Source organism: Nyctereutes procyonoides, unplaced genomic scaffold (genome assembly GCF_905146905.1).
Source record: "Nyctereutes procyonoides isolate TBG_1078 unplaced genomic scaffold, NYPRO_anot_genome, whole genome shotgun sequence".
Taxonomy (NCBI): Eukaryota; Metazoa; Chordata; class Mammalia; order Carnivora; family Canidae; genus Nyctereutes; species Nyctereutes procyonoides.
This window is the reverse complement of record NW_026575131.1, coordinates 39,020-111,108: the sequence shown is the minus strand read 5'-3', so window position 1 is coordinate 111,108 and position 72,089 is coordinate 39,020. Positions and strand designations below refer to the sequence as shown.

The following is a 72,089-nucleotide window of genomic DNA, read 5'->3' as shown; positions in this document are numbered from 1 at the left end:
GTAACTAACTTGAATATAAAGAAAAGGAAAATGGCTATTTTTAAATGTTAGGATGTCCATATTTCAAATCTTCTGTATGTGATTTTCTTTAGGATGATTGATCAGTGAACAACTACAAAGGGATATTGGCCTAGGGTTGCTTTCAGCCTCCGAAAATGTTACAGAAGACATGATCAGTACAGTAGCAGACTGTGGGCATCCTGGGGGAAGAACCGGTTTGCAAAGAAGAAAGTGGCAATTTAGCTGAACCTCAAAGATACAGGAGGCATCAGGGACTCTGTCGTTACAACATAGCATATATGTTAGGGTATATGCTCTTTAGACTGACTTCTTCCCACCGAATAGGATTCTTCTCACAAGGAAGTGAAAGGTCCCGTTTCTCCCTTCTTTGCTCCTGCCCTCTCTGCCTCCCTTTGTCCACCAAGGAGGAGGGCCCCGCAGCAGCTCAATGCGTACTGACTCGCCACCCATGTGCGCACTCCCGCAATGTAACCACATCCAGCAGAGCTCCCAGACTACTTTCTGAGCACCTTCACTGCGGCCCTAACAGTGCCTATGTATCCCCCTAGCTCCCACTGAGGACCTCATAGCCGAAGAGGAAGAAGCCCCAAAAGTCTCTAAGGTAAACTCTTTTGTCTAAGACAGACATTTTTTACCTTTTCAATAGAATGAAGCTGTGATTCTGAGATGTATCTAATTCTCTCAGTGTGGAGAGTTTCAAGGGAGAGTGTGTTACCAACTGATACCTGGTACAATAGGGTATTTGATGGATGACAAGATCACGGACAAACGGTATGGGAGGGAGCATTTTCCTCAGCAGAAATGTCCGTCCTTGAAAGTGAGTTATTGGTTTCCTGATCAAAATGGACCCACCAGAGCTTGTATGAAATGCTTGAGCTTCTTCAGTGTCCTCTGTGTGTTACTCTGGGGTCAAAGACTCCGCCACTGTTTCATTTACTTTCCAAAAGAGAGAGAAAGACCTGCGTAAATGCTGTATAGAGCCATGCGCTCCTACATTTTCTCTCTAATTGCAGGTGAATGCAGGCAGGAAGGAAAATGATCCTTTCTTTATCAAGATCCATTTTCCGTGTCAGAATATAAGGATGGAAGAAGGTGAGGACTTCTTGTATGCACAGCCACCCTAACACTAGGCTCAAGCTGAGTATGGATTTTGTGATGTATTGAGAGGAACAGTCCCCTAAGGAACATGTCCATGTTCTACACTTTCTGAGGTACTAGGTCTTTTAGGTGGTGTGGGTTGTGTGTGTGAGGATTGGGGGTGGCTGTGTTTATCTCTGTGCTTTAACTGCCAATGCATGTGTGTGTGTGTGTGCGTGTGTCTTTGTGGGTCTGTTTCCTCAGGACATATTTTCCAATAGCACAAGTCAAACTTCCCCCCCCAAAATGTCACCATCACCACATTTACACTTCATATAGCAGTGTTGCATGCAATACCACATGCTTTCCTCTACACAGCGGTACCTTCAGTTTTGCTTAAAATTCTCTTTCCTCAGAAGGAGATCCTGCTGAGAGAATACCTCCAGCTCTTGCCTTCTATATGGAAACATAAAAGTAGCATTCCATACCCGCATCCCACTCCTGTGACTCTGGGCCTGGATCTGCAGTTGTCCCTCAGTTATGGGAGCATCAGTCACGTAACAAGTCCCTCATGCATTACATACCTGGAAATGCTTATCTATAAGGCCACACTGTGCCCCATATTTTAAGTGGCTTCAGTGGAAAAATAACCCAGGATGCATAATATGCATTTAAGAACTCATTTTGGCATAGTCCTTTGTGTGGAACACACATAGGAAGCACACATGCTCGTGGTCAGCCCACAGATCGTGAAAGGTATGGATGTAGGTTCCACCCTCCACCATGCAGGTCGACATCTGTCAGAGTTGGGGCAAATTCTCATGCATGATTGAAGCCTATGACAGCACCTCCCACTCCCTTCTCCCGACAGTGCTTGGCTATCAATCCTCTACTCTCTACTTCCATGACTGGACTACTAACATACTTTGTCGTCACCAAACACATGGTATTTGTGTTTCTGTGACTGGCATATTACACTTAACAATAATGCTCTCTAGCTTCGAGTCAGTAAGGGTCTGAGAATCCACTAGAAAGATCCAGGAGATAGTTGATGACTGACCACACTCTCAATGAAAGTAGGAGGAGTGGCTGGTCCCCTACTAACAACAATATTGCTAACGCTGTTTTTCCCTAGATTTGTGTGTGGAGAACATAGAGGATTGAAGGAATGAGATGGGAAAATCTCCAGGTAGGAAACAATGCTGAGTAAACCCAATGGGAGAGATTCCCTGGGAGGAGTTGTGTTGGAACTGCTCATTTGGAGACTGAGCAAGTTGCATATGAAATCAGAAAAGAAAATGAGTTATGTGTAGGAATCACATTTGTCTACTTTATAACATAAATAGTCGTGACATAATACTAGAAAACATGAGTTCAGTGTGCGGGGTTTGTGAACATCTGTTCTCACTTTCTAAAAAGTACCTTTCCCTACACTTTCCTCTCTTTGCCAAAATCAAATGTCCAATCTCGGTTCTGTCTCATTGACATCACTTTGGAAACATGCATGAAAGAGTTAGGATCTTTCTTCTCATTGACCTATGGGGCACATAATCTGCAGGGACACAAGAACTCACTCCCAGATACCTGAGCCTGGAGACCTGTAGGCTGGGCCAGGTGATGGGTAAGAAGTAAACTCTATTAACTGACAGGACATGTCACATCACCTTCATGTCTCTGTCCTCACCCTGGCTCCTCCATCAAGAGCACTCACGCAGCTGGATTCACTAAAGACTGTTTGCTGTGGGGCTCTGCACGAGCTCCATTCTACTTTGGGCCTTGCCACCCTCAACACATGCTGTCATTTCCTCAAGCTTCTCCAGAACATCCATCCTCATCCTCTCTCTCCAATGTCCAGGGTAAACACTGGCACGTAGTAGCATGTGTTCATGTGGCCATACTCTTCACATCTCCAAGGACCCACTTAAAGACTAAGGGGTATTGGACAAGTTACTGTCCTGTAGTTTTCTCTCATTCTCTCTAAATCTTCACAAGATAATGGGATGGAAGTGTAGGTTGGAGGACAGAGGTCAAGTTCCTCAATGCATAGGAGAAAGACCCAGGATGGGGAGGACTTGAGGAAGGGACAGATCATCTGGAATTCAGGGCACCTCAACGCTGGAGAAGTGGGGTCTAGGATATCACTGCCTATTGCTTTGCACTTTCCTTTCCCCCACCCACCCTGAAATCATTGCTGCGCTGTCCACCTGAACAAGAGTCTGTGCATTCAAAGGTTCCAAGGAATGAAGAAGAAAGGTGCCTCTAATGTATTTGCTCCTTCATCCTTTTTCACTTCCTCTCTTTGCTCTCCACAGTTCCTCTTTATACCGCTCATCCATTTTCTCTTTCTAGGACTCTGGCCCTGTAGATCCTGGTATCATCCAGGCACTGGAAGCCTTGCCTCATCAGGGTCTAGGAAATCTCTGCAGCCACTCTCACCCCCTTCCTTAGCACTGCCCTGCACCTGACCCTGGGCCTGCACCACTGATTCATGGTGAGTGATCTGTCCTGAATGGCCCAGCAGGGAGCCAGGCTGTGAGTCAAAAAGCCAGCCAATCTGGCTCTGCCCAGTACAGTCTCCCTGCACACGGGTGACTCTGCTCATACTTGAAATCTTCCCTTCCTTTCAGCTGTCAAACCTTCTCCATTACAGGACCCAGGAGAAAGAGCAGAGGATGCAGTTTCTCAGCAGGAACACAAAGCCGTGTAAATGCACAGTGCCTGCCATGAAAAGGGTAAGGGAAAGAAGCGTTGCTCATCACTCCCTCAACTTTCTTGGTGGGTCTGCAGCTTGATCAGCCAAAATGCCTAGGTAGCTGCTCTTGCCTAGGTTCAAAAAATAAGAGGATGGCCGACATCTATGCAGGCCACTGGAGGATGCCCTGAGCACATCCCCCAGGGACCCAGTAGCTACTCCCAGCATGCAGCAGAGCATGAAGTGAAATGTCCGCCAGCAGGCAGGGCTCTGGGTGCCTGAAGGTCACCATGGGCAGGCCTGGAGGAGGTGTTGTGCATTCTTTGCTCTCTGAAGAGCGCCCTTGATTCTGTTCTTCATCTCCCTCTGCAGGACACAGCCCTGCCTTTGTAACAGGCTCCAAGTCAGCAGAGGGTTTCCTCTGTTAATCACTAGTTGTGAAGAGACATTTGGGGGTTGCACTGTGCTCCCCCTCTTCAGGCATCTGTTAAATGAGAGAAGGCAAAGGGCATTCCAGTGCTCATGCAAGCACGACTGCTCTCCTCTCGCAGATGTGCATCCCTCTGGCACATGGTAGGCCCTGGTATCAAGGTGGGGTCACGATGCAATCCCCATCTGGCTGGCAGCTTCCCATTTCCTTGGGTTTCTTGACCCTTATGGACCCTTTTGGGACATAGGGGCAAGCTTCATGGCAATAGTTTTCCACGTGACCTTGGAGCTTCCATAGATTCTGTCCCAGTGGGCAGACAAAGCCATCAGGGAAAGCAGAGCCCTGTGCTCCCACTCAGACATGTCTTGCAGCTCAGTGTGTGTATTCTTCAAACTCATTCCCGATGTGCTACAGCAGCCTGGCTGCTATGCCATGCACCACAGGCAGATGTGCCCAAGGTTCATCCAGAAAGAAACTCACTTGAGTGAGTTTGAGTGAGTTCACTTGAGTGCTCTCAGAGAGATTGGGCAGGTGACTGGCAAGCAACAGAAGCACCCTGCACCGACAGGGAGGTGGGGTCTTAGGGAAGCGCCCCGATGGCATTGCTGATATAGCCTTCATTCAGGCCCCAGGGGATGGATGCAATTTCTCTTCCTTGGTGTCAGGCTTGGGTTCTGCAAAGAAACTTCCATCCCAAGAGTTCAGAAAACCAACCTAAGAGAAATCCTAGCACTCCTATAAAAGCTGTAGCAAACAAAATGCCGTAATCTTGTACAACAGCGTGTCCTGTTTCTCACAGGTGCAGAGGCGGAACTTCTTGCCATCTCCCAGACCTCGTGGCTCCAGAGGCCCTCATCGTAATGGACTGATGGGCCTTTGGTCTCCTGCTGCAGCTCTGCTGGTTTCCCAGGGGTCTTCCCATGAGGCAGAAACACACCTGCAGGTACTGCTCAGGTGCACTTTACACTTGCAGGCCTCAGGAACTGAAGATTCTTGCACTTCCAACCAGCAGACAAGACTCAGGAGCCCTGGAGACAAGACAGAGGGAGCCTCTGAGATTGCCACACCCTTTGAGTTGGGTTGAGAGTCAGTACTAATGAACTAGCAACTGAGGAGGAAGCAGCACCCCAGGTCTCACCCAGTGCATTTCAGGGAGTCTGGAGGCCGGTTAGTGTCCCATCTCTAACTACAGCACTATACAGCCTTCCAGTTCTTTCCCCCTGCCTACTGCAAGGTCTGCTGCTCCTCCAGCTGTCTCTCCAATCCCAGAAGGAATGCACAGTGTGAGAGGTGCAAGAAGATGCAGGACTACCACGGCTCCGTGACCACCCTAGAGTCCAATTGAGGGGCAGCATCTGTGCATCCTCTGTTTCAGAGGGCACACAGCTCACCTGGCCTCCTCTCCTCTCGGTCAGAACCCCTTTCAGTCACCTGTTCACCATCACTGTCCCCAGCCCTGTCCTTCTGGCTGACTGAGCCCTGCTCACTGCCACATGTCACTTTGGTTGGCCTGACCTACTGGGTCCTCAAAGCACTGCCCCTGGCCCCTCCACCTCACCAGGCAGGGAGTCTGCATGAGACTCCCAACTCCTGACCGGCCAGCTCCAGAAGCAGCTGCAGTCCCTGTCCCCCTCCATATAGGACTCCGGCCCATCCTGGATTACCCTCTACTGGGTTTAGTGGGCAGGCCCTCTGTAACACAAGGCCTCAGTTATAGCTGAAGCAGATGCCAGTTGTACCTCCCTGCTGCTCCCAGCACCTCTGAAATAGAGCCCCCACCTGGGATGTATAGATTTTCCTGTCTTCACTTGGCAGGGCTCCCTTCCCACTGGGGTCCTAGTGACCCTCCCCACCACAGCCTGCCCATCACTGCTGCTGCCATGTCCAGCCCCTCCTTGAGCATACCTGAAGGACTGTCGGTCCCCAGACAGCCCCTCACCCTGAGGTCAACGCCATAGACACCACTCTGTGGAGATGCACTACTGCCCTTCAACTCACATCTCCTGAGCCCTGCCCTCTCAGAGCTCCTGACTTATAGCAGAGGGCCCAGGACAACTGTCTGCCAGTATGCCTTTACTGGTGGGTGTTACCAGGTGTCTACTCCTAGAGCCCTATCTCTGTGATGAACACAGCAAGAGCATCCTTGTAAGGAGGGTGGCAATCTCAACTCAAGGATACATATGCTTGTGTAGAGGAAACAAGGTCAGAGGAATTTTAAAAATTTTAAATTTGATGTAGTTAACATATAATGTATTATTAGTTTCAGGGGCAGAATTCAGTGATCAATAGGTTGAATGGAAAGGCCAGTGCTCATCAAGTCACAATCCCTCTTTAATGCCCATCCCTCAATTACACCATTCCCCACCTACTTCCTGTCCATCAACTTGTTTCCTAGAATTAAAAGTCTCCTATATTTGCTTTTGTCTCTGTTCTTTTTCCTTCTGTCTTCCCTTCCCCTGTGTTCATATGGTTTTCTTCTTAAATGTCACTTATAAGACAGACCATATGGTAGTTGAGTTTTGCTAAGGGTATATTCTATAAGTTTAGTAGACTTCCAATGTGTCATCTGATATGTGTGGAGTGTAGACCTCATTAATCCTGTCATTGCAACAAGAGAAATGCCGAAGAAGCTGAAAATCAACAAATCCTCCCAAAATCCATCAGAGAACTGAGATCTCACGCCAGACTGTCCCCAGAAAAACTGGAGAGACAAGTGAACACAGAAAAATATCCACACATAGAGCCCTCCAGGCTTCTCTGTGGACCAGGGGACCCAACTCCAGCTCCCTCTGCTATTCTCTTACCTAATGGGAACAAAGTCTTGGAAGCACTTAAAGCCACTTCCCAGGGACACATGTTCACTAAACCATGAGAGCTACTAATACCACTACACAAGGCTTCCCGTTCCGAACACATTTCTGCTGCATTAAAGGGCACCTGGTAACTGTGTGATGGTCACTACAGAGGGCGCTTGATGGAAAGAACACTGGGTGTGATAATGTATTTTGGCAAATGGAATTTAAATAAAACATTCTCTTTTTTTCGTTCTATGAACTGGAATCATAGCAATTTGTTTTAACAGATGTCATAAAATCAGCATTACCATATATACAAAGGACAAGCCACCAGTTTGGCATACAAAAATGCCATATTATTGAAATTGCGTTCATTGGAAAAATTCGGGACTTGCTAAGACACCATGTACAACAGAGAGAGCAAGCAAGAATGCTTTTTTAGACATCCAGCTTTATAAACAGCAGCTTAATATCCCCCTTACAAAGTCAATTATTTGGCAACATTTGAACAATATTTTCTACACAGCCCAGCAGGTCATTTATCTGTAGGGCTATGTGGCCCTTTCAAAGAAAAGCTCCTAAAATAAAGCATCCACATAATTGTAAATGAAGCATGTTGAGGACTCGAGTTAGTCTGTAGAGCAGCATTAATCTAGCCATTGGACTGGAGTATTAGTTATCCAGAGGGCCGGGGAACCCACCAGTGGGGCTGGAAGAAATGGCAGGAACCCTGTTCAGCAGCTGCATGGCTTGTGTTGGGGAGGTTGCACCCACCCCAAGCTGAAACCAGCCTCCCCACCTGCAACTGTCAAGTGAGGCAAACAGGAATAAAGAGAATAGAAGAAATGACAACAACCAGGATGGAAAAACGAAATGTTCTGGAATGAGTCTTCCAATAATATCGACCTACTCAGTCAGGAAACATCCACAGGCAGGGGCACTGCTCTCACCGCTAAGAGGGTGGTATTAGTTTGTAACCACTCAGCAACCAACTCTAGAGCGTCTAGTGTGCAGACAATGCCGGGGGCCCTCTTTGCATCCTCTCATCAGCTGAGCCCATTCCCTATGTCTTCAACTGAAACATCTGGAATGGAATTTTCCCCTTTGTAACTAGAAGACCACCCTTTCTCTATTTTGTCTACCTCCATCCTCCTCTCCTCTGGCAGTCACCAGATTGTTCTCTGTATCTATGAATCTGCTTCTGTTTTGTTTTTTTAAATCCTACATGTACTGAAATCAATCATATGGTTTTTATCTTTCTCTCAAGTATTACACTTAGCCTAATATCCTCTAGATACACCTATTTGTCACAACTGGCAAGGTTTCATTCTTTATAAATGTAATTTTCAAGGGAATATATACAATATATATTTTACATCTTTTTATCCATTCAGCTATGATGGAAAACTGGATTGCCTCCATAATTGGCTGCTGTATTTATAGCTGCAATAATATTGAGTCTGCATATATCTTTTTGAATTAGTGCTTCTGTTTTTTCTTATTTAAACTCAATTTGAGGGGATCCCTAGGTGGCTCAGCGGTTTAGCGCCTACCTTTGGGCACAGGGTGCGATCCTGGAGTCCCAGGATCGAGTCCTGCGTTGGGCTCCCAGCATGGAGCCTGCTTCTCCCTCTGCCTATGTCTCTGCCTCTCTCTCTCTCTCTCTCTATCATGAATTAATAAATAAACAAAAATAAATAAAAATAAATTCCATTTGATTAATATATAATGTATTATTACTTTCAGAGGCAGGATTTAGTGATTCACCAGATGCACATAACACCCAGTGCTCATGACATCAAGTGCTCTCCTTAACGCCCATCACCCAGTTACCTCATCCACCCACCCATCTCCCCTCCAGTAATCCTCAGTTTGTTTCCTACAGAGTCTCTTGATATTTGTCTCCCTCTCCATTTTCATCTTATTTTTTCTTTCCTTCCCCAATGTTCATGTGTTTTGTTTCTTAAATTCCACATATAAGTGGAAGAAAATAATTTGTCTTTCTCTGACTGACTTATTTCACTCATAATAATACCCTCCACTTTCATGCATGTAGTTACAAATGCCAAAATTTCATTTTCTGATGACTGACTAATATTTATATAAGTATAAATAATAATTTGTAAATAATATGTATATCACATCTTTATCCTTTCATCTGTTGATGGACATCAAGGCTCTTTCCATATTTTTCCTGTTGTTGATAATGCTGCTATAACCCTTGGTGTGCGTGTGCCCCTTCAAATTACTATGTTTATCCTTTGGATAAATACCTAGTACGGCGACCCATCAATTGCCCTGCTGGGGATTTACCCCAAAGATACAGATGCAGTGAAAGGCCGGAACACCTGCACCCCGATGTTTCTAGCAGCAATGTCCACAATAGCCAAACTGTGGAAGGAGCCTCGGTGTCCATCGAAAGATGAATGGATAAAGAAGATGTGGTTTATGTATACAATGGAATATTACTCAGCCATTAGGAACGACAAATACCCACCATTTGCTTCAACGTGGATGGAACTGGAGGGTATATGCTGAGTGAAGTAAGTCAATCGGAGAAGGACAAACAGTGTATGTTCTCGTTCATTTGGGGAATATAGATAATAGTGAAAGGGAATAGAAGGGAAGGGAGAAGAAATGTGTGGGAAATATCAGAAAGGGAGACAGAAGTGGAGGAGGGCGGGGGGTGGGGGTGAATGGGTGACGGGACTGAGGGGGACACTTGACGGGATGAGCACAGAGTGTTATTCTGTATGTTGGCAAATTGAACACCAATAAAAAATAAATTTATTATTTAAAAAAATCCAAAAAAAAAGAAGATGTGGTTTATGCATGCAATGCAATATTACTCAGCCATTAGAAAGGACAAATACCCACCATTTGCTTCAACTTGGATGGAACTGGAGGGTATTATGCCGAGTGAAATAAGTCAATCAGAGAAGGACAAACCTTATATGGTCTCATTCATTTGGGGAATATAAACAATAGTGAAAGGGAAGAAAGGGGAAAGGAGAAAAATGGGTGGGAAATATCAGAAATGGAGACAGAACATGAGAGACTCCTAACTCCTAACCCGAACTGTGCAGATCAGCGTCCCCCACCCCAGGAGCATCCAGGCCATTGTGGACTGGGAGACTGGGGTAGTTACTGCTGCAGCTGACTCCAAAGCTGGAGACCTGTCTTCCACCAGTGTTGTTGTCCCTCCTGGTGTCATGTCACCTTGTGCCTGGGAGGGGCGGGGCCTGCAGGAAACAGAGGCCTCACAGGGGAAACAGCTTCCACTGAGCTGTTCACCCAACGGGGGGCAGGCATCTCCCCAGATGCACACACACCTGAGAATCAGCACAGCAGCCCCTCCTGCAGAAGACAAGCTGAAGGGACAGGGAAGGAGCAAGTTCTTGACCAGGTAGCACTGGAAAGCTCCAGAAGTCGAGGAATTTACAGTATATAGAGCTAGAGAATACCCCTCTTTTTTTTCCTTTTTACCTTTTTTTCAGTACAACTCGTTTTTATATCCAACTAAAAATTTCCAACTTCTTTTCCCTTTTCCCACCTTAACTATATTTTACTACCTCTTCATTTTTACGTTTCTTCCTTTTTGACTTTCATATTTCTACAGTTACAGGTCTTAGATATATTTTCCTTTTCTAGATTCCCTTCAAAATTACTCAACTTAATTTTGGGAGATATACGAGATATGTTTTTGTTTTGTTTTGTTTTGTCTTTTTGGTTTTCTCTGTCTCATTTGGTTCTACAATGGTGGAAGTTAATACCTTCTATGACCAGCATGCACCTAAAACCAAGTGGTATACCGTCTAGTTCAGTTTGTGATATTATATTCTCTCTTCATTTCCATTCTACCACCCTCTTCTATCTCCTTTGTGTTTTGGTGGTCAATGTTGGGGCTCTCTACAAGTATTTCTGGTTTATATAAAGTTGGTACTGAGCATCTTCTAACATACAGAACTTAATATACTCAGAACCAAGAGGATCACCCTCTAGGATCCCTCAGGTAGACCTCATTCTCCCTCCACTAAAACTTCATCATCACAACCATCTCTCAATCTCCCCGTTTTTTTTTCCTCTCCTTTTATTTTCTTTCTTTTTTTCCAATTTACTTTTGCTCTTTTGCTCTTTTCTCTCTTTTCTTTTTTTTCTACTTCTCTGGGATTCTTGGCCTTTTATTTTTAACTACTTTGTTTTAAAATTTGTTTTTCACAGAACGTGAAAGACTCCTAACTCTGGGAAATGAACTAGGGGTGGTGGAAGGGGAGGTGGGCGGCAGGTGGGGGTGACTGGGTGACAGGCACTGAGGTGGGCACTTGACGGGATGAGCACTGGGTGTTATTCTATATGTTGGCAAATTGAACACCAATAAAAAATAAATTCATAAAAATAAATAAATAAATAAATAAATAAAATTTATTTTTCACTTTAGTGGTCCTTTTGTTTTATTCAATTCTGATCTTTGTTTTCAATTTCTGGTCTCTGAACTCATCAGAATAATCTAGGGTGAAATTTGCTTAGGTCGTGGTTTATATTCTTGACTCAGCCCGGTCATACAGCCACTCTGCATGGCACAAAATGACTAGAAGGAAGAACTCACCACAAAAGAAAGAATCAGAAACAGTACTCTCTGCCACAGAGTTACAGAATTTGGATTATAATTCATTGTCAGAAAGCCAATTCAGAAGCACTATTATAAAGCTACTGGTGGCTCAGGAAAAAAGCATAAAGGAATCGAGACTTCATGACGGCAGAATTTAGATCTAATCAGGCCAAAATTAAAAATAAATTAAATGAGATGCAATCCAAACTGGAAGTCCTAACACAAGGGTTAATGAGGTGGAAGAAAGAGTGAGCAACATAGAAGACAAGTTGATGGCAAGGAAGGAAGTTGAGGAAAAAAGAGAAAAACAATTAAAAGACCATGAGTAAAAGTTAAGGGAAATAAATGACAGCCTCAGAAGGAAAAATCTACATTTAATTGGGGTTCCAGAGGGCGCCAAGAGGGACAAAGGACCAGAAAGCATATTTGAACAAATCATAGCTGAGAATTTCCCTGATCTGGGGAGGGAAACAGGCATTCAGATCCAGGAGCCAGAGAGGTCCCCCCACCAAAATCAATAAAAATCTTTCAACAACTTGACATTTAATAGTGAAACTAGCAAATTCCAAAGATAGAGAGAAAATCCTTAAAGCAACAAGAGACAAGATTTCTAACATATGGGAAGAAATATCAGATTAACAGCAGACCTTTCCACAGAGACCTGGCAGGCCAGAAAGGGCTGGCAGGATATATTCAGGGTCCTAAATGAGAAGAACAAGCAGACAAGAATACTATATCCATCAAGGCTCTCATTCAGAATAGAAGGAGACATAGAGCGTTTCCAACATAGGCAGACGCTGAAAGAATGTGACCACCAAACCAGCTCTGCAAGAAATATTAAGGGGGACCCTGTAAAAGAAAGAGGAAGCCCAAAGAAATAATCCATAAAACAGGGACTGAATAGGTATTACAATGACACTAAATTCATATGTTTCAATAGTTACTCTGAACGTTGAATGGGCTAAATGAACCCATCAAAAGATCTTTGCAGGGTTTCGGACTGGATAAAAAGGAAGACCCTTTTGCTGTCTACGAGAGATTCATTTTAGACCTAAGGTCCTCTCCAGCCTGAAAATGAAAGAGTGGAGAACCATTTACCATTCAAGTGGTCCTCAAGAGGAAGCTGGGGTAGCAATCCTCATATAATATAAATTAAAGTTTATCCAAAAGACTGTCATAAGAGATGAGGAGCGACACTATATCATATTAAAGGGTCTATCCAACAAAAACGCCTAACAGTCAGGAGTATTTATGCCTTTAATGTAGGAGCTGCCAAGAATATCAATCCACTAATAACCAAAGTAAAGACAGACTTAGATAATAATACACTAATAGTAGGAGATTTCAACATGGCAGTTTCGGCAAATGACAGATATTCTAAACACAACATCACCAAAGAAACAATAGCTTTAAATGATACACTGGACCAGATGGATTTAACAGATATATACAACTGAACGCAACTGAATACACATTCTTCTCAAGTGCACATGGAACTTTCCGCAGAATAGACCACATACTGGGTCACAAATCAGGTCTCAACCAATACCAAAATATTGGAATTGGCACCTGCGTATTCAGACCACAATGCTTTGAAACTAGAACTCAATCACAAGAAGAAATTTGCAAGAAACTCAAACACGTGGAGGTTAAAGAGCATCCTGCTAAAAGATAAATGGGTCAATCAGGAAATTAGAGAAGAAATAAAAGATTTCTGGAAACTAGTGAAAGTGAAGATACAATCATTCAAAATCTTTGGGATTCAGCAAAAGCAGTCCTATTGGGAAATACAATGCAATACAAGCATCCCTCAAAAAATTGGAAGAAACTCAAATATACAATCTAACCTGGTACCTAAAGGAACTGGAGAAAGAACAGTAAGTAAAACCTACACCAAGCAGAGGACAATGAAATAGAGACCAGAAGAACTGTAGAACAGATCAACAAAACCAGGATTTGGTTCTTTGAAAGAATTAATAAGATATATAAACATTAGCCAGCCTTATTAAAAAGAAAAAAGACTCAAATTAATAAAATCATGAATGAAAGAAGAGAGGTCACATCCAATACCAAGGAAATACAAACGATTTTAAAAACATGTTATAAGCAGCTATATGTGATAAATTAGACAATCATAGAAGAAATGTATGCATTTTTGGAAAACCACAAATTACCAAAACTGGAACAGGAAGAAATAGAAAACCTGAAGAGGCCAATAACCAGGGAGGAAATTGAATCTGTCATCAAAAACCTCCCAAGACCAGGGCCAGATGGCTTCCCAGTGGAATTCTATTAAAGGTTTAAAGAAGAAACAATTCCACTTCTATTAAAGCTGTTCTGAAAGAAAAAAGGGACGGAATACTTCCAAACTCATTTTATGAAGCCAGCATCACCTTAATTCCATAACCAGACAGAAACCCCACCAAAGGAGAATTACAGACCAATATCCCTGATGAACACGATGCAAAAGTTCTCAACAAGATACTAGCCAATAGGATCCAACAGTACATTAAGAAGATTATTCACCATGACCTAGTGGGATTTATCTCTGGGATGCAGGGCTGGTTCAACACTCGTAAACCAATCAACGTGATAGATCATGTCAACAAAAGAAAATACAAGAACCATATGATCCTCTCAATAGATGCAGAGAAAGCATTTGACAAAATACAGCATCCATTCCTGATCAAAACTCTTCAGAGTGTAAGGGAGGGAGGGAACAGTCCTCAGCAGCTTAAAAGCCATCTACGAAAAGCCCACAGCAAATATCATTCTCAATGGGGAAACACTGAGAGCCTGCCTTTCCCCTAAGATCAGGAACACGACAGGGATGTTCACTCTCACCACTGCCATTCAACATAGAAGTCCAAGCCGCAGCAATCAGGCAACAAAAAGACATAAAAGGCATTCCAATTGGCAAAGAAGAAGTCAAACTCTCCCTCTTCACAGATGACATGATACTGTGCGTAGAAATGCCAAAAGGCTCCACGCCAGGATTGCTGGAACTCATATAGCAATTCGGCAGTGTGGCAGGATACAAAATAGATGCCCAGAAATTAGTGGCAGTTCTATACACTAATATTGAGACTGAAGAATAATAAATGAAGGAATCAATCCCATTTACAATTGCACCCAAAAGCTTAAGATACCGATGAATAAACCCAATCAAAGAGGTAAAGCATCTATACCCTAAAAACTACACAACACTTCTGAGGGAAATTGAGGAAGACACAAAGCAATGGAAAAATACTCCATGCTCATGGATTGGAGGAATTAATATTGTGAAAATGTCAATGCTACCCAGAGCAATTTACACATTTAATGCAATCCCTATCAAAACACCAAGGACTTTCTTCAGAGAGTTGGAACAAATCATCTTAAGATTTGTGTGGAAACAGAAAAGACCCTGAATACCCAGGGGAATACTGAAAAAGAAAACCAGAGCCGGGTGCATCACAATGCCAGGTTTTAAGTTGTACTGCAAAGCTGTGATCATCAAAACAATGTGGTAATGGCCCCAAAACAGACACATAGATCAATGGAACAGAATAGAGAACCCAAAAATGGGCCCTCAACTGTACGGTCAACTCATCTTCGACAAAGCAGAAAAGACTCTCCACTGGAAAAAGATCAGTCTCTTCAATAAATGGTGCTGGGAAAATTGGACAGCCACGTGCAGAAGAATGAAACTAGACCATTCTCTTACACAATACACAAAGATACTCAAAATGGATGAAATTTCTAAATGTGAGGCAAGAATCCATCGAAATCTAGAGGAGATCACAGGCAACACCCTTTTTGAACTTGGCCACAGCAACTTCTTGCAAGATACATCGATGAAGGCAAAAGAAACAAAAGCAAAAATGAACTATTGGGACTTACTCAAGACAAGAAGCTTCTGCACAGCAAAAGAAACAGTCAACAAAACTAAAGACAACCTACAGAATGGGAGAAGATGTTTGCAAATGACGTATCAGATAAAGGGCTAGTATCCCAAGATCTATAAAGAACGTATTAAATTCAACAGCAAAGAAACAAACAATCCAATCATGAAATGGGCAAAAGAAAATGCTCTGGATCACTTGCCATCAGGGAAATACAAATAAAACCCACAATGAGATACGACCTCATGCTAGTGAGAATGGTAAAAATTAACAAGACAGGAAACAACAAATGTTGGAGAGGATGTGGAGAAAGGGGAACCCTCTTGCACTGTTGGTGGGAATGTGAACTGGTACAGCCACTCTGGAAAACTGTGTGGAGGTGGAGTTAAACTAGAACTGCCCAATGACACAGCAATTGCACTGCTGGGGATTTACCCCAAAGATGCAGATTCTTGAAACGCCAACACTTGCAACCCCAATGTTTATAGCAGCAATGTCCACAATAGCAAACTACGGAAGAGCCTCAGTGTCCATTGACAATGAATGGATAAAGATGTGGTCTATATGTACAGTGGAATATTACTCAGCCATCAGAAACGATGAATACCCACCTTTTGCTTCAAGGTGGATAGAACTGTAGGGTGTGATGGTGAGTGAAGTAAGTCAATTGGAGAAGGACAAACATTATATGGTTTCACTCATATGGGGAATTCAAAAATTAATGAAAGGGATTATAGGGTAAAGGAGAGAAAATGAGTGGGAAATATTAGAGAGGGTGACAGAACATGAGAGACTCCTAACTCTGGGAAATGAACTAGGGGTAGAGCAAGGAGAAGTGGATGGGGGGATGGGGTGACTGGGTGGCAGGCACTGAGGGAGGCACATTTTTATGTTTACTCTTTTTTAATAAATTTATTTTTTAATTGGTGTTCAATTTGCCAACACACAGAATAACACCCAGTGCTCATCTCGTCAAGTGCCCACCTCAGTGCCCACCACCCAGTCACCACCACCCCCCGCCCACCTCCCCTTCCACCACCCCTAGTTCATTTCCCAGAGTTAGGAGTCTTCATGTTCTGTTTCCCTTTCTGATATTTCCCACTTATTTTTTCTCCTTTCCCCTTTATTCCCTTTCACTATTGTTTATATTCCCCAAATGAATGAGACCATATAATGTTTGTCCTTCTCTGATTGACTTACTTCCCTCAGCATATACCCTCCAGTTCCATCCACGTCGAAGCAAATGGTGGGTATTCGTCGTTTCTAATGGCTGAGTAATATTCCATTGTATACATAAACCACATCTTCTTTATCCATTCATCTTTCGATGGACACCGAGGCTCCTTCCACAGTTTGGCTATTGTGGACATTGCTGCTAGAAACATCCAGGTGCAGGTGTCCCGGCGTTTCATTGCACCTGTATCTTTGGGGTAAATCCCCAGCAGTGCAATTGATGGGTCATAGGGCAGGTCTAGTTTAACTCCACCTCCACACAGTTTTCCAGAGTGGCTGCACCAGTTCACATTCCCACCAACAGTATAAGAGGGGTTCCCTTTTCTCCGCATCCTCTCCAACATTTGTGGTTTCTTGCCTTGTTAATTTTCCCCATTCTCACTGGTGTGAGTTGGTATCTCATTGTGGTTTTGATTTGTATTTCCCTGATGGCAAGTGATGCAGAGCATTTTCTCATGTGCGTGTTGGCCATGTCTATGTCTTCCTCTGTGAGATTTCTGTTCATGTCTTTTGCCCATTTCATGATTGGATTGTTTGTTTCTTTGGTGTTGAGTTTAATAAGTTCTTTATAGATCTTGGAAACTAGCCCTTTATCTGATACGTCATTTGCAAATATCTTCTCCCATTCTGTAGGTTGTCTTTTAGTTCTGTTGACTGTATCCTTTGCTGTACAAAAGCTTCTGATCTTGATGAAGTCCCAATAGTTCATTTTTGCTTTTGTTTCTTTTGCCTTCGTGGATGTATCTTGCAAGAAGTTACTGTGGCCGAGTTCAAAAAGGGTGTTGCCTGTGTTCTCCTCTAGGATTTTGATGGAATCTTGTCTCACATTTAGATCTTTCATCCATTTTGAGTTTATCTTTGTGTATGGTGCAAGAGAGTGGTCTAGTTTCATTCTTCTGCATGTGGATGTCCAATTTTCCCAGCACCATCTATTGAAGAGACTGTCTTTCTTCCAGTGGATCGTCTTTCCTGCTTTGTCGAATATTAGTTGACCATAAAGTTCAGGGTCCACTTCTGGGTTCTCTATTCTGTTCCACTGATCTATGTGTCTGTTTTTGTGCCAGTACCACACTGTCTTGATGACCACAGCTTTGTAGTACAACCTGAAATCTGGCATTGTGATGCCCCCAGATATGGTTTTCTTCTTTAAAATTCCCCTGGCTATTCGGGGTCTTTTCTGATTCCACACAAATCTTAAAATAATTTGTTCTAACTCTCTGAAGAAAGTCCATGGTATTTTGATAGGGATTGCATTAAACGTGTACATTGCCCTGGGTAACATTGACATTTTCACAATATTAATTCTGTCAATCCATGAGCATGGAATATTTTCCCATCTTTTTGTGTCTTCCTCAATTTCTTTCAGAAGTGTTCTATAGTTTTTAGGGTATAGGTCCTTTACCTCTTTGGTTAGGTTTATTCCTAGGTATCTTATGCTTTTGGGTGCAATTGTAAATGGGATTAACTCCTTAATTTCTCTTTCTTCAGTCTCATTGTTAGTGTATAGAAATGCCACTGACTTCTGGGCATTGATTTTGTATCCTGCCACACTGCCAAATTGCTGTATGAGTTCTAGCAATCTTGGGGTGGAGTCTTTGGGTTTTCTATGTAGAGTATCATGTCATTGACGAAGAGAGAGTTTGACTTCTTCTTTGCCAATTTGAATGCCTTTAATGTCTTTTTGTTGCCTGATTGCTGAGGCTAGGACTTCTAGTACTATGTTGAATAGCAGTGGTGAGAGTGGACATCCCTGTCTTGTTCCTGATCTTAGGGGAAACGCTCCCAGTGCTTCCCCATTGAGAATGATATTTGCTGTGGGCTTTTTGTAGATGGCTTTTAAGATATTGAGGAATGTTCTGAGGGGGGCACTTGATGGGATGAGCACTGGATGTTATAATATAGGTTTACAAATCAAACTCAAATAAAAAAATATACAGGAAAAAATATCAACGATGATGTATGTAAAATACACTCTAGATGATTCCCAAGAGGTGATGAGAAAATCGAAGGAAAAGCAGAACTGAACAAAAGAAAACAAAAGGACCGCTAATGTGAAAAACAAATTTTAAATCAGATAATAATAATGAAAAACAAAAAGCAAAGAATAAGAAGAAAATAAATGGGTGGTGTTGGTAGTGGTGGTGTGAAAGTGGTGGTGGTGAGAGAATGTATTCTCCCTAAGAGGACCTAGAGGATGATCCACCTGTATCTAGGTGTATTTTGTTCTGTATTTTAGAAGATGGTCAATTCCAAACTTATATAATCTGACAAATCTTATATAAAAACCCAACATCGATCAGAAAAACATAAATAAGATAAAAGATGGAGGCAGAATGGCAGGGAAGAGAGAATATAGTCTCACAGAATGAACGAACATTGTGTTCTACTTGGTTCTGCGTGTATTTTGGTTGTGTGTTAGAAGGTACTAACTTCCAGCATTATAAACAAAATGAGACAGAATAAAGAAAAACCCTTGCCTGGTGCTGGGCTCTGTATGAGTTGTTTATCCCATGAGGCCTTTGTTCCCTAGAGGCCCCGTCTCTACCAGCTGAAAAGCGAAAAGAGAGGGAAAAAAATGGCAGTGGCCAGATCTCCTGCTCAGAATCTAAGATCTCCCAGCAAGTACCTAATTGCAGTCTCCCAGTCCACACTGGCCTAGATGCTCCTGGGGGCTAGCGTGGGTGCACTGATCTGCACAGCTTGCAGGGCACCCAGAGGAAGTAGAGTTCTTGCTGTCCTGTGCCCTGTCTGGTTCTGCCTGTCTCAGGGGAAGGGAGGATTTCTGGCTTTTTCTGCTTCGGCACCTTGGGATGGGGGGCCCTTTACTCCTGGACCCACGCTCCTGGGGTCCACCTCTCCCGAAGGGAATGTAGGACAGCCACTTCTGTCCATTGTAAGGCTCTAGGGTAAAGGGAGCACTAGTGCCAGCCTGCTTCTTTCAAATGCCCAGGAGGACTGTAGTGCTCCAGCCCTTTACTGAGATTGGACTACAATTTGCTGTGAGCTTTCTCCAGAGAACCCCTATTCTTATTGTGTCTCTGGGAATTTTGAGGCTTCACTGCCCCTCTTGCAATTCTGCTCTATTTCTCTGATGAGCCCTTTTCAGTTAGGGAAGTCTCTTTCAGGAGCATATTTCTAACGTTCCCATTTGTTCACTGTACCACTTTTCTGCAGTGGCTTTCTGCAGCTCCCCTTCTCCCCTGCCTTTCTTTTCTGCCTTCCTACCTTGTCAGAAGAGATTGCTTTTCTCTCTGTAGCATTCCAGCTGTTCTCTCTTTACTCAGGTTGAATTCATATGTGTATTTGCTTCAACGTGGATGGAACTGAAGGGTATTATGCTGAGTGAAATACGTCAATCGGAGAAGGACAAACATTATATGTTCTCATTCATTTGGGGAATATAAATAATAGTGAAAGGGAATAGAAGGGAAGGGAGAAGAAATGGGTAGGAAATATCAGAAAGGGAAACTTTCTGAGGCTCCTAACTCTGGGAAACGAACTAGGGGTGGTGGAAGGGGAGGAGGGCGGGGGGTGGGGGTGAATGGGTGACGGGCACTGAGGTGGGCACTTGGTGGGATGAGCACAGGGTGTTATTCTGTATGTTGGCAAATTGAACACCAATAAAAAATAAATTTATTATTAAAAAAGAATTCATAGTTGTTCAGGATGTTTTGAAAGTTATCTAGGTTAAGTTTGGGGGACCAGATGAATCAAGGACCCCTACTCCTTTCTGGAATCTTGTCTCCTTCTCTCACTTAATAAATTTATAATAATGTTTCCATTAATGTGGCTTTTTATGTTCTGGAAGATTTTTCCATGTTCACTGTTTGCTGCAAGCCTGAGGTGCCTGAAGCTATAAATTTCTCTGAGGTCCTTTGTATTTTCAAAGAGTTTTTTTTTTGTTGTTGTTTGTCTCTCCTGTTTGCTTTGGTTTTCCTTGCTACTTCTTCTTCAGTAATATCTGAGAGCAGATGTTCTTCAGTTGAAATTGCATCTTGATATCAGGCCCCCATTAATGCAGCAGAAGTGTGTAAGGAAGGAGAAGTGTTGTGTAGTTGTATGATTAGGTCTCAGGGTTTAGTGAGCATGTGTCCCTAGGACTTGACCTTTTACAAGTGCTTCCAAGACCTTTGTTTCCATTAGTTAAGAGAATAGCAGAGGGAACTGAAGTTGGGTTCCTTCATGCTCATAGAAACCTGGAGGGATCTAGGTGTGGATATTTCCTCTCCTCAGGCCAGTTATGGTGTGGTCAAACCCAAAGTGACTGCTCTGCAACCCAAGTTTCCCTTGAGGGAAGGCTTCCTTAAGGAGAACAGAGGGCTCTGGGTGTGTTCCAGAATGGTTGCATCACTTCTTTTCAGCTGGAAGTAGAAGGACTTTTCCTTGACCTTCATCCTCACAATGTTGGGGACAGGGCTAACGGAGGTAATCATGGAAGTGAAGAGTCCTCCATCAAAATACCCCCCCCCCCCCGTAGATTTTCACTTTCCACCCATGCTCACAGAGCTTCCAGGGATTCTTCATTCACATTATAAATTTGCAGCCCAGATTCTGGCTCCTGCAAACACAGGTGCTTCTGAAGCTCTGATACTTCTGTATTCACCTGTCTCTCTAGATTTTTTGGTGACAGTTTGCACTGAGATCTCAGTTCTCTGATGGATCTTTGAAGAATTGTTTCTTTTCATCTTCTTCAGCTTTTGTCTTATTGCTATGACAGGAGTGTTAATGTCTAAGTCCCATACATATGAGACCACAAATTATTAATATTTGTAATAGAAATTAACCTTAGCTTGTTCCCTCTGCATATAGCTCCCTTTTGTACCCTATTGTTGGGAAAAGGAGGAGATATAATGAGTGATTCCCTCTGATTTTTAAAATAGGATGTCAGGAGTTTCTCAGGGATATGTCATATCCTAAAATGAAAACCTGCTGTGTTTTCCCCAACCCAGCAGTTGTAAAGCCAGGCCATGTTCCTTATATCAGTTATTTATGTATAATATTTGCCTGGGATAATAAAGCAAAAAGTTACAACATAAATGACTACATTAGACAAGGTGAAATGTGTAGAGTGTGGACTCTGGGTATATAGTGGGGATGTTCAGCCTGCCCCAAGTCAAAAAGGATTTTGAGTATCATCAGTTCCAAGAGACAGGGATAAGTCTCCCCATTTATACCTCCCCTGGGACACATTTATGTTGCGCTGCATCTTTGGACCCCAAACACACTGTCAGATGCAGGTGTCAGTCCTTCTAGCCATCAAGGTATGCTATTCTCTCTACCCTGTTAGGTGGGCCATAGGAAATTTGAAACAGGCCCAGCCCCCATGTCACCCTTCCTCCAAATCAGTGTTTTTCTGCATTTGGTTTACAGATCACAGGCACATGAGAATTATGCAGAGAAATAGGAACAAACTTTTATGATTAGTTCTGGAGAAGAAATGAGGGTTCTGAGTAGAAAACAGGGAGAGGGGAAGAGTCAAGCTTAGGCAGAATGAGTCCCACCACATCCGGGTCTGGAGGAAAATGGAAGAGGAATACTTCCATCAACTGCTCTGTGAGGACTGTGACCACAGTGATTGAACTATAACCTTTAACCTATTCATTTAGGTTGCAGAAATGCAGAAGCGTTTCTCACCTTTAGGAAAAATTGCAGGGCAGGGAGTAAGGATGAAATGCTGTATCTATGGGCATTCAGTTGGCTCCACGGTTCCAGAGGTCGAGACTAGATATCTATTTCCCATCTAACAAGGCCCACACATGATCCAGCCTAGGAAGAAGATGGAGAACATCGGCTAATTTTCAAGGAAGCTATTCCCTGGGGCCATGCATTTGCCTCCCAAAAAAAAAAACCAATTCAAATCTGAAAGAAAACATAGTCAATGGCCCAGAGGAACAGCCCATGATGAGGATGAGGGGGTCCTCATGTTGAAGCTGACTCTTTTTATGTTCACTATAGAAGTAGGACCGCTAGGAGTAGACACTCAAGAATGCACCCCCCTAAAGGCCTGGGGAGGCAGTGGTCCTGGGCCCTCAGCTGTAAGTCAGGGGTCTTTGACAGGGCGTGGCCCCAGGGGTGTGAACTTTAGGGGCAGTAGTGTCTCCAAACGCAGCGGTGTTTATAGGGCTGACCTCAGGGTCAGAGTCTGGCTGGGGAGCCGCAATTCGTGTAACATACAAAAGTATGAATGGACTGTGTTGTCTGTAGGGCTTTGTAAGTTCGGGGCCATTTAAAATGGGGATATGTGGATATTTTTTTAGTTGTCAGGGTCAGTGTCCCTAACCCCTACGTCGTTCAAGGATCACCTGTATATGCAGAACCATTTCTCATCACCCCCATCATTTCTAAGGTGATTCAAGCAACAATTGTTTCTCATCTGGAATACTACAATAGCCTCAATCTCCCTGATCCTACTCTCACCCTTCAGACTGTTCTGGACAGAGCAGCCAGAACAGAATTTTTGAATGTCACGTCATCAAGTAACACTTCCGCGTGAGGTTCCCGTCAGAATGACCAGGGACTCTGAGCAAGAAATTCACAGAATTCGCAGAACAAGTTTCTTGGCTTCTTTTGTATCTAATAGCTAATAGACTTTGGACATGTGCCATGAAAAGAAAAAAGATAAGATCTCGTCAGTCCTCAGTTCCAAACCCGTCCTAGGTTACCCCTGGCACATCCGAAGCCCTGTGGTCTCTGAGGTCCGAAACGCGCCCCACAGCCCCCCCCCCCCGCCCGACTCAAGGACTTTGCCCCTGATGTTCCCTCTGCTGGGAACACTCTCCCCGGATGCCTTTATCTGTCTTCATGTCCCCTGACTTGAAGGGAAGCTTTACGAGGCAGCGAGTCCGTGCTCCTCGCTGCCTCATCTGCAGCGTCAGAGCGGCGACCGGGAGCGCCCAGCGCGGACTCCTCCTACTCGCTGGCGGTCGACGGGGACTGATTCTGGCTTCGAGGCGGACAGGTGCGGGCGGGGTCTGTGGGAGGAAACGCCGCTTTTCCCGAGCAGGGAACCTCATTCCAGGGAGCCTCCCACGGTCGCCGCGCTGCTGGGTTCCCCTTCCCACCAGGCTCCACCCGGTCCAGAGCCGTCTCGGCTTCCGCGGCCGCGGCCGAGCTCCCCCAGGCCTTGCGTCCTCGGGCCCGGGCTCGGCGCACACCGCGCGGGACGTGGGGCCGGAGCTCCGCGGAGCTGGCCGACTCCGCCTCCGGGGCACAGAGACGCCGGGACCTCCGGACGCCTAGAAGGGCGGGAGGGGAAGGAGCGCGCGCGCGGCGTCGGTGACGCGTTCCGTGTGCGCCGCGTCCCGAGCTGCGGGCCGGGCGCCGGGGTGAGCGGGGTGTGGCGGCCCTGGGCGGGGCCTCCGTGCGCGTCCTGGGAGCGGGCGGGGGCCAGCGGCCGGGACTCGGGCCGCCGCCGCCGCCGCCGCCGCCGCCGTCGCCGCCACCGCGGGCGTGTCCAGGGCTGGCCTCGGGCCTCGGCCCCCTCGGTCGGCGCTGTCCCTTTGTCTGGGCTCCCCCTCCAACCCCGCCTAGCTGCTGTCACGGGGCTCACAGTGGTGGCCCCCGCCCTGGCCGGCAGGCCGCCCCCGGAACGGCAGTGCAGACCGCGGCCAGACTGGAGGATTCCGCAGCCCTAGTTCACCCCCGCTGTGAACCGGATCGCCAGTGGCGCCCCTTGCGTCCCCGGTGAGGAAACGAGACGCAGAGAGGACAGAGCTGTGCAGGAGGCTACTCACGCATCCATCCGCCCATCCACCCACCCACCAAATCCTCGTTGAGCACCTACCACGAAGTGCTAGGTCCTGGGGTTACCGTTGTGTGTTTTCTGGAAGGGAAGAAACGGAACAAGCTTGGAAAGCCAGAAGCCAAGTCTGGAAGTCTGGAGGGCTTGAAAACACAGACTTGGAGGGCGAGTCATCCTAAGAATTAGGTAATCGTTAAAAACAAACGAGAACACTTTCATTCCTTTAAAGCCTTAGTTCTTCCTCTCTCAAGATCCTTGACACTCAGCAAAGTCTCCTCTTCCTGCCGCAGACTGGCTGGAAAGCTGGAGAGCAGCGGGAATGCGTTTTGCAGTTAGAGAAGAGTATGGAAACTTTTTTTTTTTAAAGACTTTTTTTTTTAATTTTTATTTATTTATGATAGTCACAGAGAGAGAGAGAGAGAGAGGCAGAGACACAGGCAGAGGGAGAAGCAGGCTCCACGCACCGGGAGCCCGACGTGGGATTCGATCCCGGGTCTCCAGGATCGCGCCCTGGGCCAAAGGCAGGCGCCAAACCGCTGCGCCACCCAGGGATCCCGAGTATGGAGACTTTTTATATAGATCAAACAACAGGTAGAAAGGAGTCACTGTAGATCTTCAGCCACAGAAGCCTTCTTTCTCACCAGCCATACGACCTTTGGCAAGTAATTCAGTGTCAGGTAGCTTCATTTCCTCATCTTCAGAATGGGAATGATCGTCCTTACTGCTCACGCTTCTATAGGAGGGGGAGTTACCCACGGATGGGACACTACTCTGAGTGTCCACCTGAGTTGAGCTCTGGGAGAATTCAATCATTTCTGTCTGTTTACAGCGATTCAACACCCCATTAGGAACTTCCTTAGCAAACCCGAGAAAGAGATCAGGCAAGACTTGTGCTGGGCAGACCCTTTGGAGTGAGGCTTTCTGTGCCGGGCAGGTGAGAGACCTATAGTGTGAAATGAGTTACCTGGGGACAGGAATCCTGCCGATTAGCGGAAAGGACCATGACTGCAAGGGAGCATTTCCGGATGGCTCTTTATTGAGAAGAGAAGCAGAGAAGTGGGACCTTGAGGAGTAGAGTTTGGGGGTGGGAGTTCAACAGTAATATAGTTGAACTCAACTTTGGATGGCAGGAGACTTGGACTTGAGTCATAGCTTTCTTCTAAGTTTCAATGTCCTCATCACTACTTTTGAGAGAGGTCACTTGGAATCCGCATGATTCCTTCCAGCACTGACATTCTGGGAATCTCTGAGTAGTTAGACTAGGTCAGTCTCAGAATTGGGGTCCCTGGATAGCCCTGTTGAGACAACACTGCTGAGACTTTAAATATATACTGTCATGGTGTTCAGGCAAGATGAAGCACGAAAGAGATGAACAAGCGGAGGAGAGATGGCAGCGGTCATGTGTGGAGCGTGGAGTTCTTACCATCCCTACACCCAGATAGAATCTTGAACTTGTTTAACATTTCAAATCATAACATTTACTGAACCCCCTCTATGCTAAGTACTTTGTGGAATCCACATATGAATACTATGGGCCTTGCTCTTGGGAGCTTAGAGCTTAATGTGTACTTGGAAAGAAGAATGACACAGACATATACCCAGATAACTTTAGTATAAGGCAACTGTAGTTCATATTACAGATTTGTTACGGTGGCTTTTTTTTTTTTTTTTTTGAAGTACAGGAATTTCTGTATGATCAAATCTATCTGCTTTTGTTATGATGTCAGGCTTGTTTTAGGCTTTTTGCTTCCTGGGATCAAATTATCCCCTGATTTTTTTCGCCCAGTTCTTTTATTTTTTCTTTCTTTTCAATTTTGATATTTCATTCATCAGTCTCTCTGGAATTTTTCAGGTATTCCCTCTTAGTCCTCGATCCGCTGCAGCTAATCAGTAACCAAGGACCATGTGACCACTGCTCACAGAGACTTGATCAGGCAGGTGATGATGGTGAATTAAAGGAATACGACCTCCCAAGGTAAAACTACTTTCTCTCTCTTTCTGGGAATATGACCCTGCCCTTTGTGAGTTTCTTATAGCCTGCACTGAACGTGGTCCTAAGATCACTCACCCATCAGTCTCAGGGATTTGTAGGTTGGAGATTTGTGGAGCCTCATTGGTTCATTTGCCAGTTGTCTGAGATTATGCTTTTATGCACAGTTGCTTGGATACCCCTGGTGTCCTCCTGGCCCTGTGGTCTCATCTGTCCCTCCTCCTAGTTCTCTAGCCAAGAGTTCACCTCCCCGCACACATATCAGTGCCTGGGAATTCTTTCTGAGGGAATTTCCCATTCAGTCAGACAGAGGACAAGTAGTTTTTCTTTTGACCAACCTCTCCTTAGACCAGCCCTCCCTGGTCTTCTGATAAGTCTTGTTTCTTTCTCAGGTCCCCAGAACCACATTGGGCTTCCTTTTGGCACATCCTTGTGCATTTCTCTTTCTCCCTTCCTGCTTTTCTAACCAAAATCTCTATGTCAGTGAGCTTATACATTTGCATGACTTCCTCTGTCCCCTCTGTCTTACTCTCAAATTTGCATTCCTGACATATTCTTCCTCTTCTCATCTAAAGTGTTTTCCTGTTCTTCATCTTCCTTAGTGACATGACCATTGTTGATATTCAGACCTGGATCTGGTAACTTTGAATTCTTTCTTTTAGTCATCCTCTGTATTCAGTCTGATATAAGTATATGCTTTCCTGGAAATAGCTAGATTTCATCCTTCTCTTTCCTATCATTATCCTGGACTAGGGTCTCACTATCACATTCATTTATTCATTCGTTCAACAAACATTTATTGGGCACCTAGAAAGTGGCAGACCCTCAGTAGAGGGGTCACGAATACTGCATTCCTAAAGTCTCCCCACTCATTTCCCTTCCTCCATTCTTTCTTGCAGCTCTATTCCATCTGGGCTAATCTTCCTAAAGCATTCTTTTTTAAAGAAACATGTTTAATTCAAGTATAGTTGACATACAATGTTATACCCTAAAGCGTTCTTTTCCTCATGCCATGTCTAGGAAGGATGATGTGAAATTTATTGTCCAAACTGGGATATTTTTGTGAGTTCATGAGGCCACTGATTTATAATGATGCTAGAATAGCAGGTATAAGCCAGCTTTGTTCTGGGACATCTGAGATATATGAACGCTCTACTCCTAGGTGGCATCTCTTGATTCTGTTTTCTTCAATTTGCAACTCGTGGGATACCCAGCTGCCTCTGTCCTGTTTTCTACTCCATGAAGCTGAGAGAATTATTAATGTGCTGGGGTGTGGAGGGAAGTTTGAGAACTAGGGGATATGAATAGCAATGCTCGAAAAACTGTGTTATTGACAAGTGAGAGTGAGACAGGAGAACAGAAAGGTAGACAAAAGAATGTAGACTGGGGAAAGAAAACGATGATGGTAAATACTTATTTCCCATTGACCATTAAATTATATCCATATATGCCCCATAATTTCAGTGTTCTGACTCATACAGGCAACTTCTTTCATTCCTTCATTTGTTCATTCAAACAAAAATTTTTTTGATTCCTACTGAATGCCGGGACTGTGCTAGTTGCTGGGAAGACAAAGGTGAACAAAATGGACAAAATCCCCACCGTCATGAAGCTATGTGATACTGTAATCTCACGCTTATTTCTGAGTACACTGGCCCTGTGCAATCTTTTTTTTTTTTTTTTCCTGCCTTTCCACAAGCTTCTTTTGGAGGAAATAATTTCATCTTCTGGGGCTCATCCAAAGGTGTGCGTTCTCAAAGTACCTTTCCCCAAAGGGATTCAATTCAGTAAATGTTCCCTTCCCTCTCACCCTTCACCTCTTGATTGGGTACTTTATAAAACTTAATTTGGCTTCTTCATTTTTCACCATTTACTCCACTGTAAGCTCCTTAAAGGTAGATGCAATACTTCATGCTTGTATTAGTGTGCTCAGGCTGCCATAATAAAATCCCAAAGACGGGCAGTGTAAACAACAGACATTTCTTTTCTCACAGTTCTGGAGCCTGGAAGTCCAAGATCAAGGTGACCACCTGATTCAGTTTCTGGTGAGGACTCTCTTCCTGGCTTATAAATGGCCACCTTCTTGTTGTGTGCTCAAATGGCTGTCCTCAGTTTATTGGGAGGAGGAGAGGCAGAAATGGAAGCAAAAATGAGCTCTCAAAAAAAAAAAAAAGAAAAAAAGAGCTCTCCTATGTCTTCTTATAAGGACACACTAATCTTGTCAGGTCAAAGCTCCACCCTCATGATCTCATTTAACCTTAATTTACCTCCTTAAAGGTCACATATTCAAATATAGTTACATTAGACATTAGAGCTTCAACACGTAAATTAGGGATGAGGGGGACACATTCAGTACATAACAATCCTTTATAAAAAAAAATCCTTTATTTTTAATATTTTTTAATTGAAGTTTGGTTTGCCAGCATATAGTATTTATTTATTTACATTCAATAATGGTATTTATTTCTTTGTGACAGAGCCATGTAAATACCTGGCTATTAATATTTTCCATGAACACCTCTTTCTTGAAAGCCACGAGACTAATCTTTTCCACAGCAGCCTTTGACAGAATAGTTACTACAATAGCTAACTGGGAAGCTTCAGATCAGTCATGCCTAGAAATGAGACAAGCTGGGGCTGGCTTCAAGGCATTATCTCATTCTGAATCCTTATTATGTCTTGTTCTCATAATTATGAAGATCCATTATCAAGTTGGGAAGTCATTTCCCAACTTTTCATAAGAAATACTATAAAAAGAATTAAAAAATAATGCAAGTTGGCAGAAGACAATTTGCTAGCAAAATGAGAGGCCTCTATAAACAGTAAGTATATAAACTTACCCACCTTTTCATCCATCCATTCATTCATCCACAAATAGTTATTTTCTACCTTTCTGCCATAATGCTTTTTTTTTTTAATTTTTTTTTTTTTTTTATTTATGATAGTCACAGAGAGAGAGAGAGAGGCAGAGACACAGGCAGAGGGAGAAGCAGGCTCCATGCACCGGGAGCCCGACGTGGGGATTCGATCCCGGGTCTCCAGGATCGCGCCCCAGGCCAAAGGCAGGCGCCAAACTGCTGTGCCACCCAGGGATCCCTGCCATAATGCTTTTTAAAATTTTCCCTGTGTTAGATCCAAAACAGAGATGTGTACAGAGTAGAATGCTCAGTAACTACTACTTTAAGACATGTATGAAAAAAAGAGTTTTAGAGAAGATTGCAAATGGAAAAGAAATTCAGAAAGAACCATCAACTTTCCCAGAGAGAACATTGGAAATGGCTTCACTTTCTGTCCCACCCTGCTCTGCAGGCACCTGGCTTCTCACTAAGTTTCCTCCTTATTGATTAGGAGAGGTAACAACAGCTGGATGTGTTCAGTATCCTGGCAAGAATCCACCCTTCAACCACCATTTTCTCGGCGTTTATATCTTGAGCACAGATTTGTATATATGTGTCCCTGTATGGCATCCGTGGCACCTATATTCCTGAAATATGAATTCTAATCTCAATTGGAAGTTCTCTTCCTTTCTTGCTGATCTTGAGCACTGAACCACTGGACATGCTTCTCCTTTAGAGAGTGTGACTCAGCCTATGAAAAAGCTATGAGACCATGGAAACTGGTCAGACTTTTTTGAAAAGCAATAGGCAGCACTGCAAAACAATTTCATTCCTTCTGATCCAATAACTCCTTTGTGGAACTTTTATTCTAGGAACATATTTCAGTTGGAAGAAAACTTTATCCAAAGTGACTATTGAAGTGGTTAAACCTCAGGGAGCAACAGAAATGTCTAACACTAGCAAAATTGTAGGTAAATTATAATGAATTCAACTGGTAGTATATTTTATTTTCATAAAATGATCTTATGATGATAAAATACTAACGTGGAAAGTTACATATGAAATTTAAAGAGGTAGAATGCAAAATTATATCTACTGTATATTTGTAACTGTATAACTATACATATGGACAAATTTGAAGAGGAACATGGTAAAAGGAACATTAATCATGTGTTTGTATCATGGGGTCATCTTTCTGTTTCCTTTATGATTCCAGTCCCCCCCAGATTTGAGATATCCTAGGGTTACCTGTATGTCCATAGTTTCATGTTAAATCCACTAGGCAGTTCATGTTCATTCCTGTCATGGGTTTCATGTATTTGCCCCTTTTGATTGCACTGCCTCCTCCTTTCACCCTTTTGCCAATGTTAGATACTTACATTATACCATGCACAGTCTTATCAGAGTTTCCCCTGCCATGCTTTAGCTAGCCCTGTTCCCCAACTCAGACTCTCAAATTTGCAGTGGATTAAATGATAGCTTATCAGAGTGATAGCTTGGTGAGAAGCAGACAGACTGAATGAGTGCATGTGGCTGGATCCAGCTACAGAGCAATCCCTACAGAGTAGGCTGTGGTGTGACTAGGCTCCAATAGGTTCTGGTACTGGAAGAATAGTGTTACCCCTTATTAAGACAGAACTTAAAAACAGGGATGTAGCCAGGGGCCTTGTATCTGGACTTAGAACAAAAAACGAATTCTTGTACCCTAAGACCATCCCAGTTGCTGATCTATGAAATAGTTCTTGAGCATCTATTTTGTGCCAGCCATTATATCATTGGTATTAGGGGAATAGGTCAGCAAGAACTAAAAGCCAAACTGTTTTTGAAGAGCTACTGAGGGATGCCTGGGTGGCTCAGTGTTTGAGTGTCTGCCGGAGTCCCAGGATTGAGTCCTACATCACGCTGTCTGTATGGAGCCTGTTTCTACTCCCTCTTCCTATGTCTCTGCCTCTCTCTGTATGTCTCTCATGAATAAATAAATTAAATCTTTTTTTTTTTTAAGAGGAAGAAGAGCTACTGAACTAAAGATCTTTCAGTTCATTTTTTCTGGGAACCAGGTGGGGAGTTTGATGGCTCCAATTCTGGGAGTAGAATGTGAGACAGGAAGAAATCAGGATGGATTTTATATTATTCATTGCTTATCCTAATGCTGGATCTGTTGGGTTCCTCTCTTATCTTTCCATATGCCTTTACCTTGGTCTCGGGGTCTACCCTCATTTTTCTCATCTTGCTTTTGATCTGTTCCGCCATCTTTGAACACTTCTTCTTCCATGTGAGACCCTGTGATGTACTACATCTTGTTATCTTTGGATAATTCTCCTTCCTCCAGGAAAAAGAATAGGTAATAATGCAATTTCTGTTTCTTCTGTCAGATGGTGGAACTGGAACTGAGGAGGTATTGATTGCAAAGTATTATTCCTGAAAAATTAGAATCTTACACTTTCAAGAGAACTCCACAGAGGCGTTTCCCAGGAAGTCAAAATTTAAAAAGCTCCTCTGAAGAGAAAGAGAAGATTCAACAGGCCACTGTGATGTTTCAAGCAAGAGAAAATGAGGAGAAAGACAAGAAATTTCAGGCATAAGACAGTTAAAGACAATAAAACACTTACGGAAGTAAGTGAGCAAGAATCTGAAAAAGATGGTAGTCAGTGCTTGGATCCTATAACAAGCAGGAGAATTCAGGCTGAAAAGAAACAGTATGTATGTACTGAGTGTGGGAAAGCTTTTAGTCAGAGTGCAAACCTTACAGTGCATGAGAGAATCCACACAGGAGAGAAACCCTATAAGTGTAAGGAGTGTGGAAAAGCCTTCAGTCATAGCTCCAACCTTGTTGTTCATCGGAGAATCCACACTGGACTGAAGCCCTACACATGCAGTGAATGTGGGAAATCTTTCAGTGGTAAGTCACACCTCATTCGGCACCAGGGAATCCATAGTGGGGAAAAAACGTATGAATGTAAGGAGTGTGGGAAAGCCTTTAGTCGGAGTTCAGGTCTTATTTCACATCATAGAGTTCACACTGGGGAGAAGCCCTACACTTGTATTGAATGTGGGAAAGCCTTTAGCCGTAGTTCAAATCTTACTCAACATCAAAGAATGCACAAAGGAAAAAAAGTTTACAAATGTAAGGAGTGTGGGAAAACATGTGTTTCTAATACAAAGATTATAGACCATCAGAGAATCCACACAGGGGAGAAGCCTTACGAGTGTGATGAGTGTGGAAAAACTTTCATTTTAAGGAAGACCCTTAGTGAACATCAGAGACTCCACCGTAGAGAGAAACCTTACAAATGTAATGAATGTGGGAAAGCTTTTACTTCTAATCGAAACCTTATTGATCATCAGAGAGTTCACACTGGAGAGAAACCCTATAAATGTAACGAATGTGGAAAAACCTTCAGGCAGACTTCTCAAGTTATTCTACATTTGAGAACCCATACTAAGGAGAAACCCTATAAATGTAGTGAGTGTGGGAAAGCCTATCGTTACAGCTCGCAGCTTATTCAACACCAGAGAAAACATAATGAGGAGAAAGAAATCTCATAAATAAAATATATTGTTGGTAGTAGTCCTAATTGCTACATTTTGTAAAAGCAATTTTTCATTATTATCAACTTAATTCAGTTTTTAAGACTCCATGCAGGGAAAGTAACCAGAAACAAAGATTAACAGAGGGATATTCATGCCAGCATCATATATAACAAGGAAGAGAACTAGATTTTCAATAGGACGTGGTTTAAATGAATGATAGTCTATCTACTTGATGGTTTTGCAGCCATTATATAAACATCTTTAAAGAATATTTAATGCCATGGGGAAAAAATTTGTATAATACAGAAGATAGAGAAAAAACAAGTTTGATCCAAATATCTGAAAAGCAGTTACATATAGTAGAGAAATGGTTATGAAATAATACCAAACCAAAACATTGACAGTGATTATCATTGGGTGATAGAATTATAGGCTATTTCTATTTTCTTCTTTATACTTTTCTATGCATTTTAGATTTTCTACAATGAGAACATACTACTTTTATATTCAGGAAAGAAGTACAGTATTTTTTTTTATTTTGTATTTATTTATTTTTTTTTAGTAATAAATTTATTTTTTATTGGTGTTCAATTTGCCAACATACAGAATAACACCCAGTGCTCATCCCATCAAGTGCCCCCCTCAGTGCCCGTCACCCATTCACCCCCACCCCCCGCCCTCCTCCCCTTCCACTACCCCTAGTTCGTTTCCCAGAGTTAGGAGTCTTCATGTTCTGTCTCCCTTTCTGATATTTCCTACCTAGTTCTTCTCCCTTCCCTTCTATTCCCTTTCACTATTATTTATATTCCCCAAATGAATGAGAACATATAATGTTTGTCCTTCTCCGATTGACTTACTTCACTCAGCATAATACCCTCCAGTTCCATCCACGTTGAAGCAAATGGTGGGTATTTGTCATTTCTAATGGCTGAGTAATATTCCATTGTATACATAAACCACAGCTTCTTTATCCATTCATCTTTCGATGGACACCGAGGCTCCTTCCACAGTTTGGCTACTGTGGACATTGCTGCTAGAAACATCGGGGTGCAGGTGTCCCGGCGATTCATTGCATCTGTATCTTTGGGGTAAATCCCCAACAATGCAATTGCTGGGTCATAGGGCAGGTCTATTTTTAACTCTTTTCCAAGATCTATAAAGAACTTATTAAACTCAACACCAAAGAAACAAACAATCCAATCATGAAATGGGCAAAAGACATGAACAGAAATCTCAGAGAGGAAGACATAGACATGGCCAACACACACGTGAGAAAATGCTCTGCATCACTTGCCATCAGGGAAATACAAATCAAAGCCACAATGAGATACCACCTCACACCAGTGAGAATGGGGAAAATTAACAAGGCAGGAAACCACAAATGTTGGAGAGGATGCAGAGAAAGGGAACCCTCTTATACTGTTGGTGGGAATGTGAAATGGTGTAACCACTCTGGAAAACTGGAGGTTCCTCAAAGAGTTAAAAATAGTACAGTATTTTTTAAGTGCAACCAGAACATGTTCATTTTCACTCGACAGTGTTATGAAAGGCATGGAGAATATGGACCCTAAACTCATGGGATTCCACCCTAATACTGGTACTTGGTAGTAGTGGAACCATGAGCAAATCACTTCCTTTTAGAGCCTGTTTACTGTTTGTTAAATAATAAACACTAGTCATTGGTCTTTGCAGTTTTAAAATAAGCTGGCTGTATAGTTGTCAGCTGTTAGGTTAAAAGAACAGCAAAAATTTACTACAGTCTCCTCTCCACAGTTGTAGAAGGATGTACAGATAATAGAAGCTTTATTTTTTAGGTGTATGTCTACAAAACCAGAAAAAATGTCCCCTTATGAAGTTGAAAGAATTGCAAGTTTAAAACTGTAAAGATGCAATGAGCATAATCTAAAACTAGGAAGACTCTGCCTTCTCATGTTATGTATAGTTTAGTAGCTAAAGGTGCAGACTTTGGAATCAGTGATAGGTGTTCTGATCCCAGATCTACCTCTCACCAACTTGTCAAGGTTGGTCAGGAAGTGAGGAAATGCTGAGTCTTTCTCCCTTTTATCATCGATAAAAACCTTTCTTAAGAGAAGGGAGGGATGCTGTGCAGTCAGTACTACAGGTGCTCACTAGCTTCCTCTGCATGTCTTTAAGTCCAGCCCTTTGAGAAGGCCTTAAACCAGTATTTTAAACTTCTAAGTCCTTGGCTCAAAATCCACCTGGGAACACTTAGAAAGAATCTGCCCATTTGTAAATGCAGTTGCCCCTCTTTCTTTGTCTATGGTGAATTCCTAAGCCTAATGTCATTTGTTTTATGCATATAAGGATTATTGTTATCCCATTCAATTCTTATAACATTTGTACAAGAAAATTGTGTCTTGGGGTTAGGTGACTGGCTACTTAGTGATTGGAGTCAGGATTTGAACTCAGATCTGAGGTTTAAGTCTGTGCTTTCTTCATTATACCACAGTGCCTCTGCCCATCATGATGGTTCTATATGTGAGCAGGAGACCAGTTGTGATTCTCCTGAGTAGACACCTCTGTGAAAGGACATTGTATCTAAATAATTATTTGATCATGATTTCATAAGGAAGATGCTATCTGTCTTCCCTAAGTTTGATTTATGGCTTGTCCCTGCACCTTGTAATTTAGTTTGAAGGATTATATATTTCTTCCTTGCTGTTACTGGAGACAAAGAAGCAGAAGGTTGTAAAGGGTATAGTGTGAAAAGAGATTGTTTGGTTTTGTCCTATTTTTATAGGATTGGTACATGGAATTTTGTGATGTAACAGTCCATCTTTGTTTGTATGGTTATTCAAAAGAAGGTTGCTGGATTCAGGGATAGGACTGTTTTATCACTGTTGAATAGGCACTTCCCTAAGAGTCTATGTGGACACAAGGGTAGAATAACCCACATATGGCAGTGGGTTACACTACTATAATACTAAGGGTCCTTCCATCATTTTCTTCTTGTCACATGTCCTTCTAAAATTAAGGGAAGCATTTGTAATTAGCATCCCATGCCTTTTGTCATGCCAGCCATCCTCACCTGCTGATTACCTATGTAGAAACTCCATGACTAATGTCTACTGGTGGCTGAAACTAAGAAAACAGTCAGTTGGCTTCTTTATACCTGTCAGAGGTTGTATTTTGAGCATTTATTATTACTGAGCAGAGTTGTTGATGCTTCCTGTATTTACTGAGCAGGTATTCTCTAACCAAAACAATTTCCTATCACTGTGTCATAGTGCCTGAGATTCTTCCTTCAAATAGGCTCTCTTTTTCATCTTAAAAGACTTTTGTGATCTTCAAAAGTAAATACCTTCTGGAAGGATGCTGTGCCATGTCAAACCCAGAAATCTGAATACAGATCTTCACATATCTTACCCCAGGCAAGGTAAGATAATAGACCCTCACCCGTTTTCTAAGCTGATACTTTTCTCAAGCTGCACAGGTAAATGCTGATAAGTGGTCCTCATACCCTTTCAGATAAATATTCTGTAGTATAATGTGAACTGATCATCCACCTTCCTCCAGGGACACTTTCGAGACTACCAGCTGTTTACTTCGGTCAGACTTGAATTATGTAGTTCTTATCATACTTTCAGGCTTTTTCATGACACACTCTGCATTCAGGATGTCTCTGTGTTTTTTCCAGTTACCTGTGCTAATGGAAACCAGTGCCTCCTCTGCGGCTACGCATTTGTTAGTTTTGGTCTCCCTCAACTCATTTACCTGAGTTTATTTCCATTTTCCCCTATTTTCCATCAAAAACCCATTGCTAGACTACTGTGTATTGCCTATCCCTTTTTTTGTTATCTACTGGCTTCTTGTGCACTCACACTTATTCATTTATGTTTTTAGTACCCTGAATATTCTTGAGGAATATGAAGAGGTGATATTTTTTAGCCACAGACATCCTGGTTGTGTAGAATTGCTCTTGTGTGGAATAGGAATATATATGTATCCTTTTAGTTGAGAAAGTGTGAAATAAAATCTCATTTTTTATAGCTTTGATTGAAGAGAAATATGAAAGACAAAGAATCTGCATAGAGAGAAGAGTTTCTCCTTAGGTTTAGAGATATATTTTATTGGTGGTGTGTACTGTATTAGGTCTTACTTGGAACTGAGAAGAAAATCAAACCAAAAAGGGGCTTAAATAGCTGAATAATTCTGTTGCATTTAAATCCTATAAGACTAAATTTTATTTTAGTTCGGTATCCTCAGTGACAGACTTCTTTTTTTTTAATTATTCCATTTAATATAAATAAATAAAATAGTATGCTCATGTTGTTAGATTTTTTTCTGAAACTGATTGTCTTTAATCACCTCTGATGTTATAAAACTGTTTTTGCAGGACATAGTTATAATTCCTCCAATAAATTCTGTTGTCATTCACTTGTTATAAATACCACTGAATTTTTTTATCTTGTTTCCTTTGTTCAGAGTGGGAAGAAAACAGTTCAGTTTGCTTTTCTTTAAGCAGCTGTTTTTGGAATGATGTGATTTTGCTTGTTTCTGATTTAAACGCAACACAAAGCTTGTTCTTTTCATACTCCTACTACATAAATCAGAGCTCCCTAGCCAACAGAAAGTGTCCTATAATTTCCTTAGAGGAATTGTTTAGCCAATTATTATCCGAGTCCCTTTCTCTGGGCCCATCTGTGTTTCAAATCTTTACCATTCCGTAGACCTCAGATGGATATATAAAACCAGGCTTGTTCCCTGAAGTCTGTTTCTGCTCCAGAAAGTATGTTTGTGAGTGGTATAAAGTGGTATAAAGGAGATAGCAGACTCCTTTCTGGGCATCATAGATAAGAACCTGACTAGTTCCCACTCTTCCCACTGACCATTTAAATGTACATGGTACAGTTTGACCACAGGGATTGTAGACCTGCAAAACCTGTAACCAGTCTCTGAAACTAAGGCCAGTGGATTCCAAATTTGGGAATCACAGGAGGTAACAGCACACACACAGATCAATTTCCAAGGCCCGCCAAATGTGGGCCAAGGTCCAGGAGTCTATATAAAACAACACTTTTGCAGTGGGAATTGAAAATTTTTCATTAGGAGCCTTGACTCTTTACCTGACTACTGTGATGATAGTCCATTTTTCCCTCAGAAGAACCTATAAATTATAAAATTATTAAGACATATACCAAAGTTTGTATAACCATGACAAATTAGCAACCAGTTTATGGAGTATGAAATAAAATGCTGTCACATTTGCAGTCTGTTTTACCACAAAATTGAGCAGAGATTAATGTCCTTAAAAGGCATAAAAGAACAGTAAGGCAAACTAGATAATTATAAAGCCCTTTGGCTGCAAAACAACCTAGAAATTCTGGATTAAGTTTAAACATTCTTTTCAAGGGCTTTTGAGAAGGTGAGGTAAACACACAGAGCCTAAAGTAAATAGGAGGTGGAAGTCAGAAAGGTAAGTGGGTGATGATACTTTGGGTGCTGTGAGGCAGTTTGATAATATTGGTCACCAAGGGACATAGATTTTACCTGCTGCAAGTGCAGAATTTGAATCTGTGGTCTTGCAAGAGGTGGAGAATTGGAAGTGAGATTTCCATAAGAACCCCAGATGTGTACTATACTCCCAGTGAAAGCATGCATTAGGAAAAGGTCAACCAGGAGCAGAGGAAAACATCAAGGAAGCTTGTGAGTTTTGTCATGGACTTTAAGTAGAAAATAAAAGCCTCTAATAATTAGTAGTCATGAGTCAATCCTCATGGTAATTTAGAGTTCAAATTTAGAAAACTCTAAACCAAGAAAGTAATATAAAATTATGTATGCACATTTCCAAGTATTCTTGAATGGTTATTTAAAAGTTAGTGAATTTTTAAAAACTGAGTTATCTAATTAAACTGAGTTAATTAATTAATTAAACCACATACATTTGGAAAATAAACACATTTCTAAATAATCCATGATTTGAAGAAAACTTAATGAGAATGAGAAAATACTTAAACATGAATAAAACTGAAGGAGAGACTCCCTCTTCTGGCCATGTTAGAGTCAGAGGGACCAGAATTACATTCCTACCTGAAACAAGAATCCCAGACAAAATATATGAAACAATGATTTTGGTCCTATTGATATCAGTAACAAAAATCAAGGATTTTTGATTTCTGATATAGAGAAACAAGTTAAGTGAGCCATATGTGCCCCAGTTTATTGCCTTAAGAAAGTCCCCAGGCGGGCAGTCCCGGTGGCGCAGCGGTTTAGCGCCACCTGCAGCCTGGGGTGTGATCCTGGTAAACTCGGGATCGAGGCCCACGTCAGGCTCCCTGCGTGGAGCCTGCTTCTCCCTCTGCCTGTGTCTCTGCCTCTCTCTCTGTGTGTCTCTCATGAATAAATTAAATTAAATTAAATTAAATTAAATTAATTAAAAGAAAAAAAAGTCCCCAGGCATCCCCAGGCAGTAGCATAGGGAGAGGGAGCTGGTGGAGTCTGGTGAAATTCCTGAGTTGAGAGAGGAGAATCCAGGAAGACCAAGGCAGGTAGGGTTCACAAGATAGTACTGGAGGAGAGAGAACTATGCAGAGATTTCTGGAGATCTGTGAATGGTCAGGATATTCAGCAGAGTACTGATGGGCACATTATATGAGGAAACTTATCTAAGGCCAGGGGGGCGGCGGGGGGAACATTCCAAAGGATTGGAGTGAACAGTTCCAGGCACAGAAACAAGGTAAGAAATACTGTCTTGCCATGAGTCAGACACAATTCCTTTGTGCATTGGGTAAACTACTCAGAAGGGTCTTGCCTCTGTAGTGTAGAGCAATAAACCTAGAATAAATCTGAAGAAAATTACTCCAAGGTGCATCACAAATTTCTCAAAAACAGTCAAGAGAAAATTATAAAAACAGTGCAGAGGAAAAAGATAGGGATTACAACAGGTTTCTTTCTTTCTTTTCTTTCTTCTTTCTTTCTTTCTTTCTTTCTTTCTTTCTTTCTTTCTTTCTTCTTTCTTTTCTTTCTTTCTTTCTTTCTTTCTTTCTTTCTTTCTTTCTTTTCTTTCTTTCTTTCTTTCTTTCTTTCCTTTTCTTTTTCTTAAGATTTTATTTATTGGGAACCCCCGGTGGCTCAGCGGTTTAGCGCCACCTTCAGCCCAGGGCGTGATCCTGGAGACCCGGGATCGAGTTCCACATCCGGCTCCCTGCATGGAGCCTGCTTCTCCGTCGGCCTCGCTCTCAAATAAATAAATGAATGAATGAATGAATAAATAAATAAATAAAATCTTTATTCATGAGAGACACACACAGAGAGAGAAGCAGGCTTCCTGCATAGCTTTTTAAAAAAGCTTAAGTTATCTACACCCAATTTGAGCTCAAACTCAAAACCATGAAATAAAGAGCTGGATGCATTTCTCCTTGAGCCAGCCAGGTGCCCCTGTCTTACATTTTGGACTGTTGTGTTGGGCTGTCCTGTGCATTATACGAAACTTAGCAGCACCCATGGCTTCTACCCACTAGATGCCAGTATCACTATACCTCAGTTGTTTCAAAAATATCTAGATATAGCCCCCAGGGGAGAACCATTACTAAGTAAGTTGAGTACCACTGCTATACAGAAAATGGTATAATGTCACTTGAAGGTAGACTGATGAAGATCCCAAAGCAATCATTAAAATAAAACGGGATCCCTGGGTGGCGCAGCGGTTTGGCGCCTGCCTTTGGCCCAGGGCGCGATCCTGGAGACCCGGGATCGAATCCCACGTCAGCTCCCGGTGCATGGAGCCTGCTTCTCCCTCTGCCTATGTCTCTGCCTCTCTCTCTCTCTCTCTCTCTCTCTCTCTCTGTGTGTGACTATCATAAATAAATAAAAATTAAAAATAAAAAAAAAACAAAACAGGGACACCCGGGTGGCTCAGTGGTTTAGCCTCTGCCTTCCATTCAGGTTGTGATCCTGGGGACCTGGGATTGAGTCCCGCATCGGGCCCCCTGCTTGGAGCCTGTTTCTCCCTCTGCCTATGTCTCTGCTTCTCTCTGTATGTCTCTCATGAGTGAATAAATAAAATCTTAAAAAAAAGTTTTAGTTATTAATAAAAAGATAAAATTGCATAGAATTATATAACCACCAATTAGCATATCCAAAGTTGGTGAACCTGAATGAGCTCTGTGGATTGTACCATTCAATTTCCTGGTTGAATTGATAGATATTGTGCTCTAGTTATGCAAGATGTGACCATTGGACGAAGCTGGGTGAAAGATACATAGGAATTCACCGTACTTTTTAATTTCCTGTTATTTTCCCCAAAAAAAGTTTTAAAAAGAAAAATAAATATGACTGATTGCAGCTTAATTCCATCTTATGAAAAAAAATTCCACTTATGTATGCTATGAACATATGTGTAATTATATATTTTAAAAAGCTATTTGATAATGGAAAGTTTACAGCATCTAAAGTGCTCATACTCCTAACTCTGGGAAAGGAACTAGGGGTGGTGGAAGAGGAGGTGGGCGGGGGGTGGGGGTGACTGGATGATGGGCACTGAGGGGGGCACTTGATGGGATGAGCACTGGGTGTTATTCTATATGTTGGCAAATTGAACAGCAATAAAAAATAAATTTATTAAAGAAAAAACTTAAAGGGCTCATAAAGTTATTCCAAGTAAATCCAAAAGAAGTTAATGAAGTTAGTTTTTTCCATGCTATCATACTGAGTTAATAAAATATGTTTTATACACAAACAGGTCATTTCCTAATGAAAAGGGGTCAATTCATCAAGAGTACCTGATCTTAAACATTGATATATTTAAAAGCAGTTTTAAAATACACAGAGTAAAAACTGATAGAACTGTAAGGAGAAATAGACAAGCCCACGTACATAATAGATTTCAATACATCTTTCTCAAATGATAGAATATATAGAAAACAAAGATACAGATCTGAGCAATACTACCAACCAACTTGACCAATAGACATTTAACACTAGCCAGCAACAACAGAACATACCACCATGGAATTCAATTAGAATTGGTAACAGAGGGGATCCCTGGGTGGCGCAGCAGTTTGGCACCTGCCTTTGGCCCAGGGCGCGATCTTGGAGACCCGGGATCCAGTCCCACGTCGGGCTCCCTGCATGGAGCCTGCTTCTCCCTCTGCCTGTGTCTCTGCCTCTCTCTCTCTCTCTCTCTCTCTCTCTCTCTCTCTCTCTCTCTGTGACTATCATAAATAAATAAAAATTTAAAAAAAAGAATTGGTAACAGAAAGATCCCTGTAAATCCTCAACTATTTGAAACTAAATTACACAAATGAAATCTTGACTCCAAAGATGAAATTAAGAAATATATATAGAAAGCATTTTGAATTGACTCAGAAAATAAAAACATCAAAATTTATGGAACATTGTTAAAGCAGTAGAGAGACATTATAGCACTAAATGTGTATTAGAAAAGAGGAAAGGTTAAGCAACTAGAATAAGAGCAAATTAGAATCAAAGTAAGAAGAAATGAAATAATAAGGTCAGAGTGGAAGACTTAAAAACAGGAAATCTATAGAGAAAATCAATGAAAGCCAAAATGATTATTTTTAAAAAATCAATAAATTTGATAAACCTCCAGCAAGATTAACTAAAGAGGAGACTCAAAGTACCAGTATCAGATTGAAAAAGATGATATCAATTAGATGAGATTCTTACACCAATTAAAGGGATAAATTGCGTGATGGTTAACTATTTTGAACTTGTCTGGGCTAAGAGATGCCAGATAGTTAAGATATTGTTTCTGGGTATGTGTGAGGTTATTTCCAGAAGAGATTAGCATTTGAATTGGGAAACTCCTGGAGTTAGGAAGGGTTCCAATAGTTTGGTTGATTGGCTGAAACACAAACCAAAAGATAGTCCCCTGTGAATGAAATGGAAATGCCCAATCTCCCTTTAATTTGGAGGAAGGAATTTAAAGGCTTAGAGAGGGACACCTGGGTGGTTCAGTGGTTGAATGTCTGCCAAAATACAAATATTGGCTCAGTTGATGATCCTAGGGTCCTGGGATCCAGTCCTGCACCGGGGTTCCCCAAAGGGAGCCTGCTTCTCCCTCTGCCTCTGCCTCTTTGTGTCTCTCATGAAATAAATGAAATCTTAAAAAAAAAAAAAAGGCTTAGAGAGATTGCAATGTTCAGAGTGGACTTGTCATTTAAACTGTACTCACCAACCCTGGGTGTGTCCATAAGATGAACTTCTTGTCTTTCAGCTTCTTTAAAAGACATAAAATTACATAAAATAATAATTATGATAATAATAGCACCAAGAGGGGGAAGGAAATAGAGCTATGCAGGCAGCAGTTCTGTATCTCACTGGAAGTTACTATAAATCTGAAGTAGATTCTCATAGCTTAAGATATAAAGAACAACCACTAAGTAATAATGTAAAAATTGCAGTGAAAAAAATCATTAAGGGAATTAACATACTAGAATATTCATTTAATGCAAAAGAAGGAAGATAAGAGAAACAAGACATGAGATGTATGAAAAATAAATAAAATGGAAAATCAAACTATACCAATAATAACATTACTTTTTTTAATTTAAATTCAATTTACTTATAGTGTACTGTTAGTTTCAGGAGTAGAATACAGTGATTCATCAGTTGCATATAACACCCAGTTGCTCATGACATCAAGTGCCCTCCTTAATGCCCATCACCTAGTTACCCCATCCCTCTACCCCACTCCCTTCCAGCAACCCTCAGTTTGTTTACAGTTAAGAGGCTCTTATGGTTTGCCTCCCTCTCTGTTTTTATTTTTCCTTTCCTTCCCCTATATTCATCTGTTTTGTTTCTGATATTCCACATATGAGTGAAATCATATGGTATTTGTTTTCTGACTGACTTGTTTTGCTTAGCATAATACTCTCTAGTTCATTCTACAGTGTTGCAAATGGCAATATTTCATTCTTTTTGATGTAATGTTCCATTGTATATATACGTAATACACTTATCCATTCATCTATTGATGTACTTTTTCCATATTTTGGCTATTGTGAACATTGCTGTTATAAACATTGGGGCGCATATGCCCCTTCAAAACACTATTTTTGTATCCCTTGGATAAATAGAGTACACACCAATAATGACATTGAATATGAATGGGTTAAGCAATCGAATAAAAAAAGGAGAGAAGTTAGACTGGATAAAGAAACAATATATGTATATATTTCTATAGGAGACCCACTTTAGTTTCAAAGATACAAATAGATTAAATGTAAAAGGATAGAAAAAGATCTATCATGCAAAAAGCAATCATAAGAAAACTGGAATGGCTGTACTAATAACAGACAAAATAGACTTTGCAACAGGAAAAAGGTCATTAAAGATGACGAGGCACATCTCATAATGATATAAAATGAGATGAGTTAATCCATCAGGAAGATAAGACAATTATATATGCATCTAATAAAAGACTCCCAAAATATATGAAGGAAAAACTGATAGGAACGAAAAAAGAAATAGACACTTTAATTAGTTGGAAACCTAATTTTCAGGAATAGATGGAACTGCAGGTATTATGCTAAGTATAAATAAATTGATCAGAAAAAGAATTCTATGGTTTCACTCATATGTGGACTATAAGAAATAGTGTATAGTGTACAGGAACATAGGGAGGGAGGGAAAACTGAATGGGGAAAAATCAGAGAAGGAGACAAACCATGTGAGACTCTTAACTCTGGGAAACCAACTGAGAGTTGCTGAAGGGGAGCAGGTTGGGGGGTGGCGTAATTGGATGATGGGCATTAAGGAGGGCACGTGATGTGATGAGCACTGGGTGTTAGATGCAACTGATGAATTATTAAATACTAATACATTACTAAAACTAATGATATACTATATGTTGGCAAAATGAATTTAAATAAAAAGAAAAATCAGGGAAGATCAACAAGGAAATGGAGGACTTGAACACTTTATGCAAAGAGACTTAACATACAACTTTAGGACACTCCATCTAAGGACAGCATAATATACATTTCTCTCAAGTTCACATAGAACATTCTCCAGGATAGACCATATAGTAGGCCATAAAACGAATGTCAATACTTTTAAAAGGATTGAAATAATAAAGTATGTTCTCTGACCATAATGCAACTTAACTGCAACACTCTCTAAAAAACAAAACAAAACAAAAAAACCCTCAAGAATATTTATAGGAACAAAATATACCCATCCCTCAACAAAATAAAATTCAAAATATATAGCATACACTTATTACCAGGCATGCAAACAACAGGAAATACAACCTGTATTTACAGACACACAAAAATCAATCAATCAAAACTGACCCGGAACTGATACAGGTATTAGAATCAACCATCAAGGATATTAAAACGGTTATAACTATAAATCACATAATCAAAAATCTAGAGGAAAGATAGAACTTTCAGACATAGAAGAAATTAAAAAGACCCAAACTGAACTTCTGGACATGAAAATTACAATGTCTGAGATAAAAAATACATTGGATGGAAATTTCCGCCTGATAATTTTACCACACTCATTACATTCATAGTTTCTTTTCAGTGTGGATTGTTAATGCCCACTAAGGGGTGAGTTCTGCTTAATAGATTTGCCACATTCACCACATAGAGTTTCTGCACCGTCAGAACTCCTTGATGCTCAAAAGGAATATTAGGATGTTCCCAAAGTTCTTTATATTCAGCAAATCCATATTTTTGTGTTCTTAAGATTCCTTGTCCATTACTTCCAAGAATCACTTTCCAGTCTACTTCCTTCTTAATGTGAGAGTTGGCTTCTAGTTTCTCTAGAATATCTTTTTGGGCATCTAGCTGCTTCTGATCCCCCAGGAACCATCTCACAGAATCCTCCTGATGTACCATTAGATGATTCTGATCTTTTAGATATTTCCTTCTTTGGAGCCAACTGTTAACTCTGCATCCAGTTCTCATCTGCTGCCAAAAGGCTACTTTTTGTCCTGTGGTGAAAACAGAATCATCGAGAGACCTATACTTCTAAACAAAAACAAAAGCCTTCACATTATTGGTAAGGAATGAAGTGACACATTGAGAACAAGAGGGAAAATTGGAAAGAGCTCATTTTTTTTTCTTCAGGGACAGAAAAAAATAGAAAAGGGAAAGTTGATCAATTCAGGGGAGTAGAAGAGATATCAGGACAGACAAATGTTGAACCATCACAGTCAAGTTAGAAGGGCAATTGAAAAGCAAGAGACAAGGTTGTGGTGTGTGATCTTACAGAAGTAAGGTCCTTAGTAAAATGATTAACTCTAAGGTCCTTTCCAACCATGACATCATATAGTACCACGGCTCTCTGTTGGGGAGACAAAGAGGTAGCAAGCACCTCAAGTCAAATATGGGAAATTACAGAGTAATCATGGTAATGGTTGTGAAACATGAAAATGTTGATTCTTTTCATCAAGTTTTACCCTGTGTACCAGGGCCACATACTGTTTTGCATTTTAGTATGTGAGAAGTTGAAGATATCTGAATCCTTGACTGTTAAGCCCACCTTCTCCATAGTTGATTACTGTCCTTGTCTAGTCACTCACAGAATCTACCTTGCCTAAAGGCCTCTTCCAGAAGGCTTTCCTGATCCAGTTTTGGCTGAGGGGAAGCTGGGGTAACCATACTTTTTGTCAAGTGACCCTACTTATTCCATAATGAACCACAGGTGATAGGACCAGAGCCAGGCACTAGATCCATGTATAACTTATCTCTAGGCTAATTATCAGCTTCTGCTATGACTTGTGTGTGTGTGGCGGGGGGGGGGGGGGGGGGGGGGGCAAAGCTCTGCCCAAACAGATATTTAATGACTGAGCCAACTGGAATACCTCTCTATGGAAATTCTGAATCAGAAGTAGAGCAAAAATAAGACAGTTAAAAGTAGGAACTGAGGGCAGCCTGGGTGGCTCAGCGGTTTGGCGCCTGCCTTCAGCCCAGGGCATGATCCTGGAGACCCAGGATCGAGTCCCATATCAGGCTCCCTGTGTGGAGCCTGTGTCTCCCTCTGCCTGTGTCTCTGCCTCTCTCTCTCTCTCTCTCTGTCTCTCCCTTTCTGTGTCTCTCATGAATAAATAAATAAAATCTTTAAAAAAAAAAGTAGGAACTGAAGATGAAATGATGTATGGAAAGAAGCTAAGCCGTTAGGAGCCACAGCAAATAAAGTATGATTTATTTGAACAGAAACTGAAATAAAGAACTTATTTGAGGGACAGAAGATTCTTCACAGTTGAGCAGCAGTGAGAAAAGTAGAGAGAAAACCAACATATATGTAGCAACTAAGTTACATTCACAGTGCAACACTGGCCTAAAGATTCATTTATTTTTGTTGTTGAGGCTCCCAGATTGCTATTCATGGGGGGTGCATTCTCCACAAGAACCTGTTTCTCACAGTGTCTTTTAACTGGTTGGGCTTGGATCTCTTCTCATAATGGTAAGAAATTTTAACCATAGACCTCTCTTTGACCAGGGATGCTTCCTTTTCCTCATTACTGTATCATGCAGGAGGATGAGATGTGTTAATAAAGCTTGCTAATATGTGTCGCTGTGTAAAGTCCTGTCTCTTTGAAGTTAAAGAATTGGCTCCTGGATCCTCTGGAACAAAATAATTAGTCTTCAATCAGACTGATACATGGGCGTTCACAAAATTGGGCATTGTGGAAGGACACACTCTTATTTGAATCTAAGATGTTGATTTTAAGTTTAGGTTTCTCCAAAAGCGGAGCCTAATGCCACAAGGACTTAGGAGTAGATAGGTTATTTGGGAGGTGATCCCAAGAAGCAGAAGGGAGGGAGCAGGAAGACTAAGATGGGCAACAGAGGAAAAGCCAATAAAGTGTGAGCTATTGAGTGGTTCCACTGTGAGCAACTAAGGCTCAATGTCACTTGGGGCCCCCTAAGAATCATGTAGGACAGAGCTGAGAATTTGCTGTCAAAGCACAGGAAGCTTGGGCATTTATGCACTAATTGCTATTTGTCATTCTTTTAGGGTTGCCCTTGAGGCTGTTATTTTCACCCACTTCTTCCAGGCAGTTCCTGAGACAGGGCTGGCAGAGCAAGCCCAGAGGCAAAACAGACTGAGATGTCACAATGCACACTAGAGATGGAAGGCTGTCAGGATGGATAGAACCATTCCTCAAGAGTCGCACGAAAATCACAGGTAGGCAGAGATGACTGTGGTAGAGAGCACAGATGGCATCTTCTTCTGGTAACAAGCAAAAGCTGCTTTTAATATTTGACTCAAAGAATTTAGTGTTTAGAAATAATCCCTTCCTCTGTGTAGTAACCCCTTCTGTTATTTTCCAGTACCCAAAAGAAAAGTATCTGCACAATGTGTTGGAATATGAAAGGCCTCAGTTACATTTTGCTCTGCTTCCCAGCCACTTCATTTTTTTTTTTTTAAGATTTTATTTATTTATTCATGAGAGACAGGCAGAGGGAGATGCAGGCTCCATGCCGGGAACCCGATGTGGAACTCAATCCCAGGACCCCAGGGCCAAAGGCAGGCGCTAAACCGCTGGGCCACCTAGGGATCCCATTCGCAGCCACTTCTAAGGCTAGGAAATACTAGACTGACTTCAGGACTACCGCCTTTGGGCCTCTCCAAAGCAGCGTACTCAAGAGCCACGACCCTCTAAATAGAAGTCCAGGGGGTACAGGGGAAGGTAGTAGGTCCAACTCATTTAGGAGGTAATTCAGCGCCCTGAGGGCCGGGCCATGTTAGTCACCTAGGCATCCTCCAAGTCTGGAGAGCCACAGCTCCCACGCCTCGGTTGGGAGGAGGAAAACCCCAGGGCTCAGAAGCTCGGCCACTCCCGCCTCCTCAGGCCAAAGCAAGGAATCCTAGAGCCGAGGCTTCGCAGGGAGAGGGCGGGCGGGCGAGCGGGCGGGGCTGGCGCCGCCGGAAGTGGCGGCGGCCGCCGGAAGTCGCGGTGCCGGCAGGGCGGCCATTGCCCGGGGCCGCGGCTGCCTTCGCGTGGGGTTTTTGTGTCCTCTGTCGGCGTCCCAGCGCCCGGGCGGCAGTGCCCGGAGCCAGAGGCACAGTGGGAATTCCCGGTGAGCGCGGTGGGCTCGCGTCGGGTGGGGTGGCGCGGAGGGCGGCCTGAAGCTCCCTCGGGCGGTGCTGACTCCCGGCGCGGTCCCCGCCACGCCAGCTTGGTGTTGGGTAGACGCCCTGGCCCTGGCCCTGGCCTGGCCCTGACCTGGGCAGGTGCTGGCTTGGGGCAGGTAGTGCAGACGGCACCTCAGAGCCGCGCTGTGCGTGGCGGGAAGCCGCCTCAGGAGCCAGGCCTTTCTGCTTTTCTTCAGTCTTCTCAGACTTACGGAGACAGCTTGAGACGTTCCCAGAGCGATGACAGCCAGACTCCTGGGGACTTCTTATTGTAGGATAAGAATAATCTCCATCTTTCAATTTCGTATGATATTTAAGAAGCGAACCTACATCACTCACACCACCATTACTTAAGGGAGTATGATTACAGCACAAGCAGGGAGGCTGAGGCGGAGGGGGGGGAGGGGGAAGCCGACCCCCCGCTGAGTAGGGCGTGGGACTTGGAGCTGGAGCCCCGCGCCTGGAGATCTGGACCTGAGCCTGAGGCCGACGCGACGCTCAACCGTCTGAGCCATGAGCCACCCAGGTGTCCCAAGGGGCCATATTTTAATGCTAAGTCCTGGCACCGTAAACTCAGAATGAAAGCCATTCTTTGCAAGAAAGGTTATTGCAAGCCTCTGTCAGTGATTATGTACGATTACTGTATTTTTCATTTTACAATTTGCCAGATTAAATCTTTATAATGAACTAGTGTTTGGAAACTATTACTTTAGAATGGATGTTGTTTGGCCTTAAAAAGTCCTTAGGTTGGTTTGGTTGGCTCTATATTTTGACGGTTAATGCATAATGCTGCTATAAACATCTGTGTGCAGATTTTGTATGGACATTTGTTTTTGACCAATACCAAGGAGCACAATTGCTAGATTGTGTGGAAAAGAGTTGTTTAGTTTTGCAAGAAATGCCGACCTATCTTCCAAAGTTCGCTGTACCATTTTGCATTTCCACCAGTAATGCATGAGAGTTCCTGTTGCTTCACATCCTCACCAGCATTTGGTATTGTCAGTCTTCTGGATTTTGGCCATCTTAATAGGTGTGTGGCAATACCTTGTTGTTTTAACTTGCATTTCCCTGATGACGTGATGTGAACCATCTGTTCATGTTCTTGTTTAGAACCTGTGCATCTTTTTTGGTAAGGTGTCTGTTGTTGTTGTTGTTGTTTTAAGATTTGTATTGATTTACTTGTGAAAGACACAGGCAGAAACACAGGCAGAGGGAGAACCCGGTTCCCCACATGAAGCCTGATGCAGGACCCCAGGATCATGACCTGATCCAAAGGCAGACACTCAACCACAGAGCCACCCAGGCGTCCACGGTGAGGTGTCTTAAAGTCTTTGGGCTATTTTTAAATTGAATTGTTTTCTTATTGTTGAGTTTTAAGAGTTCTTTGCATATGAAGTACACGATGGATAACAATTCTTTATCAGACATGCGTGTCTTTTGCAAATATTTTTCTCAGCTTGTGGCTTGCCTTCTCAAGCTCTGAACAGTGTTTTTCACACAGCAGAATTTTTAAAATTCTATCAAAGTCCAGCTTACTGTTTTTTTTTTCATGAATTACATCTTTGTGTTGTATCTAAAAAGTTATCACCATACGAAGATCATTTAGGTTTTCCCTTGTTATCTTTTACGAGTTTTATAAGTTTTGCATTGAGATCCATTTTGATTTAATTTTTGTGAAGGGTGGAAGATTTGTGTCTAGGTTTTTTTTGTTTTGTTTTTTGTTATTTTGCATGTGGATGTCCAGTTATACTGTCTTGGCACTATTTGTCAAAAAGACTCTCTTTGTTCCACCGTATTGCCTTTGCTCCTTTATCAATAACAGTTACTATATTTATGTGGATTTGTTTCTGGGCTCTCTATTCTGTTTCGTTAATTTGTCTATTATTTCACCAATACCACACTATCTTAATTACTATAGTTTTATCATAATTCTTTACGTTGTGTGGTATCAGTCCTTTTAACTTTTTTATTCTCCTTCAATGTCATGTTGACTATTCTGGGTCTTTTGCCTCATATAAACTTAAGAGTGAGTTTGTCGGTATCTACAAAATAACTTGATATTGTAATGGAAATTGCGTTGAACTATAAATAGGAAAGAACTGGCACTTTGGCAATATTGAATCTTTCTGTCTGTGAACATGGGATAGAAATCCTTTTTGAAAGTTCTTTCCATAGTCCCCAGATCAATTACGAAGAATTCCTCAGGTTTTCTCAATTATTTTATTCATGTTGCTACTTAGTTTAGAACTTAATCATTTGTTTAGACCGCTGTAAAAACTTTCCTGGCCTTCCTGAGATCCAGTCTTCCCTCTCCCATCATCCCTCCCATATAGATTTTTGACCCTGTTAGTTAATACTTAATTCATGCCTAGAGTTAGAAAGGCCTTTCTAACTGTGACACAAAACCTAGAGCCATTAAAGAGAGATTGGTTGCATGGCAAAACAAATACAGATAAGATAAAATCACATGAGATACATGGCAGAGACATGACAAAAGGAAAATATTTGCCATGTCCCATTGTAACAAATGACTAATTTTCTCATAATGTATAGAATTACACGTTAACAAGACCAAACATTCCAATAGAAACATGAGCAAAAGATATGAATAGTTAACAGAAAATAAAATATAAATGACTCATAAAAATACTCTCATTCACTCAAAATCCAAGTTAGATTTGGTGAAGGAGTAAGGAGAAAGGCACTCCCATACTGCTCATTCTTGGAGTGTAAATTGTAAATTCATCCAGGCCCAAAGAAGGAGTAATTAGGCAATATCAAAATTATAAAGTCATGGGGCATCTGGGTGGCTCCGTCAGCTGGGCATCTGATTTCTGCTAAAGTCATGATCTCAGGGTCCTATGTTTGAGCCCCATGTCAGGTTTTCTGCTAAGTGGAGAGTCCGCTTCAGCATCTCCTCTCCGCCCCTCCCCATGCTCATGTACACATGCTCTGTATCAAATCTAATACTGTGTGTGTGTGTGTGTGTGTGTGTGTGTATAATATTTATGTGTGTGTATATATATAATCATATAAATTTGATCCAGCAATTCTTTGAGGAACTTTTCATGTATATGCCTGCACACATGCTAATTGATGTATGCTCAAGGTTTTTCATGATAATATTGTTTTTAATAAGAAAAGGAGATTTACCTGCCCATCTATGATGGAGTAGGTAAATAAATTATACTACAGTAAAAAGGGGTTATGTGTGACAGGAAAAATCTCTAAGATACTTTTTTTTTTTTTTATGATTTGATTTTTAAATAATCTCTACACTCAGTTTGGGGCTCAAATTCACAACTGTGACAATCAAGAGTCACATGCTGCACTGACTGACCCAGCCAGACAACCCTAAGATAGAGTGTTGAGGAAAAAAAGACGCAATATGCGATTCATGGTGTTCTACCATTTATGGGGGGGGAGGGCGGGGGGGGGAGATACAAAGCAATACATATTATACTTAATTGTGTAAACATAAATAGTTGGAAAGATAGTAAGAAACTAATGGGGAGAGGGAAACTTTACACAGTATGCATTTTATAATTTTTCTTTTTTCTTTAAAGATTTTATTTATTAGAGAGCAGGAGTTGGGGGAGGACCAGAGGGAGAGGGAGAAGCAGACTCAAGTTTGACATGGGGCTCCATCCCCAGGCCCTGAGATCATGACCTGAGTTGAAGGCAGATGCTTAACTGACTGAGCCACCCTGCATTCCAATTTTTTTTTTCGCATCCCAATTATAAATTTCGAACTAATATTACCTATTTGAAAACATAACAAGGACAAATATAAAATAAAATCTCTTTACTGGTTGCTTATCACAAACAGTACCTGACCACCCTCTTCCACTGCCTCTTGAGAGCCTTTAGAATTTGACTTCTGTTTATCTCTTGACTCTACTCCTATGGCCTTACCTCCAGAGTTTACTTCCTTTCTCTGGTTTACAGAGCTTTTTTCTTTCTTTTCTTTCTTTCTTTTCTTTCTTCTCTCTCTTTCTTTTTTTTCCTTCCTTTTTTTTTTTTTAAAGCACATTTCTAATAGAGCTGTGTGTGCTGTCATTCCCATACTTTTGAAAATATAGTTCTTTCGTCCTGGAATGGCTTGCCCAACAATTTTTTTTTTTTTCTGGGGATTTTTCCTAAAAAAATAAGCAGAGATGCAACCAAAAATTCATTAGCAAAGATAGTCATTGTGGCCTAATTTATATAATAGGAGGAAATTTTAAATAATTTAAATATCTAATAACAGGGGACTACCTAAATAATGAATGGGCTCATATGCTCTTAAAATAGTGATGAAGACTATATAATATTACAGTTAAAAGACAACATGTCAAGGTACAGAGCTGTACTGTTGGTTCCAATCTATCTTGTGATCCAAAATGATCAGAACATAGTACAGAACAATAGTAATGATTATTCTCTGGTTTTGTATGTTTTTCCTGATTTTATTAATTTTATGTTTTGTAATTAGAAAAATAAATATTATTCCTAAAAAAGATTTTAGAGAACCACAAGCCTAAGTTTTGTATATTAAAAGTCAAATTTATCTTTTTTTTTTTTTTTTTTTTTTATTCATGAGAGAGAGAAAGAGACAGAGACACAGGCAGAGGGAGAGAAGCAGGCTCCCATGCAGGGAGCCCGACATGGGACTCGATCTCAGAACTCCGGGATCACGCCCTGTGCTGAAGGCAGCGCTAAACCACTGAGCCACCCGGGCTGCCCTAAATTTATCTAAATATTTTGATTAATATAAAGAACAATTTTCAGAGAATTCAAAGTATGTATATTCAAGCTAACTTAGTTCAACCTTTCTTTGTCAATTGAGAGGGTGTTAGGGTTTTGTCTCGTGTATCAGGATTAAGACCTTGTTGACCATACAGAACATAGAAAAGAGTTATAGAAAGATAATAATTAACCTTTGAGTGCATATACCAAGCACTGTTCAAAGCTTGTATATAGATATCCAGTTCTTTCACAAGGCAGTAAGATAGGACTTATTATTACCCCTAACTGAGACTCAAAAGTGAAGTAACTTGTTCAGGGTTGCACAGGAGAAGCCTGGATGCCCGTTGTTAGAGTGGTAGTTAAAAGATTTATTATAATTATGTGGAAGAGACACTGTGAATAAAGACTAACGGGATTTCATGTCTTTGGTTACAGCAGTGATCTGGGTAACATGAGTGTCTGTGTCCTTAGAGCTTTGGGCAGGGGCTTCTGTCAGAGTAGGCACTAGAACCTTGCATTTAGGGAGGTTCTCTTCATCACTGGAAACTGACTGGGGTCTGGAAATCTTGGTTATTTATTGCTTTGGGTTAACTTTATGAATGATTTCTTGAAGTCTTCTAGATAATGTTCTCCAAGCTTTAAGGAAGAAGTCAAGCAAGGATTGAGAGGGCCTGGAGAGAAGTCTTTCTTAAATGACAGCAATGACAAGAGAAAATTGGGCCCACAGTGCTCTGAGACAAGAGGGTCTTGTTAAAGGGAAGGATGATACCTGGAAATGGGGAACCAGCTTCCAAGGAAGCAGCTCCTCTGTTTGGGAGACCTCCCACCTGCACTTTAGACAGTTACGTTATCATGAGACATCTGGACCCCAGGAAGCACTGAGCCGGCTCCGGGAGCTCTGTCGTCGTTGGCTGAGGCCAGAAGCACGTACCAAGGCCCAGATCCTGGAGCTGCTGGTCCTGGAGCAGTTCCTGAGCATCCTTCCTGGGGAGATTCGGACCTGGGTGCAGATCCATCGCCCTGGGAGCTGTGAGGAGGCCGTGGCCTTGGTAGAGGAGCTACAGAAAGACCTTGATGGACCAGCATTAAAAGTGAGAAAGGGGGAGGGGAGAGATTTGGGATGGAAGGAAGGAGAGAATTAAGGCAGGGTGAGCTGGGCTGGAGGCTGATCCTATAATTTTCATAAATAATTAGTAGCACATTAGCAACCCTAATGCTTATTACAGCAGGTTCACGAGCCATTTCAGATCATAGAATATCTGCAGAGAAATGGATTTATGATTGGTGTCTTGTTCCTAATTGAGAATTAGCAAAAAGGCATTGACTGCACTTTGTTCATCTGGTGATGCTTGCTAATGCTGAGTTTGGTTCAATAACCTGAAGAACATAATGTTTCTAAGTGTTCCCCTAAACAGGAGCATATGTATTATTTGTATAAGTCTGTTAGGAATGATGAGGTAAGCCTTGATTATAAAAGGCAGTGAGAAAACAGGACTAAAGCTCTCTAAATCTGGCAGGACCTCCCCATGTGTGCCCCTATTAGGGATTCTGTGGGCCAAGGGATTGGGTTGAGATACTTACTTTTAGAAAGATTTTATATCCTTGACCATTAAATTGGGATCTTAATATATTTCTCAGTGTGTGTATGAGATCTCTTTCTGTCAGTTTGTAGTCCACTAGAAACGTTACATGTAAGAAGTCTGAAACAAACTTAGGAGAGGCACCAAGGATGAGCTTGTTTATTTTAATCATAAAAATGAATTTTATTTATTTATAAGAGATTTTATTTATTCATGAGATACTCAGAAAGAGAGGCAGAGACACAGGCAGAGGGAGAAGCAGGCTTCCTGCAGGAAGCCTGATGTGTAACTCAATCCCAGGACCCCAGGATCACGACCTGAGCTGACAGCAGATGCTCAGCTGCTGAGCCCCCCAGGCATCCTCAAAATGAAGAATTTTAGAGCTATATAGTTCCTCACAAAGCACTAATCCATCCTTATTTGAGAGATAGATAAATGGAGGCTGGATTGCCTTATGTCCGACATTTAGCTAGTAGCAAACATGTGTCTAGACTCTGGTATTCCTTCTGTTGAAGCAGGAAGGGTTAATAAAGGGGTAGATAAGTAGAAGAGTATATTGAACCCAAGTCTGATCTAAAACCAGGTCTGGGGCTAAAATCCATACTCTTAATTATTACTGTAATTTCCCTTTCCCTCCTTAGCCCACACCCAGGTCTGGCTTCTGTTTCCATCATTTTGTTCAGTTTCAGTGGGAAAGTGGGCTACAGGGCCAGCTCCATTGTTGTCAAGGCAAAGCTTTATTGCTGTTTTGATGTTCCATACTTGAGGTGGGTCTCTTATCTCACAGTTCTTGATTGTGGGCAGAAAGAGGTCCATAGTTATCAGGTGAGTCTATTTTCTGTAAGTACAAGAAGAGTCAGCTTATTTATTTTGTTTTGCTTATTCCCAGGTTCCAGTTCTTGTTCAGGACCGGGACATTCTTCAGGAGGGGATGAGCACTTCAGGAACTGCAGTTCTTCATGTATCCACTGGCAGCCACATAACAACTGAAATTTGCCAAAATCCTTTTACTGACTCACTCGTGTTCAGTCTCCAGGATGCTCAACATGGTACTTAGCGATCCTGGCTTTGGACTTTGTCAGGATCTTTATTATGGCTCATCCTCCTACTCACAGTTAGTTTCTTCCTCTCCTCCTGTCTTGTATATGAAACCCTTATGGTACCAAATTCTTTCTGTTGTTCCCCTGTCTGTCCTTTCCTGGATTCCTGTGACCTTTTATCCATTGTTACTGCTCATCTTCTATTATTCCAGTACTGTACCTGGGGGTCACTCAGAAAAAGGTTTGTAAGTCATTTTATGGCCACCATTGTCTAGTTCTGGAAGTTCTGGGTCTTTCTGAATTCCCTGTTTGTAGAAGAAACAACACTTGGAGTAGTGGTCAGGGACAGCAGTAATCACATGCAGCTTTTTCTCCTTCCTCAGATTCTTCTGCCCCTGAAGCTTCTGCCCTTTCCCAGGAGGAGAACCCAAGAAATCAGTTAATGGCCCTCATGCTCCTAACAGCCCAGCCCCAGGTAAGATTTGCATTCTCTTTCATTCCTAAGGCCCTCCCTGTACTACCAGACTGTGGCTTAGGTGTCCTCTGTCATCCTAGTGTTTGGGGCCCAGTTAGTTCCTGTCTCTATCACAGTCCATGCAATTGGAGGTAGACTTTATGTGGGGTTTCCTTATGTCTCCTTGATAGCCCTTGCTCACTTCATGGCCTCATAATGTGTCCTTTTGCCAGGAGTGTGAAAGGAACTTTTTGCTAGGGGAGCTCCTGGACATAGATAATCTCACACATACCTAATATTTCAGGAGTTGGTGATGTTTGAGGAGGTGTCCGTATGCTTCACTTCAGAGGAATGGGAGTGTCTGGGCCCGATTCAGAGGGCCTTGTACTGGGATGTGATGTTGGAGAATTATGGAAATGTGACCTCCCTAGGTAAGGACTCTTTCTTCCCATCAATTCTTACCTTTAATTCATCAGCCTTTGTTTTCTGACTATGAAATTAGTATATACTTGTTTTGGAAAACATAGAATATTAGAAGAAAATATAACTTAAACCCACACAAGTTTTTCCTGTATGAGTTTCTTTTTGTTGGCTACATAATTGTGCCGTAATTCAGCCATTTCCTTATTCTAGATAATTTCTGTAATAATCATCTTTCTCTGTACCTAAAGTCTTTATTTCTCATTTTTATTAGAAGCAGAGTTACTAGGCCTAAGTGTTTGAATTGTTTTAAGAAGGTTCTTCTGTCATACTGCCAAATTGCTTTCCTTGGTGATCTCTGTCCTCATGGAGAGGTACATAAGAATACTCCTTTTCTTCTGTCTTTATTGGTACTGTGTAGTCCCATTGTTTTAAATTGCTGCTGCTATGATTTTTTTTAAGTTGTAATATCTTTATTTTCTGGTAGATTTTTATAACTAGTAATAAAGTAAGAACATTTAAAAATATTTAGTAGTCATTTGTGCTTGCAACAAACATGAAAACATCTCTCATGTGGTGACAGCTGTGGAAATTATATGAGTCTGCCCCTAAGTAGCTTATCATGGTTTGGTTGATGAGCATAGAAAGAATAAATAAGGCAGAGTAACATAATTAGTATAAGAACGTGATAAACCTTTTGAGATGGAAATGAAGAGGACAAAGCAACCAGTAGCATTCCTGACGTTAGGAAAGGCCATTAAAGGAGGTATCTTTGTGTTATTAGACTTTGAAGAAAAAGGTGAGATTTTGTTTGGACAAATACACATTAAAAATTAAGGAATCAACTAATGCACTGATCTGATTTGAACTGAAATACAGATTCATAACATCAGTTTATGTAGCTATATAGTATTCCATTGTCTATCATGCTTTACGTTGACAGCTTTATGATACTGAATTTCTATTCAAGAACATTACATGCCAAAATAAATAAATAAATAAATAAATAAATAAATAAATAAATAAATAAATAAATAAATAAATAGATAGATAAATAGATAAATAAGTAAATAAAATAAAAAAGAACATTACATGCCTTTCCATTTGTTCTGTGCTATTTTTATATTTCAGGCCTATTTTTAAATTGTCTTCATCTGGATTTTGCATATTTCAGGTTATGTTGAATCTTTGGAATTGGAATATTTTCTTTCTTTTTTTTTTTTAAAGATTTTATTTATTCATGAGAGACACAGGGTAGGGGGTGGGCAGAGATATGGGCAGAGGGAGAAGCAGGCTTCCTGCCGGGAGCCCGATGTGGGACTCAATCCCCAGAACTCCAGGATCATGCTCTGAGCCGAAGGCAGATGTTTAACTGCTGAGCCACCCAGGTGTCCCATGAATTGGAGTATTTTCTGAAGTTTTCTAATTGACTAGGGTGCACATATATGAAAATATTATTTTTTTGGTATGTTGCAACCTTATTATTTTATCGCCTACAGTAATTTATATTGTATATTTTTATACTTAATGAGAATATATCTCTTACTATCTCAGATGTGCTGATAATGGGCCAAACATTCTGCAGATTTTATATTTTAACACGTTACCAAACTGCTTTCTCCCAGTGATGTACCAACTAACTTACTTTCCCATAAAGAGAGCAAAAGGGAGCCCATTTCCCTTATATATGCTTATGATTTGGTTAGTGTTTTAAATCTCTACTAGGTAGATGGCAAATACTATTATTTGTTTTTCATTTCATTGATTATTAGTGTGGTCAGAATCTTTTCACGTTTATTGGTCATTTCACTCTTACTCATATCCTTTCTGCATATTAATTTTATTTGAGAGCTCTCAAGCCTTTGTCAAGTATTGCATATGTTTTTCCCATTTGTTTGCATTTCATTATTTATGAATTGTTATTTTTAAGCCTTAGGAAATTTTTTATGTAGTATTTTACTTTATGGTCTTTTGTGGTCTTCTTTTCAGTAAAATTATTTTTAATTATTCATTTATTGTTAAGATTTTATTTAGCAGGAAAGTGTCCAAGTGGCGGGGGGAGGGGTAGAGAGAGAGAATCTCTTTTTATTTTTTATTGTTTTTAAAGATTTTGTTTGTTTATTCACGAGAGACACAGCGAGAGAGGCAGAGACACAGGCAGAGGGAGAAGCAGGCTCCATGCAGGGAGCCTGATGCGGGACTCGATCCCAGGACCCCAGGATCACGCTCTACGCCGAAGGCAGGTGCTTGACCACTGAGTCACCCAGGCGTCCCAAGAGAGAGGATCTCAAGCAGACTCCACAGTGAGCACAGAGCCTGTTACGGGGCTTGATCCCATGACCCTGAGATCATTACCAAGCCAAAATCTAGAGTCAGATGCTTAACCGACTGAGCCACTGAGGCACCCTAGTAAAATAATAATTATTATTATTTTAAAGATTTTATTTATTTACTCATGAGAGAGAGAGAGAGAGAGAGAAAAGCAGAGACATAGGCAGAGGGAGAAGCAGGCTCCATGCAGGGAGCCTGACGTGGGACTTGATCCCAGGTCTCCAGGATCATGCACTCGGCTGAAGGCAGCACTAAACCGCTGAGCCACCCAGGCTGCCCAAGATTATTATTATTTTTAATCCCTTGTATTTTTTTCAGATATTTTCATTGTTTCATTTTTACATTTAAGCTTTAGTCCATCTAAAATTTATTTTCATATATAGAATGACATACAAATCCAGTTTGTTTATTTTTTAACCCAAGTGGCTTTTAGTAGTTGTAATGCTATTTACTCAGTAATTCATCTTTTCTAAGAATTTAGAAGTAGGTTTGATGAATAAATTAGTGAATTTTATGATAAACCCTCATCATGTGTCATATAACTCATGCTGTAGGCCAGAATAAAGTCTAGATGGGTCTAAGAGTTGAACCAAAAAAAAAAAAAAAAAAAAGGAAAAGAAGAAAATGGAATTGCTTATTTAGTCTAGCTGTTTAAGGAAAGACAAGTTTGAATCAACTTTAATAAATAAGATATGCTTCAACTGCAGTATTGTTGGGACTTTAGTAAGTTGGTACCTAGGTGCTTATGCCCTTTGACCTAGTGGTTTTCATTTGAGGAGGACACCTTAAGTAAATGTTTCAGAAAGAGGGAAGTAAATAATATGTCTAGGGATAGTACCAGAAAAATATTTATAATGGTTAAAAGTTGGGGCCGACTAAATTCCCCAAGATAAAGTACTAAGCAAACTATGGTGTTTGACCTGGAGTATACTGTCATATACTATGACACTATCAAATATGACAATTCTCTATTCTCAATTTCCATGCATTGATAAACTATTTGGAGAAAAGCAGAATTCTCAGCTGGCTTGCACACATTGTTTCAGTGTGTAAAAGATTTATATATGTTTATTTAAGAGATTGGAATAGAATTTGAAGGAAATTCAAGAAATATTGAGTACTTCCCATAAGTTAATCTTAGTTCCTACCTTCAAACATTCAAGTTGGAGTGGTAGACATTTATACTAATCGTTACAATACAGTGTGACAAATGCTATATATAATACATGGTACACAACTGTGGGAACCCATAGGAGCTTGGGATGGTAGGATTGGGAGATTGGGGGCAGTGGTGGGTGACTAAGGGAAAGATTTACAGAGGGCTGACTTTCTATTTTAATAACAGTTTTATTGAGATTTAATTCATGTACTTTATAAATCACCCATTTAAAGGTTACAGTGTAGTGGTTTGTTAGTGTATACACAGAGCTCTGTGACTATCGCCATGATTAATTTTAGAATAGTTCATCTCCCCCAAAAAGAAGCCTTGTACTGTATAGCAATCACATTCATTTCACCCAGCTACACCTCCAACCCAGCCCTAGGCAACCACTAATCTGCTATCTCTCTAGATCTGTATATTCTATGGACATTTTACATAAATGAAATCATACAGTATGTGGTCTTTTGTGACTGCTTTTACTTAGCACAATGTTGTCAAGGTTCATCCATGTTGTAGCATGTATTAATATTTTATTCCTTTTAATGCCGAATACTTTCTTGTGTGTATATATCACATTCTATTGATTCATCAATTGATGGACATTTAAAAATGTTGTTTCCACCTTTGAGCTATAGAAATAACACTGCTGTGAATAATTGTACAGAAGTTTTTCTGTGGTTTTATGGTTTCATTTCTCTGGGATATATACCAAGGAGTGGAGTAGCTGGGTCTTCTGTGAAAAGGTTCACGACAGTTGTGCTTTGGTTTCTAAAAGGAAATAAAACTTTATTATTATTATTATTATTATTGAAACAGAAAAGGAAAGGAGAGCAATAATAAGCAGTAAATGAAAACAAGATAGAATTACATCCCATTGGGTACTTAAAACATACAACCTCATTAGCTTGGGAAGCCCCATGGAGACAGCTTGGCTTCCATATTGAGAGGCTTGGGCAGAGCATCCTCCCTTCAGGTCAGACTTCCAACTGACCATCCCCATAAGGGCCATAGTTAAAGGACAAATGATGGGATTTGATGTTATTGTTTTTTTAAATGACTTTATTTATTTATTCTTGAGAGACCCACATTGAGAGAGAGAGGCAGAAACATAAGCAGAAGGAGAAGCAGGCTCCTTGCAGGGAGTCCGATGTAGGACTTCATCCCGGACTCCAGGATCACACTCTGAGCCGAAGACAGGTGCTCAACTGCTGAATCACCAAGGCATCCCATGAAATTTTATGTTAAACATTTTTTTGCTTATGTGCAGTTTGGAGTAAGCTGCATTTCTATGTTATCATCTTTTTATATTTTCAAGGAGCCTGGGCTGTGTGTCTGTGTCCCCTCCCAGGTTACATTCCTGGGGGCCAGCCTCCCTAGAGCAGGAGGGAATATGAAATAAGATTTATAACTTTTGGAATCCAGAAGGGCCAGTTCTGACCTAGACGCCAGATAATATATATTAAGTAACAAGTCTCGCAAGGTTATTCACACAGCATGAATCTCACAACACTCATTAGCCTGCCTGCCTATACGCAGGTCTAGATGACTGGTTATGTAGGACAAATAACAGGAACATCCATCCATATAAAACACTGGGTAACTCTTTGTTTAATCGTATAAGGAATTGACAGACTGTTCCAAAGTTGCTGCATTATTTTGCACTCTCACCAGTAGTGTATGTATAAGGGTTCCAATTTCTCCAGCTCTTTCTTTTTTAAATATTTATTTGAGAGAGAGAGAGCACAAGAAAGGAGGAGGAGGAACAGAGGGAGAAGCAGACTTCCCACTCAGCCAGATGTGGTGCTTGAACCTGGGACTTCAGGATCATGACCTGATCCAAAGGCAGATGCTTAACGGACTGAGGCACCCAAGTACTGTCCAGTTTCTCTAGGTCTTTCCCAGCATTTATTGATACTCTTTATAGCCATCCTAGTGGGTCTAAGAAGATATCGTTGTGGTTTTCATTTGCATTTCCCTGATGGCTGAAGATGTTATGCAACTTTTCATGTGCTTATTGACTGTATATCTTTGAAGAAATGTTTTTTCAGATTCTTTGCCTATATTTTAATTGGGTTGTCTTTTTATTGTTGAGTTGTGGGAGTTGATGTATTTTAGATACAAATATGAGACTTTCGGGATCCCTGGGTGGCGCAGCGGTTTAGCGCCTGCCTTTGGCCCAGGGTGCGATCCTGGAGACCCGGGATCGAATCCCACGTCTGGCTCCCGGTGCATGGAGCCAGCTTCTCCCTCTGCCTATGTCTCTGCCTCTCTCTCTCTCTCTCTCTCTCTCTCTATCATAAATAAATAAAAAATAAAATAAAATTAAAAAAAAGAAGACTTTTTAAAAAAAAAAAAACAAATATGAGACTATCATGTATTTTCTCCCATTCTGCGTGTGTCTTTTCACTCTCTCAGTGAAATCCTTTGAACCACAAAACTTACTAATTTTGATTAATTTCCTTTTTATAGAAAAGTAAGATTTATTTACAAGCTTCTTTTTTAGTTATTAATTACACAATTAACCCATGATTACATTCTCTGTAAAATATAAAATATTATAGGAAGATATGTCTCATTTCACTTTCCCTTGACATTTTTAGGCCTTTAAAAATTCATTTTTTGTGTGTGGATATACATATAATTATGAATATTTTTTGCATATATGATGTTACATATATTTTTGTAACTCATTTTAAGAAGAGAATGTCACTAATATATATCATTTTTTGCCTTATGTATTTTTTGAATTTCAATTCAATCTGTTTCAAAAGTATTTTTTTTAATTTTTTTTTTTTTTTTAATTTATGATAGTCACAGAGAGAGAGAGAGAGGCAGAGACACAGGCAGAGGGAGAAGCAGGCTCCATGCACCGGGAGCCCGATGTGGGATTCGATCCCGGGTCTCCAGGATCGCGCCCTGAGCCAAAGGCAGACGCCAAACCGCTGCGCCACCCAGGGATCCCCTGTTTCAAAAGTATTAATAATTTATCAGTTGTGTATAATACCTAGTGCTCATCACCCAGTGACCCCAGCCCCCACCTACCTCCCCTTCAGTAATCCTCAGTTTGTTTCCCAAAGTTAAGGGTGTCTCATGATTTCTCTCTCTGATTTCTTCCCATTTAGTTTTCTTTCCCTTCCCTTATGATCCTCTGCACTGTTTTTTATATTCTGCATATGAGTGAAATACTATATAATTGTCTTTCTCTGACTGACTTATTTTAAGAAACTATTGCCTAATTCAAGGTCATGGAGATTTATGTCTGTTTTCTTCTAAGAGTTTTATAGTTTCAGTTCTCAGGTTAAGTATTTTGATCCATCTTGATTCATTTTTGTATGTGGTGTAAGTAAAGATTCACCTTTATTCTTTCTATGTCTCAGCACCATTCCACTATCTCAGCACCATTTTCCCCCCATTGAATTGTTTTGGTACCCTTTTGAAAATCAATTAACCATAAATGTGAAGGCTTATTTCTGGACTCTCAATTCTGTTCCTTTGATTATATGTCTATCCTTAATGTCAGTGGCACCCTGTCATTTTTTTTTTCACCCTGTGTTATTACTGTTGCTTTGAAGTACATTTTAAAATCAGGAAGGGTTAGGCATGGGTGGCTCAGCAGTTGAGTGTCTGCTCTTGGCTCAAGGCGTGATCCAGGGATCCGAGATCGAGTCCCACATCGGGCTCCCTGCATGGAGCCTGCTTCTCCCTCTGCCTGTGTCTGCCTCTCCCTTTCCGTGTCTTCATGAATAAATGAATTAAAATCTTTTTTAAAAATGAAATAAAATAAAATCAGGAAAGGTGAGCCCTTCAATTGTGTTCTTCTTTTTCAGTATGTTTTAACTATTCTAGCCTTGTTGAGTTTCCATCTCAATTTTAGGATTAGTTTGTCAATTTCTGTGAAGAAGCCAGTGAAATTATGATAGGGATTGCACTGAATTTGTAGATTAATGTGGGGATCACTGCCATATTAACAATTTTTAAATCTTCCAGTCCATGAACATGGGATACATTTTCTTTTATTTAGTCTTTAACTTCATTCAAAATGTTTCATAGTTTTCAGAGTATAAGTTTTGTACTTCTTTTTAACATTTATTCCCAAGTCTTTTATTCTTTTTTTATGCTGTTATTTCTTAATTTCCTTTTAGGATTGTTTAGTGCTATTGTGTAGAAATGCCACTATTTTTTGTTCATTGATCTTGTGTCCTGCATCCTTGCTCTACTTACTTAATTCTAGCAGTTTTTTTTAAATAATAAATTTATTTTTATTTGTGTTTAATTTACCAACATATAGAATAACACCCAGTGCTCATCCCGTCAAGTGCCCCCCTCAGTGCCCGTCACACATTCACCCCCACCCCCCGCCCTCCTCCCCTCCACCACCCCTAGTTCGTTTCCCAGAGTTAGGAGTCTTTATGTTCTGTCTCCCTTTCTGATATTTCCCACGCATTTCTTCTCCCTTCCTTTATATTCCCCAAATGAATGAGAACATACACTGTCCTTCTCCGATTGACTTACGTCACTCAGCATAATACCCTCCAGTTCCATCCACGTTGAAGCAAATGGTGGGTATTTGTCATTTCTAATGGCTGAGTAATATTCCAATGTATACATAAACCACAGCTTCTTTATCCATTCATCTTTCGATGGACACCGAGGCTCCTTCCACAGTTTGGCTACTGTGGACATTGCTGCTAGAAACATCGGGGTGCAGGTGTTCCGGTGTTTCATTGCATCTGTATCTTTGGGGTAAATCTCCAACAGTGCATTTGCTGGGTCGTAGGGCAGATCTATTTTTAACTCTGAGGAACCTCCACACAATTTTCCAGAGTGGCTGCACCAGTTCACATTCCCACCAACAGTGTAAGAGTGTTCCCTTTTCTCCGCATCCTCTCCAACATTTGTGGTTTCCTGCCTTGTTAATGTTCCCCATTCTCACTGGTGTGAGGTGGTATCTCATTGTGGCTTTGATTTGTATTTCCCTGATGGCAAGTGATGCAGAGCATTTTCTCACGTGTGTGTTGGCCATGTCTATGTCTTCCTCTGTGAGATTTCTGTTCATGTCTTTTGCCCATTTCATGATTGGATTGTTTGTTTCTTTGGTGTTGAGTTTAAGAAGTTCTTTATAGATCTTGGAAACTAGCCCTTCATCTGATAGGTCATTTGCAGATATCTTCTCCCATGCTGTAGGTTGTCTTTTAGTTTTGTTGACTGTATCCTTTGCTGTGCAAAAGCTTCCTATCTTGATGAAGTCCCAATAGTTCATTTTTGCTTTTGTTTCTTTTGCCTTCGTGGATGTATCTTGCAAGAAGTTACTGTGGCCGAATTCAAAAAGGGTGCTGCCTGTTTTCTCCTCTAGGATTTTGATGGAAAAGACCCCCGAATAGCCAGGGGAATTTTAAAAAAGAAAACCATAGCTGGGGGCATCACAATGCCAGATTTCAGATTGTACTACAAATCTGTGGTCATTAAGACAGTGTGGTACTGGCACAAAAACAGACACATAGATCAATGGAACAGAATAGAGAACCCAGAAGTGGACCCTGAACTTTATGGTCAACTAATATTCGATAAAGGAGGAAAGACTATCCACTGGAAGAAAGACAGTCTCTTCAATAAATGGTGCTGGGAAAATTGGACATCCACATGCAGAAGAATGAATCTAGACCACTGTCTTTCAGCATACACAAAGATAAACTCAAAATGGATGAAAGATCTAAATGTGAGACAAGATTCCATCAAAATAAAAAATAGTAATTTTAAAAAATAGTAATTTCACATTTTACAATATTTGAGAATGTTGGAGTAGAAAGGGACTAGCAATTTACTAGTGCAGCCACATCATTTTATAGATATGTTCATGTTTTTAAGAAATCTGATTTTTTTCATTCTGTATTTTTTCTTATATATATTTTTTAAATTTTATTTATTTATTTTAGAGTGCAAACAGAGGGAGGGAGAGAGACAAGCAGACTCCATGCAGAATGCAGAGCCCAGCATGGGGCTCAGTCTCACAACCCTGAGATCCTGACCTGGGCTGAAATCAAGAATCCGATACTTGGGACACCTGGGTAGCTCAGCGCTTGAGCATCTACCTTTGGCTCAGGGCGTGATCCCGGGGTCCTGGGATCGAGTCCCACATCGGGCTCCCTGCAGGGAGCCTGCTTCTCCCTCTGCCTGTGTCTCTGACTCTCTCTGTGTCTCTCATGAATCAATAAATAAAATTTTAAGAAAAGAAAAAAGAATCAGATACGTAAACAACTGAGCCACCTAGGCATCCCTCTTCATTTTTATATTTAACTGAATCTAAGTCAGTCTTGAAGTTTTCCATTTCTCAACTTTAAAAGGAATAGTCGTAGTTACCGATGAATTCTAAACATTAAGTTGCTTTTTAATAGATTTTTTTCCCCTATAGGTTACTTGCTTTCAAGTAATTAAATGTTTATGCACTTGACTCTTCAAAAATAAAAGATTATTTTAGGATCCTTAGGTATATTTTCTCTCCATTAGAGTTCCCATCTTCCTAGCATGAAGAAGATAAAGAGTTCTTTATAAGCCCAGTGATTCTCTCTATTCTGTCCAACATCCTGAGCCTCATGTCTGAACCATCTACACATGATCACACGTTCTCTCTCTGGTTCTTCCTTGCATCTGTTTACTCAACATCATTTACATTTTTACATCTTTCTATTTCTTGAAGACAAAGAGCTTAGAAGTGTCTAAGTGAGTTTTCTGTTAATATATTTATAACCTTGTCAGTGTAGTATTCTGCTTTGTACTTTGATTTAATGAAAAGTGTCTTTTTGTATTCATATAAATGCAATTCATTTGAATATTTTAAAGTCATATGAAGATCTTATTCTCACTGACAGTTACATGGTAACATTTGCATTTTTAATTCCTTTTACCAGAATGGGAGACCATGACTGAGAATGAGGAGGTGACACCAAAGCCAGCCATTTCTCAAAGAGCTGATTCTCAGAAAGGAACATTCAAAAGACTTCAAGGAAGTGTCCCCCAGACCCTTGATTTTGAGGAAGCGTGTGAATGGCAAGTTTTGGCAAGTTATTGGGGAACTAAAACAGGGGAAAGAGATACTCTGAAGAATGTTCCTCTCTGTGAACGAGATAAGAAGAAAAGGACTCTACCAGAAAAACGAGGACAGAAGTGGAAGGAATTTGGAGAAAGCTTGACTTTAGGTTCAGCTCTTTCTGAAAGTTTAATAGCTACTGAAGGAAAGAAGTTTTATAAATGTGATATATGTTATAAACATTTCAATAAAATCTCCCATCTTATAAACCATCGGCGAATCCACACTGGTGAGAAACCTCATAAATGTAAGGAATGTGGAAAAGGCTTCATTCAGCGCTCAAGCCTTTTAATGCATTTACGAAACCATTCTGGGGAGAAACCTTATAAATGTAATGAATGTGGGAAAGCCTTCTCTCAAAGTGCTTACCTTCTGAACCATCAGAGAATTCACACTGGGGAGAAGCCTTATAAATGCAAGGAGTGTGGAAAGGGCTTCTATAGGCACTCGGGCCTTATTATACATCTAAGGCGCCATTCTGGGGAGAGACCTTATAAATGTAATGAGTGTGGGAAAGTTTTCTCTCAGAATGCTTACCTCATTGACCATCAGAGGCTCCACAAAGGGGAAGAACCTTATAAATGTAACAAGTGTCAGAAAGCTTTCATTCTGAAGAAGAGCCTCATTCTGCACCAGAGAATCCACTCTGGGGAAAAACCCTATAAATGTGATGAGTGTGGAAAAACCTTTGCTCAGACCACTTACCTTGTTGACCATCAGCGGCTCCACAGTGCAGAGAACCCATACAAATGTAAAGAATGTGGAAAAGTTTTCATTCGAAGCAAAAGCCTCCTCTTACACCAGAGAGTACACACAGAAAAGAAGACTTTTGGTTGTAAAAAATGTGGGAAGATTTTCAATTCAAAGTCAAATCTCATTGACCATAAGAGGATGCATAGCAGAGAGAAGCCGTATAAATGTACTGAATGTGGGAAAGCCTTCACTCAGAGTGCTTACCTTTTTGACCACCAGAGACTCCACAATGGAGAGAAACCTTACGAATGTAATGAATGTGGGAAAGTTTTCATTCTAAAAAAAAGCCTCATTTTACATCAGAGGTTCCATACTGGAGAGAATCTCTATGAATGTAAAGACTGTGGTAAGGTCTTTGGTTCTAACAGAAACCTCATTGACCACGAGAGACTACACAACGGGGAAAAGCCATATGAATGTCGAGAGTGCGGGAAAACTTTCATCATGAGCAAAAGTTTCATGGTTCATCAGAAACTACATACACAGGAGAAATCCTACAAATGTGAAGATTGTGGGAAGGCTTTTAGTTATAATTCAAGCCTGCTTGTACATCGGAGAATCCACACTGGAGAAAAGCCCTTTGAATGCAGTGAGTGTGGAAGAGCTTTCAGTTCTAACAGAAACCTCATTGAACATAAGAGAATCCACAGTGGTGAGAAACCCTATGAGTGTAATGAATGTGGTAAATGCTTCATTTTGAAGAAGAGCCTCATTGGACATCAGAGGATTCACACAAGGGAAAAATCTTACAAATGCAGTGACTGTGGGAAAGTCTTCAGTTACCGCTCAAACCTTATAGCTCATCAAAGAATCCACACTGGTGAAAAGCCCTATGCATGTAATGAGTGTGGGAAAGGCTTTACTTACAACAGAAACCTTATTGAACATCAAAGAATTCACAGTGGGGAAAAAACCTATGAATGTCATATATGTAGAAAAGTTCTTACCTCTAGTAGAAATCTTATGGTACATCAAAGAATCCACACTGGAGAAAAGCCTTATAAATGTAATGAGTGTGGTAAAGACTTCAGTCAGAATAAAAACCTGGTTGTGCATCAGAGGATGCACACTGGGGAAAAACCATATGAGTGTGAGAAGTGTAGAAAATCTTTTACTTCTAAGAGGAATTTAGTTGGCCACCAGAGGATCCATACAGGGGAAAAACCATATGGGTGTAATGATTGTAGTAAAGTTTTTAGGCAGAGAAAAAACCTTACTGTACATCAGAAAATTCATACAGATGGAAAACTCTGTGAATGTGAAGAGTCTGAAAAAGAATTCTCTCAGATTTCAAACCTTCATCTTCAACAGGAAGTCCATAGTGTGGAGGAATTCTCTTGGCTCCAAAATGCCACTGAGTCCAAGACAGATTCAGAAAATCTAATGTCATTTGTAAAATGAGATAGAATCTCTGCCTATCTAAGTAACTGTTAGACAAACGGTGTATTTGGTCCTTGCAAGGAAAAAATTCACGATTGACCCTTTTGTAGACAAATGACTTGCATGTGAAAGTTAATCTAGACTTTCAAGACTACAAAAACATAAAGCAAATTCTAGGTAAAGAATACTATATTCCAGACCATTTATTATGACTCTGGAAAGGGACCTTAGAGCAATTGAAGACTGAAGAAACTTATGAGATGTAATGATGTAGATGTAAATGATAGCAAAATATCTTTGTATTAAAAATGGACATTGTTTCTGAAAATGTGTATATTATACCTTTTAAAAATAGTGTCACTACTATAAAAAGTCTCTATTGACCATATGATTGAGACATGTCAGACAGGAGTTGAGGGGGCAAGAGTCTGCTGTTGTGGACAACTTAAGACTACTAAATTGGGAGTTAGAAGACCTAGGTTTAGGGCCTAGCTCTTTCTCTTACTAGCCATGTGTTGTTAAGTCAGCTCAAGGCCTCCGTTTCTCTGTCAGTCAAATGTAGACATAATGCCTACCTCAAAGGGTTTGAGGATTAAGTGAAAGGACATTTGTGAACATATTTTGTGAAATTAGTTGTCAATAAAGTTGGGTGAAAGATATGGTCAGAATCTAGAACATGATGTAATGTTTGTTCAGTATGTCAATATTAGGGTTCTGGGAACCTCATAAATACTCCTTTTTATAGTAAGAGAAAGAATGGTGGATAGCTAACTTTGGATTTAATAGTCTAAGACTATTAAATACAGCTTTCAGAATTTTTATGGTATTAGTAGATAATAATATACATAGTTTGTTTTGATGGTAAAATACTGGCTTATTATGGAAAAAACAATATTATGTCCAGCTGTTAACACTGATGCCAAAGAAAACTATTTTTCAACCTGAATATTTGAAACCTAGCAGATCTAGAATATCAAAATGGAAGGACAGTCCTATGTTGCTTTCCTTGTTCATAGGGAAAAAAAAATCCTTAACCCCATCCCGAGCTGTTGATCTCTGCTACTATTACTGAAAAGTTCTAATCGACATTTCACCATTACATACGAAAGCTTGGTACTCAAGAAATAACATTCTTCTCCAGTACTCAACTTACTACCTAAGTTTCACCCGGAACCAAGGTCTTAAAGCTCTGATTAAATCAATTCAGAATCCACCTCTGTGATCAGGCCCATTCCTCTGAACCAATCATTCATTCAGTCTGTGCTTTTTGTACATTTGATATTTCATTCATCCTATATTATTGAGTTGCTAATTTTATATTGTAATTCTCAAAACTCCCAATTCTGCAGCTGGATCATAAATGCCTTAGTATCAGGATTGTGTTTCTAATAGTAGTGGTGAACTGATGTGTAAATAAATGTTACTAATTCAACCCCAGAGTTCCTTGAGGGCTGGTTCCTCATTAGACTGAAAGGTACACAAGAGTGAAAATTGGAAAGGCCCAAGATTTAAAATCTTAAGACTTGGGTGTAAGTCAGCTTCTGCTACTTTGCTTGGACAGATGCCTTCATTTCTTGGAGCCTTGATTTTCTCATCTGTATAACAGGAGGGAGAATACCTTACAAAGTTGTTATGAGGTAATGAATATGGAGATGCTTTATATCTGTGCTATAGGAGAATCACTACAGATTATGTAATTACAAAGGGAAAGACGTACTTTAACAGTGGAGATGCTGGCATTCACCTCTTAACCAGTTAAACTATAACATCACTAAGACTGAGACAGCCTCCGATATGTACCTCCTCATATGATGCAATAAGCCAAAAGTGTAACCTGAATTTTTTCAAGCTTTGTAGACCTAATTGCCAGTTTACAGGAGATACAGGAGGCAGAGGAACAAGATAAATTGACACCATGAGAAATAAGTTTAGAACATGGGATATTGTATAAGAAAACTGCACTAGATTCTTAAAAAATATGATGAAAAAGGGAAGGGTGGTAATTGTTGATACTGGATGAATATTGGGAGTTCATTGTATTCATCTCTGCTTTTGTATATGTATTAAAATTTCCAGAATGAAAGGTATAAAAAGTGAATGAGGAAGGTTGTTCTTAAAAAATATTAAAGAGCCATAAGACACTAAGAGCCAGAAATAGACTCACACTGCTTAATTGGTTTATGACAAAGATACAAGAGCAATTCAGTAAAAGAGGGATAGCCTTTTAAAAAATGCTG

The 72,089-nt window shown here is 41.0% G+C and overlaps 2 protein-coding genes across 9 annotated transcripts; both read left to right on the top strand.

Annotated features, from left to right (window-relative positions):
• The first annotated feature begins 24,128 nt into the window (after nt 1–24,128).
• On the top strand, nt 24,129–33,363 carry ZNF660 (zinc finger protein 660). 3 transcript variants are annotated; one of them, XM_055342995.1, is made up of 4 exons: nt 24,129–24,668; nt 26,335–26,457; nt 28,467–28,517; nt 31,682–33,363. In XM_055342995.1, exon 4 carries the CDS (start codon nt 31,860–31,862, stop codon nt 32,853–32,855), a length of 996 nt encoding a protein of 331 aa, XP_055198970.1. In that variant the 5' UTR covers nt 24,129–24,668; nt 26,335–26,457; nt 28,467–28,517; nt 31,682–31,859; the 3' UTR covers nt 32,856–33,363. The 3 variants fall into 3 exon arrangements, with proteins under 3 accessions (XP_055198970.1, XP_055198971.1, XP_055198969.1); XM_055342996.1 differs by lacking the exon at nt 28,467–28,517 and adding an exon at nt 25,312–25,416; XM_055342994.1 differs by lacking the exon at nt 28,467–28,517.
• A 174-nt stretch (nt 33,364–33,537) lies between these two features.
• ZNF197 (zinc finger protein 197) lies at nt 33,538–70,532 on the top strand. 6 transcript variants are annotated; one of them, XM_055342990.1, is made up of 6 exons: nt 33,539–36,237; nt 54,262–54,739; nt 56,118–56,277; nt 56,652–56,743; nt 57,027–57,153; nt 67,541–70,532. In XM_055342990.1, the coding sequence occupies exons 2-6, from the start codon at nt 54,341–54,343 to the stop codon at nt 69,871–69,873; spliced, it is 3,111 nt and encodes a 1,036-aa protein (XP_055198965.1). In that variant the 5' UTR covers nt 33,539–36,237; nt 54,262–54,340; the 3' UTR covers nt 69,874–70,532. The 6 variants fall into 6 exon arrangements, with proteins under 6 accessions (XP_055198968.1, XP_055198965.1, XP_055198964.1 ...); XM_055342989.1 differs by lacking the exon at nt 33,539–36,237 and adding an exon at nt 47,896–47,969; XM_055342988.1 differs by lacking the exon at nt 33,539–36,237 and adding an exon at nt 48,736–48,865.
• The last annotated feature ends 1,557 nt before the right edge of the window (nt 70,533–72,089 follow it).

Bases quoted from the DNA above. Each gene is read 5' to 3' on its own strand.
- ZNF660 (XM_055342994.1), top strand. From the start codon at position 31,860: ATGAGGAGAAAGACAAGAAATTTCAGGCATAAGACAGTTAAAGACAAT.
- ZNF197 (XM_055342990.1), top strand. From the start codon at position 54,341: ATGACAGCAATGACAAGAGAAAATTGGGCCCACAGTGCTCTGAGACAA. The intron at 54,740-56,117 runs GTGAGAAAGGGG...GCTTATTCCCAG, and splicing joins TTGATGGACCAGCATTAAAA to GTTCCAGTTCTTGTTCAGGA. The intron at 57,154-67,540 runs GTAAGGACTCTT...TCCTTTTACCAG, and splicing joins TGGAAATGTGACCTCCCTAG to AATGGGAGACCATGACTGAG.